Here is a 70,015-nt window from a genome sequence, read left to right as displayed (position 1 = left end):
ATCTTACATGAGATCGTCAGTGGTTTTCCGGAAATTCAAGCGGCCAGTGTAGACAGCTGGCAAGTTTTTCCGCAAAAGCAGATGATTTTGAGGAAAAACTTGCCAGTCTAGACACAGCCTACATGTATTACTCATAACTGTTGGCTGTAATCATGGAATCATAGAACACTAAGACTGGAAGGGAACTCGAGAGGTCATCGAGTCCAGTCATCTGCCTCCTGCCACGACCCAGTACCGTCTAGACCAGTGTTTCTCAATCTTTTTTTTTTTTTGTAAAGTATCCCTTTTAAAAAAATATACATATAAGCAGGGCTTGATAATCTATTGAATCCACTCGCCTGTGGCGAGTAGATTTCAGCCCGGTGCCACATTTACCGGCAGCGTGTGCATCGCAGTGCGGGGCCGGTGAATGGCTTTTGCCACAGTTTGTCAAGCCCAGGATATAATTACTCCCAGTATCTACAGTTTTCAGCCACACAACATTTTTTTCCACCATTGCAACATATTTGTTTAAACAATTTAATCATAGCCGGGCATGTGATGAAATTTTGGGGGTGTTAAAAGTACAAAAATAATAGAGCACTGTAAAACTTTTAAAAATATCAGTTTTCTCCAAATTTCAGTTGTGCTGACATATCCCCCAGGCTTCTCTTGAATACTCCTAAGCATACTCATGCCACTGGTTGAGATACGCTGGTCTAGACCATCTCTAATGCAAAGGAACTGACAAGCCAGTATTGTGGAAGAGGAACCTTAGCTTGCGTTAGTTTGTGGATGCAACTTTGCCGAAGTGTCTACAGATCACGCTGGTTGGGAACAGTTCCTTGCGCATTTGAACATATCCAGTTCCATTCTTTATTTTGCTCTCTTCTAACATCCTCTATGATATGCCCCGTTCTGCATCTCCTCTCTAAATCGAACAGTCCCAGACTGTTCAATAAAAGTTGAGGCTTTTATTGAACAACCAACAAAATCATCCAGATTGTATCTACACTGCCCTGTAGGTCGAAATATTCTGATATTATTTCAAAATAGCTTATTTCAAAATTTCCCAATGTCTACACAGCACGTATTTTGAAATAAAGTGCTATTCCCAAAAGTCCCTCACTACTCCAGGAATGAGGTTTATAGGAACATGGGAATAGTGAACCCATTCAATTTTGAAATAATGGGCTTGCTGTTAGATTCGGAACAGCAATTTAGAGATACTCCAGTATCCCAAAATAGCGCTGCAGTGTAGATGTAGCCCTACAGACCACTTAACAGGAAAGAAAAGCTGGAATGAGGCTTTTTTGGAACTACTAACAAAATCATCCAAAGCGCAGGCTTTGGTGGTGATGGGGGACTTCAACTATCCAGACATATATTGGGAAAATAACACAGCAGAGTACAAATTATCCAACAAGCTCTTGGAATACATTGGAGACATTTTTTTTAATTTATTTCAGAAGTTGGAGATAGCTACGGAGGAGAAAAGGCTGGTTGGGAATTTAAAAGTGGGAGTCAACTTTGGGGAAAGTGAGCAGGAAACGATCAAGTTCATGATGCTAAGGAATGGTAGGAGGGAGAAGAGAAAATAAAGACAATGGATTTCAAGAAAGCAGTCTGTGGCAAATTTAGGGATTTGGAAGGTTAGGTCTCATGGGAAAGAAGTCAAAGAAGAAAACGACTACAAGACAGTTACCAGTTCTTCAAAGAAGCATTATTAAGGGTGCAAGAGCAAACTATTCCGTTCTTCAGTAATGAGACAACCTTGGTATAACCAGGAGAATTTGTTTGAACTTAAAAAAATGTGGAAAATACATACAAGTTACAAAGTCGTGGTATGACTATACAGCACCGCATAGCTCAAAATAAGCTAAGCAATTCGAGCTACACAAATTGCGTAGCTTATTTCAAGATAGTCTATTTCAAAAGTTGGTTCTGTCTACACAGTGCCACATTTCAAAACTGAGCGCTATTCTGATGAATCTTTTAATCCTTATGGAATGAGGTTTACCGGGACATCGAAATAGCAGGCCCGTTATTTCAAACATATTTTGAAATAACAGGCTTGCTGCTAAGATATAGAAAACACTATTTCAGGATACCAGAAATACCCTGAAATAGTGCCGCTGTCTGGACATACCGTAGGAGTACAAACAAATAACATAGGTACACTGGAGCAAAATTAGAAAAGTGAAAGCACAAAAAGACATAGTCTAGCAGGGTATGTCTACACTACCCCACTAGTTCGAACTAGCGGGGTAATGTATGCATACCGAACGTGCAAATGAAGCCCGGGATTTGAATTTCCGGGGCTTTATTTGCATAAGCCGGCGGGCGCCATTTTTAAATGCCGGCTTAGGCTAGATAGTTCGAACTAGCTAGCCATTCCGAACTATCTGTACACCTCGTTCCACGATAACAGATAATGCCAAAGTTGCCATGGTGCTTAATGATTAACGACTTCGTTGTTTACGTTTTCGTCAGGAAGGTAGGTGGCAACTAGGACAAACCATAATGAATTCTGGGGAAAATGATGTAGGTTCAGAAGCAAAAATAGGAAAAAAATATGCTAAAGATTACTTAGCCAAGTTAGAACCCTTCAAATCACCAGAGCCTGATGGAATGCATCCTATATAATCAAGTAACAGATAGAGCAGGTATCCTGGCAGGAAACAGGAAGTTCTCTCAACATGCCATAGTTTGTAGTCCACAACTTGTAGTACCCGTGACATGCGATGCACCTCGGGCCCTCTGTGTCGTGGCTCATGTTAGCATTGTCTCTCCATCCAGGCATTTCAACAGTGGCCATCTCCTGAGAGCGCAGGCACACAAAGGAAGTCAGGGGAATACACGGTACATGAAGGAGACACCGTTTTGACTCCCATATTGCATGTCAGAGTCCAACACAACCGACTTCACCAGCCCCTCCACCTTTATCCTGCTGGGCATCCCTGGCCTGGAGGTGGTCCATGTCTGGATCTCCATCCCCTCCTGCATCATGTTTGCAATAGCTGTTTTGGGGAATATCACCATCCTGTTCATTGTGAAGAGGGAGCCGAGCCTCCATGGGCCCATGTACTATTTCCTCTGCATGCTGGCCGCCACCGACCTGGTCCTGTCCACTTCCATCCAGCCCAAAATGCTGAGCATCTTCTGGTTCAATTCCAGGGAGATCGATTTCAGTGCCTGCCTCACCCAGATGTTCTTCCTTCACAGCTTTTCAGTGATGGAGTCTGGGACCTTCGTGGCCATGGCATTGGATCGCTACGTGGCCATCTGCCATCCTCTGAGACATTCCACTATCCTGACCAAACCAGTGGTGGCAAAAATTGGCCTGGCCATACTGCTGCGTGGCTGCATCCTCATATTGCCCTTTCCCTTGCTGGCCAGGCAGTGGCCGTATTGCAGAACCAACATCCTGCCCCACTCGTACTGTGAGCACATCGCCGTGGTGAAGCTGGCCTGTGCTGACACCCGCCTCAGTAGTTACTACGGCCTCTTTGTGGCTCTCTATGTAATTGGGCTGGATGTGTTTTTCATCACTCTGTCCTATACCCAGATCCTCAGGGCCATCTTCAGCCTCCCCACACAGGACGCCCGGCTGAAGACCTTTGGGACCTGCGGATCCCACCTCTGTGCCATCTCAACCTTCTACATCCCATCTCTCTTCTCCTTCCTCACGCACCGCTTTGTCCACAATGTGCCTCTGCATTTCCACATTCTCATCGCCAACGTGTATCTCCTAGTACCCCCTGTGCTGAATCCCGTCATCTATGGTTTAAGGACCAAACAGACCCGGGACAGGCTATTCCAATTCTTTACTCATTAAGGCTGTGTCTACACAGCATCCTAATCTTGAAGTAAGATATGTAATTTGCGCCTCACATCTTGGCTACATCTACACTGGCATGATTTTCCGTAAATGCTTTTAACGGAAAAGTTTTCCGTCGAAAGCATTTTTGGAAAAGCGCATCTAGATTGGCACGGACGCATTTCTGCAAAAGCACTTTTTGCGGAAAAGCGTCCGTGGCCAATCTAGACGCGCTTTTCCGCAAAAAAGCCCCGATCGCCATTTTTGTGATGGGGCTTTTTTGCGGAAAACAAATCTCAGCTGTCTACACTGGCCCTTTTGCGCAAAAGTTTTGCACAAAAGGAACTTTTGCCCAAATGGGAGCAGCCTATTTCCGCAAGAACATTGACAATCTTACATGAGATCGTCAGAGCTTTTGCGGAAATTCAAGCAGCCAGTGTAGTCAGCTGGAAAGTTTTTCCGGAACAGCGGCTGTGTCAGGGGAATCTGTTTTGTCTCATTCCTGTATTTAAAACTCAGCACCAGGGAAATCCCCCGATAAGCTGGGAGGCAGGCCGGGAGTCCAGCCCTGGGGATCCAAGCGCCCTCCAGATGGGGCAGGGCTGGAAAGTCTGACTCAGCCTGGCACATCCGATTCCAGTTCCCCTGGGAGACACGGGGAGGGAACGAACAAACCCAACGTCAACACCAGTCCAGCCTCTGTCCTGCCCATCAGGCCCCCTTGTCCCAAAGCAGTGTTCAGGGGAGGGGGAGGCCTCTGTCCCCAGGACAGTTTCCCTCTGATCAACATTCTGTGGGGGTATGTCTACACTACAAAGTTAGTTCGAACTAACGGACTTTAGTTCGAACTAACTTTCATAGGCACTACACTAGCGCTCCGTTAGTTCGAATTTAATTCGAACTAACGGAACGCATAGTTCGAACTAGGTAATCCTCATTCCACGAGGATTAAGCCTAGTTCGAACTAGCTAGTTCGAATTAAGGGGTGTGTAGCCCCTTAATTCGAACTAGTGGGAGGCTAGCCCTCCCCAGCTTTCCCTGGTGGCCACTCTGGCCAACACCAGGGAAACTCTATTGCCCCCCTCCCGGCCCCGGACCCCTTAAAGGGGCACGGGCTGGCTACGGTGCCCGTGCCAGGTGCAAGCCTGCCAGCACCCAGCCAGCAGACCCTGCACCTGGCACGGATCGAGCCACCCATCCGATGCCCCCCAGGCCTCCCCCTCTTCCCGGGACCAGGCTGGCGGCTCCCGGGAGCTTGCCCGGGACCGCAAGAGGCGGGCACCCACCTGGGCTAGTGCAGACATCGTGGACCTCGTCCACGATATCCGCACTAGGCACAGGAAAGTGGCCGTCTAGGGTAGGAGAGCTGCCAGCCTGGCCATCCAGGAGCAGATGTGCAAGAGAATCAAGGGGGTCCACTCAGACCCCCCGACCCTGAGCCCTGAGCTTACAATGGCCGTCCTGGGTCAGACCAAAGGTCCATCTAGCCCAGTAGCCTGTCTGCCGACAGCGGCCAACCCTAGGGACCCTGGAGGGGATGGACTAAAGACAGTGACCAAGCCATTTGTCTCGTGCCATCCCTCTCCAGCCTTCCACAAACCTTGGGCAGGGACACCACTCCTACCCCCTGGCTAATAGCACTCCATGGACCCAACCTCCATGACTTGATCTCACTTCCCTTTAAACTCTGTTCCAGTTCTAGCCTTCACAGCCTCCTGCAGCAAGGAGTTCCACAGGTTGACTATTTGCTTCGTGAAGAACAACTTTCTGTTACTAGTTTGAAGCCTGCTACCCATTCCTTTCCTTTCGTGTCCTCTGGTCCTTCTTTATGGGAACTCATGAAGAACTTTTCTGTATGCACCCTCTCCACCCAACTCCTGCTTTTAGAGACCTCTATCCTGTCCCCCCTCCGTCTCCTCTTTTCTAAGCTGAAAAGTCCCAGTCTTTTTAGCCTCTCTTCATATGGGACCTGTTCCCAACCCCGGATCATTTTAGTTGCCCTCCCCTCTCCCGGCCTCTCTCTTCCCCTCTCCCACCTCCTTTTCCCAGTCTCCCACAGTTTTGTTCAATAAAGACAGATTCCATTATTGAAGACACATTATCCATTATTGAAGACACGTGTCCTTTATTTTGTACATCAAGAAGAGGGGCTAGGGGAAGGGGAAGTGGAAGGAGGTGAGGGAGGAATGGGGCATGAGTCCCCGATGGGGAGGACTGGGCTGGCTCTGGGGCTTCTGGGGGTGGAAGCTCTCCTGCAGCCCCCCAATTGCCCCTTCTCCCCAGATGGCAGCCTGCGGCAAGTGCAGCCGGTCTGATGGCCGAGTGGTGTGATGTGCCCAGTGTGGGCACTCAGGGCACTCCAAGCCAGGACTGCTTTGCAAGTGGGGCACCCCTGAGAACTGTCTGTCCGGGGTGGGGGTCGGGACCCTTTAAGCACAGCCCTCGGCTAGCCTGAGACAGCATCTCCACGCTCTAAGTCCTCCTCTGATGCCCTGCCGGCACTGCTTCCGGCCATCCTTAAGCCCGGTTCAGGGTCCACTTAATGTGGACGTACTAGTTCGAATTAGCAAAACGCTAATTCGAACTAGTTTTTAGTTCTAGACGCGTTAGTTCGAATTAGCTTAGTTCGAATTAACTAATTTGAACTAAGTTAGTTCGAATTAGCGTTGTAGTGTAGACGTACCCTGGGAGCTTCTTTTTTCTCTCTACTCAACGTTCTATGGGAGCTGCTTTTAGTGAGTCTCTTCCCCCAGAGCTGCCCCAGGGCCTGTGCTGGGTGGGTCAGTGTCTGAGCAGGAGGTGAAGTGGAGTCCCCACAAGTTCGCCCCTCCCAGGAGCGGGGAGCTCGCACACGCCAGCCAGCTTTGAAACCCTCAGACGCCCCGGCTCAGCCTCCCTCCCCCAGACTTTCCTCTGCCTCCCACCCAAGGAATAGGCCCTGCCCGAGCGGCAGTTCAGTTAGCTGTTGGGGTGGTGGAGAGACAGAGGTTACAGCAGGGAAGTCAGGGTTCTGCCTCTCGCCCTAGGCAAATATAACTTAGATAGGGCCACGATAAGGTGGGTGCATAATTGGCTGGATAACCGTTGTCAGAGAGTTGTTGTTAACGGTTCTAAATCCTGCTGGAAAGGGATAACAAGTGGAGTTCCTCAAGGGTCTGTTTTGGGACCCGTACTGTTCAATATCTTCATCAATGATGTAGATATTGGGATAGAAAGTACGCTTATTAAGTTTGCAGATGATACCAAACTGGGTGGGGTTGCGACTTCTTTGGAGGATAGGGACATAATTCAAAATGACCTTAGCAAGTTAGAGAAATGGTCAGAGGTAAACAGGATGAGGTTTAATAAAGAGAAATGCAAAGTGCTCCACTTAGGAAGGAACAATCAGTTCCATACATACAAGATGGGAAGCGACTGTCTAGGAAGGAGCATGGCGGAAAGGGATCTAGGGGTCATAGTGGACCACAAGTTGAATATGAGTCAACAGTGTGACGCTGTTGCAAAAAAAGCAAATATGATTCTAGGTTGTATCAACAGGTGTGTTGTAAGCAAAACTCGTGAAGTCATTCTGCCGCTCTACTCTGCACTAGTTAGGCCTCAGCTGGAATACTGTGTCCAGTTCTGGGCGCCACATTTCAAGAAAGATGTGGAGAAATTGGAAAGGGTACAGAGAAGAGCGACAAGAATGATTAAAGGTCTAGAGAACATGACCTATGAAGCCAGGCTTCATGAACTGGGCTTGTTTAGTTTGGAAAAAAGAAGATTAAGGGGGGACATGATAGCGGTTTTCAAATATCTAAAAGGGTGTCACAAGGAGGAAGGAGAAAATTTGTTCCTCTTGGTTACTGAGGACAGGACAAGGAGTAATGGGCTTAAAGTGCAGCAGGGGAGGTTTAGATTGGACATTAGGAAAAAATTCCTAACTGTCAGGGTGGTCAAATATTGGAATAAATTGCCCAGGGAGGTGGTGGAATCTCCCTCTCTGGAGATATTTAAGAACAGATTAGATAGACATCTGTCAGGGATGGTGTAGACGGAGCTTGGTCCTGCTTTGAGGGCGGGGGGCTGGACTCGATGACCTCTCGAGGTCCCTTCCAGTCCTATGATTCTATGATTCTACCACTCAACCTCTGTCTGACCTCGGCTGCAGCACATCGCTCCATGCCACAGTTTACCCATGTGTACCATGGGTATACATGCAGAGTGGCTTTCCTTTGCTAGGTGCATTTACGATGCCTCACTGGAAGGTGCTGCCCAGAGCGATGGTCGTTACTGAGGAGAATGACTGATCTGTGTTCCCTAAGCCACAGCCTGTGAGCCTGCAGAAGGAATTCCTGTCCCCCCATGGTCAGATCTCTTCAGATCTGTCTGTCACTGTCTGCCCATCCCCCCTGGGCAGTGACAGGCCGCAGACGCTAGAAAGACCTGGGCATTGTCCCTCATTTTCTTCCTAATCAACTATAATTTTTAAACACACAGAGCAGGCAATTTCTCTGACTCAGAGCCCAGGAGTTTTTTTCCTCAGGGAAGGGTCCTTAATTGCTGTTTACTACTTAAAACTAGATAAATAACCCAGCAGCCCAGTCTCCAGCTTCTCGAAATACAGACACTGCTTCTCCCCTAGAGGCGGAGTGAACCCCACCGGGACGGCCCAGCGCTGTTATAACCAGTGCCCAGCCCTGTGCCGGCTCTCGGCGCGGGACGCTGCTGCAGACGCTGGGCTGAGAGAGGAAGACACGTCCCTCTCAGCACTCACAGGTACCAGCTCTGGCTGAGGAGCTCCCCAGCCCGACAACCCCAGAGAAAGGTGGGTCCAGTGAGGTAGAAAATATGTCTGTGGCCTTTTCCCAGGGTCTGAGCTTCAGTATTACAGGCACCTTCCCCGCTTCTCAGTCCCTTCCCTGGCTAATTGCTTCCAACTCCAGCCTCGCTGTGTTTCCATGGCCCATGGCTTGCTCAGGCCCGAGTGAGGCAAAGCTTGGAGTGAGACCTGAGAGAAGCCCTCAGGGGCCAGCTGTGGGTTAATGCACGACGCGGTCACCCCCTCCTCCCGCGCCTCAGACGTTTGGCGGCTAATGGTGGGCAAGGGGGTTGTTCCCTGACTTTCATCTGCTGCAAAGCAGGGAAGGGGCAGGAGTCCGCTTTAGAGCCATGAGACGAGTTTTACGTCCTGCGCAAGACATCTAGCGCCAGTCGAGAAGTCCCCAGAACCGGTGTGTCTCAGACATTCCAAAAACCACCCTACCCGACCCAGGGTGGGAAATTTCCGTTCAAATGCGCAACGCTGAGCAAGCTGAGGAGCCTTTGAAAACAGGCCCAGCTAATTGGAGGTGTGAACTCACAATGGCTGACCCACGTGTGAATCCCATTCTGCTAAGTTCTTTGCTGCAGTAAGTCCTGTGGCAAGGAGTTCCCCAGCCCCATATGTATTATGTGTTTCCATAGATTGCACGTCCCCCAGTTCTTCCAGTGTAAGACACAGCCAGTGTACACGGCAGCGCTTCTTTGTTTACTGATAGATCTGTGGGTTTCAAGATCGGAGAGGACCATTAGATCATTGAGGCAGAGCTCTTGAAAAATACAGGCTGTTAAATTGCACCCATTTACCCCTGCCCTGGGCCAAATGAGGGTGTGTGTGTATGTGCATGACCTGTTCTTCCCTAGAACTTCACACTGTACATTCATAGGACCTAGGGTGAAAAGGGACGACCAGGGTTGGCTGTTCTAACCCCCTGCTGAGACGCAGGATTTGATGCTTCTGAACCATCACAGACCACTAACTATCCAGCCTCCTTTCCATCCTCTCCCCGATCAGCCGTGGCCTTTCTTCCAAGCGCCTTCTGCTTCTGCAGTTTAGAGAGCTTCCCTGCGGTTTCATTGAAATCTGCTCTGATGGACTTTGAACCCCTTGTCTTTGCCCTGCCCTCTTGGGCAAGATACAAGAAGTTTCCTCAACTAGCAGAACATGGCTGTCATATTCCCCTTCAATGTCTGCTTTTCCAAACTGAGCTACAGCTTTCAGAGTATAAGACAATAAGAACGGCCAGACTGGGTCAGACCAAAAGGTCCATTCAGCCCAGTGCCCTGTCTGACATTAGTGGCCAATGCTACAGGTAATCATTACATGATCCCCCTCCTGTCATCCGTTTCCAGACAAACAAAGTCTAGGGGCGCCATTCCTACCCATCCTGGCAAATAGCCAATGATAGACCTAACCTCCATGAATCTATTTAGCTCTTTTTTGAACCCTGTTAAAGTTCTAGCCTTCACCACATCCTCTGGCAAGGAGTTCCACAGGTTGACTGTGCGCTGTGTGAAGAAAAACTTCCTTTTGTTTGTTTTAAACCTGCTGCCTATTCATTTCATTTGGTGACCCCTAGTTCTTATATTGCGGGAACAAATAAACAACTTTTCCTTATTCACTTTTCCACACCCATCCTGACTGTATAGACCTCTATCATATCTCTCCTTAGTCTCCTTTTTTTCCAAACTGAAAAGTCCAAGTCTTTTTAATCTCTTCATGCGGGACCCATTCCAAACCCCTAATCATTTTTGTTACCTTTTCTGAACATTTTCCAATGCCAATAGATCTTTTCTGAGATAAGGCGACCACATCTGTACGCAGTATTCAAAATGTGGACGTAGCATGGTTTTATGTAGAGGCAATAAGATGTTCTCTGTCTTATTCTCTATCCCCTTTTTAATGATTCCTAAACTTCTATTTGCTTTTTGACTGCCACTGCACACTGAGTAGATGTTTTCAGAGAACTATCCACAAGGACTCCAAGATCTCTCTCTTAAGTACTAGTAGCTACATTACTCCCCATTATATTGTATCATTCTACTTTTGCTCCTGCAGCTTGACCCTCGTGGTCCCTGCCCTCTGGATCCTTTCCTGTGTCCCACCAGATTTTGCATGTGTTGGAAAGCAGGACTGGATCCGGTGCTCCACCCGAAGCCCAGCCTGCAGGGAGGATAGAACTAGTCTCAGCTTCTGTCTCCCCCACGCTCTGCCTCTGCTAATCCCTCCGGAAATTGCTTTTGCTTGTTTTGCAATAGCAAAAAACATCTGCCTCCCAAAGAGATGGAGTTTGGCCCACCTAGACAGGATGAGGTCAGTGGAAGAATTCTTCCTTCCACCTGGCTACCACTCCTGGGGCAGGTGGGGAACCTACCCTGAGCAGGGAGTGCTGGCCATCAGGGCTATAAAAGCTCTCTGAAGTACCATGGCAGCCCTGCTGTAGCTTTTGGATGTAGACAAGGTCTCAATCCGATTCCTACAGAGAAAGATCTAGTCTGGTTCTGCAGCCATGAGGAGTTGGAGAACCCACCACATCACTCCACAGTGAGTCCCACTGGTTAATCCGTCTCAGGGATAACCACTGGCCCTTACCTTGCTCAGGGAGGTTGTGGAATCTCCATCTCTGGAGATATTTAAGAGTAGGTTAGATAAATGTCTATCAGGGATGGTCTAGACAGTATTTGGTCCTGCCATGAGAGCAGGGGACTGGACTCGATGACTCTCGAGGTCCCTTCCAGTCCTAGTGTTCTATGATTCTATGATTCTGTCCAGCTGGAATCTAAGTATTTGTATATGTATCATAAGTATTTGCATTGTAAAATCTTTTGTTGACTGGCATTCATTATATTTCCTGACTTTCTTTAAACTGATCCCATATCAGTTTATCCAGAGTTTATGAACTCGGCCAAATTGAATGTGTCCATTTCTTTAACTACAATGTACAACACTGAACAGTCATAGAATCCTAGAATCCCAGGGCTGGAAGAGATCTCAGGAGTCATCAAGTCCAGGCCCCTGCTCATGGCAGGACCACCCTAAATAAATCAACCCAGCCAGAGCTTGTCAAGCCGAGACTTAAAAACTTCTAGGGATGGAGATTCCACCCCCTCCCTAGGGAACCCCTCCCAGTGCTTCCCCATCCTCCTAGTTTTTCCTAATATCCAACCTAGACCTCTCCCACTGTAACTTGAGACCATTGCTCCTTGTTCTGTCACCTGTCACCACTGAGAACAGCCTCTCTCCATCCTCTTTGGAACCTCCCTTCAGGGAGTTGAAGGCTGCTCTCAAATCCCCCCTCGCTCTTCTCTTCTGCAGACTCAACAAACCCAAATCCCTCACTCTCCTCATAGGCAGGGCTCACCGAGCCGCAGCGAGCCCCACTCGCCAGCTGCACTGTCCAATGTTCTGCGAATCCGCAGATCGCCCAAACCTGGCTCTTCCAGGATGTAATCTGCTCACCACGGGTGAGTAGATTACATAGATTGTCAAGCCCTGCTCATAGGTCATGCGCTCCAGCCCCCTAATCATTTTGGTTGCCCACTGCTGGCCCTCTCCAATGTGCCCACATCCTTTCTATAGTGGGGGGCCCAGGTCTAGATGCAATACTCCACGTGTAGCCTCACCAGAGCCGAATAAAGGGGCCCTGTGTGTCTCTCTTGCTTTCTCTCTCTCTCTCTCTCTCTCTCTCTCTCTTTTGGCTCTCTTGGGATATGTCTACACTACCCCGCTAGTTCGAACTAGGAGGGTAATGTAGGCATACCGCACTTGCTAATGAAGCCCGGGATTTGAATTTCCTGGGCTTCATTTGCATAAGCAGGGAGCTGCCATTTTTAAAACCCCGCTGGTTCGAACCCCGTGCAGCGCGGCTACACGGGGCACGAACTAGGTAGTTCGAACTAGGCTTTCTGCTCGTGAAATGAGGAGTAACGGTAGTTCGAACTAGGAAGCCTAGTTCGAACTACCTAGTTCATGCCCCGTGTAGCTGCGCTGCATGGGGTTCGAACCAGCGGGATTTTAAAAATGGCGGCTCCCCGCTTATGCAAATGAAGCCCGGGAAATTCAAATCCCGGGCTTCATTTGCAAGTGCGGTATGCCTACATTACCCTCCTAGTTCGAACTAGCGGGGTAGTGTAAACATACCCTTGCTGCCTTATTGGTTCTGATGAGGTGTGTGGTTTATCAGCCAATTCATAACGTGTCTATTTCTCACTCTATGGTTCTACTGTCGATACGGTGTAACATCCTTCTTCTACTAAAGGACAGGAGAAGGTTTCATTACCAGGGGTATGTCTAGATTACATGTTTCTGCCGACAGAGGCATGTAAAATAGGCTACCCGACATAGTCAATGAAGTAGGGATTTAAATATCTCCGGCTTCATTAAAATAAAAATGGCCGCCGCGCTGTGCCGGCTCAGCTGATCGTTGGCACAGCGCACGAGTCAAGATGCGGATCGGTCGACAGGGAACGCCTTTGTCAACTACTCCCATAAACCTCATTTCAGGAGGAACATGCCTGGGAGTCTGTCGTGCAGCGTCGTTGAAGGGGTGGAGGGGATGGAGTTGAGACGGGGGAGGAGCAACCATATTTGTCTAGTCCCTGAATTAAACATTCCCAGACATGTCAGTCCATCTGCACTTGGCGGCCTCCCACATTCTCACCACCTGCCTAAAAAACCCCCCTTGCTGTCTGCTCTGCCCTTTGTGGTAGAGCGCGAGCGACCCAACCTGAGCGCCCATCGGCTTCTCCATCCCATGTTTTCTTCTCGGCCCCCTGCCGTGGTGGTTCTGGGGAGCTGCCACCAATGGTCCTCGTCTCCTTTCCTGGGGGTGTGTCCTCATTGGGATTTCCAAATTCAGATTTTGAGTGAAGAGGGATCTCCCTACAGCAGGGCTACTCAGCATGTGGCCCTTGAAAGCTGAGTAATCCTGCTCTAAACATGGACTCTCTGGCCTGGCTTACCTTACATTCGGGAATCAAGAGGAATGACTAGTAAATGAACGGAGATGCCTCTCTCCTAGAATTGGAAGGGACCTTGAAAGGTCATCAAATCTAGTCCCCTGCCCTCATGGCAGGTCCAAGTACCATCCCAGGTAGATTTTGCCCCAGATCCCTAAATGGCATCCTCAAGGATTGAGCTCCAAAGCAAAGTTTTAGCAGGCCGATGCTCAAACCACTCAGCTATCCCTCCCCGTGGGTGTCCATGCATGGAGATATACCATCTCATAGAACTGAGAGGAACCCTGAGAGGTCATCAAGTCCAGTCCCCTGCCCTCATGGCAGGACCAAGCACTGTCTAGATCATTTGTGTTTCCTGCTGGTAACTCTTAGGGTTTCCTAGCCTATGACGTATGGGAATTACTGCTGCATAGAGCAACATCACACACGGGGTTGGCTTTATAAGGCTCAGTTCTTCATAATCTAATACTCTGAATAATGGAAATAGCAATTCCAAGTGGGGAGAGTGTCTCCCCTGCATAACTCTTGAGAAGAGCCTCCAGTAGCGCATGTCGTGTCTCATGTTAACATTTCCTCTCCATCCAGGCATTTGCACTGCAACCATCAGCCTAGACCTGTGGCACGTACAGGAAGTCAAGGAAACCTACAGCACATGCAGGAGACACCGTTCCACCTCAGAGAGGGACGGCGTATCCCTTACCATATGTCTGGTTCCAACACAACCAATTTCATCAACCCCTCCACCTTCATCCTGCTGGGCATTCCTGGCCTGGAGACGGAGCATGTCTGGATCTCCATCCCCTTCTGCATCATATACGCCATAGTTCTCCTGGGGAACATCATCATCCTATATGTCGTGAAGACAGAGCCAAGCCTCCATGAGCCCATGTACTATTTCCTCTGCATGCTGGCCTTCACCGACCTGGTTGTTTCCACATCCATTCTGCCCAAATCACTGAGCATCTTCTGGTTCAATTCCAGGGAGATCAAATTCAATGCCTGCCTCGCCCAGATGTACTTCATTCATGGCTTCTTCATGGTTGAGTCGGGGATCTTTGTGGCCATGGCATTTGATCGCTACGTGGCCATCTGCCATCCCCTGAGACATTCCACCATCCTGACAAACACCGTGGTGGCCAGGATTGGACTGGCCATGTTGCTACGTGGCTGCATAATTGTGCTGCCCTCTATCCTACTGGCCAGACAGTGGCCTTATTGCAAAACCAATATCATTGCCAACACGTACTGCGAGAATATGGCCGTGGTGAAGCTGGCCTGCGCCGACATCAGTGTTAATATTTACTATGGCCTGTTTGTGGTTTTCTTTGTGACTGGCCTGGATGTGTCTTTTATTACCGTGTCCTACATCCAGATCCTGAGGGCCATTCTCAACCTCCCCACAAAGAAGACCCGGCTCAAGACCTTTGGGACGTGCGGCTCCCACCTCTGCGCCATCTTAGCCTTTTACATCCCACGTCTCTTCTCCTTCCTCACGCACCAGTTCGGCCAGTATGTGCCCCTGTATTTCCAAGTTCTCACTTCCAACATGTACCTCGTGCTTCCCCCCATGCTGAACCCCATCATCTACAGGGTGAGTATCAGACAAATCAGGGGCAGGCTGCTCCGGCTTTTTACTCATAACAGGCCTTAAAATTCTCCAGGTGCTTTGGCTCTCTGTCTGAGCTCCATGGAGAGATGACAGTTGACATAGTGACGGGTCCTCTTCCCTATATTCCTGACTGGCCAAGGAGACTTTACATCCTTTCCTGGCCACAGTCAGCCTGACAAACTCATCAACTAACATTTCCTAGCAACATTTCCTGACCACACTACTTGGTGTCAGCCTGACAAACTCATGAACTGCTAAGTTGCCCAGGTTTCCTCGCAACTAAAACCCTCAGGCCTCTATATAAAACTGTGGTACACCCTCATCTTGAATACTGCATACAGATGTGATCACCGCATCTTGAATAAGGGTATATTGGCATTCGAAAAGATCCAGAAAAGAGCAATAAAAATGATGATGGGTTTAGAATGGGCCTTTAAATCAAATTCACAATGCCGTAACTAAATCAAATCAAGTGCGCTCTGACATTTTGTGTGATAGCAGTTCACATGAAGTATTCACTGCACTGAAAGGAACACAAATTGCATGGACAGAACCAAATATTGTCCAAAGTAGCCTTCCTGTGTGTACTGCTCGAGTAACCGTCGTTGTATACTGATTATCTAATTATCTTTTCATAATGAGACACCATTCACCCTATCAGCAGACGGAAATGTAGCCAATGGTGTTACTTCTTATGTATTTATTCTGTGAAAGTTTGATTAATGTATCTGCTGTTTTACATATATCCATTGTATGTTAATGAGTTAATTTCTAGGATAAGATTGATCAGCGTTTGGAGGACCCAAGTGCTAGACATGAGCAAGACAAGCTAGGATGTAAGAAACTGTGAGTTAAACTCTGCAAAACACCGGAGGTTGTTGTAGGCCTTGGACACATGACACGACGCCACACATGAAAGAAATGGTCCCCAGGCGCACGGTGCTGTCACTTGATGTCATAAAATGGCTTGAAATGAAATAAAAGGCCCCACATGGTTACATTGTCCTCAATCATTCACTCAGTCTCTTAGCATGTTGCCTCCCAGTGGAGTCATTTTGCCCTGTGGCAGCCCTTGTGTGTTTCCTGTGTTTCCTTTCCCTAGTGAGCGGGCGTTTTGGTGGACAGATTCCCAAACTCAGAGTTAGCACACGCAGAACGGAGCCACCCAGGGAATTCCCACGTCCACCGTCTGCTGCTAAACATCTGGCTCCCCGAATCCTCCAGCTAATTCTGCCCTGTCACGTCACAAACCTGGTGCTCGCCACACACGGTCATGACGTGTGCAATTTGTCACAATCAATTATTACAGTTGTGTGGAGAGGGCTAGCTCAGTGGTGTGCGCATTGGCCTGCTAAACCCAAAGTTGTGAGCTCAATGCTTGAGGGGGCCGTTTAGGGATCTGGGGTAAATCTGTCAGGGATGGTACTTGGTCCTGCTGTGAGGGCAGGAGTCTAGACTCAATGACCTCTCAAGGTCCCTTCCCGCTCTAGAAGGTAGGTATATCTCCATATGTTTGGCAACTTCCCAAAAGCTGGGAGGGGAGAAATTGTTCAGTCTCGTACCCGTATTTAAAACCTCAGGGGCTTGGCATGGAGAAATACCCTGATCAGGCAGAGAGGCCAGTGCTGGGAAATGGCTGGAAAGTCTGACTCAGCCTGGAGCATTTAATTCCAGTTCCCCCGAGAGAGAGGGAGAGAACAAACCCAATGCAGACACCAGTCCTGCCTATGAGGTCTCCCTCCACTTATTGCAGGGCAGCCTTCAGCGGCGGGCGAGGCCTCTGTCACCATCCACAGGAACAGTCGGTTGGTGCCTTTTTTACTACGTCTGGTCCCCTTAAGTGACCCCAGCGACTGAGATGCATTTGCAGGTCTCCGGAATAGCTTATTTCGCCATGGCGCATCTACACTTCAAACGCCCTTCGAAATAGCCCTGAGCGGTTTGGAAATAGAGCCTCCACACTATTGCAGCCTCAATCACACTTAAGGCTGCCTAGAAGCACGTCAAGCAGGGCATTAGGACAGCAGTCACTTCCTGGAGCTACTGCCTGAGGCTGATGCTTAAAGGGACCCCCCGGAAAGCTACGTCTCAGGCTCCTCTCCTTTGCCTACCTCCTCGAGGGACAGCAAAGCCTTCTCGCTGCCTGATCTGGTTGCCCTTGCAGGCCCCACAGCTCGTCCGCCAAGGAGCCGGATCGGTTGGAAAGCGCTTATGGCCCTACAGAATCTGGACCCGTGCTCCCCTCAGAGCACCTCCTCACATGTGTGCTCTCCGGTCCAGGTTGTTGGCCATCTGGCTGTGGACGTCGACATTCCTGGCCTGGTGTGGAGATCCGGGAGGTTCGCCTGCTCTTCCCATCCCTCAGTGAGACCCAGGATCTCTGCACCAGTCCAGGATGGGGCCTGCCTCTTCTACCCCTGGGTAGAGGGTTGAGAGCTGCCTGCTGCTGTGCTGGCAGCCGTGGGGGGCTCACATGATGTTCTAGGCTCTGCCATGGCAGCAGGGAAGTCTGAGCTGGGTGCTGTTGCATGGCATGGTGCGAGCAGGACTCATGGCGTACCACACACTGTTTCCCCTGTGGCTGCAGCTTTCAGGGCTGCCGGGGAAGGGGAACAGCAGAGTTCTGATGAGCGTGGCCAGAGTGGCCAGCTGGGCACCTGTGGGAACCCCCAGAGGCCCTTTATTTTATAATAACTCCAGCTACCCCATCAACACACGCCCTATTGCAAAACAGCTATTTCAGAAAAGGCATTGCTCCTCGTCACACAAGGGTTACAGAATTTGGAATCCTCTACCTCCTACCCAATAAGCAGCCCTGCTAGCGCGTGACTCCATTTCCCTCTCGGCGTGATGGAAGGACAGGAAGTCAGAGCTCTTGGACTTGCTTTGCCATCCTGACACTCCTTCTCTGTCTGACCTTGGCCGAATCACATCGCCCCGTGCCTCGGTTTACCCATGTGTTTGCAATGGGCAGGGCTCGACAAATAATGTAATCTATTCGCCCATAGTGAGTAGATTACAACCCAAAAGAGCCGACGCAGAATGATCTGTGCATGCGCATGAAAGCGTGTGGCTGGCGAGTGGGGCTCGCCACCGCTTGGCAAGCCCTGGCAATGGGGATACGTGCAGAGTGACTTTCCTTTGCTAGGCATTTTCAAGGTCCCTCAATGGAAGGTGCTGCCCAGAGTAATGGTCGTTCCTGAGGAGAATTACTGGTCTGTGTTCCCTTAGCAACAGCCTGTGCACCTGTCTCTTCATGGTCAGCTCTCTCCAGAGCTGTCTGTCACTGTCTGCCCATCCGCCCTGGGCAGTGACAGGGTCTCAGACTCCATGGAGACCTGGGCATTGTCCCTCTTTTTCTTCCTAATCAACTATAATTGTTAAACACACACAAACACCCAGAGCAGCCAATTCCTCTGACTCAGCCCAGAACCCAGGAGTTCTCCTCGCCCTTTGAGACTGGTCCGTAATGGCTGTTTACTCCTTACAGCTAACTAAATAGCCCAGAAGAACAGAGAGGCTGGTCTCCATCCTCTTTACGCTCAAATGCGGCTTCTTCTCCAGAGGCAGAGGGAACCCCACTGGGACGGCCCAGAGCTGTGTTATAACCAGTGCGCAGTCCTGTGCCGGCTCTCAGCGTGGGAGGCTGCATCAGACGCTGGGCTGAGAGAGGTGCGGGACGCGGCTGTCTGAGGGGATTCCCAGGGAAGACACGTCCCTCTCAGCACTCACAGGTACCAGCTCTGGGTGAGGAGCTCCCCAGCCCGACAACTGCAGAGAAAAGTGGGTACGATGAGGCAGAGAATATGTCTGTGGCCCTTTCCCCACGGCACAGCCTGGGTCCATCTTCTGAGGACGTGTGGGTTCCAGTATTACAGGCACCTTCCCCGCTTCTCAGTCCCTTCCTTGGCTAATTGCTTCCAACTCCAACCTCGCTGTGTTTCCGTGGCCCATGGCTTGCTCAGGCCCCAGTGAGGCAAAGCTTGGAGTGAACCTGAGAGAAGCCCTCAGGAGCCAGCTGTGGGTTAATGCTCCGACACGGTCACCCCCTTCTCCTGCACCTCAGACATTTGGCTGCCAGTGGTGAGGGGGGGGGGGGTTGTTACCTGCCTTCACTCTGCAGGGAGGGGCCATGGCTCCGCACTGTAGCAATGAGACGAATTGTTCATCCTGCGCAAGATGTCTTCCAGTGCCAGTCAACAAGTCCCCAGAACTGGTGTGTCTCAGGCCGTGTCCAGCCTCAGGGTTTTTTTCGGGAAAAGTAGCCTTTTCCCGAAAAAACTTCCCCTGCGTCCAGACTCAAGCCGCGTTCTTTCGAAATTATTTTGAAAGAACGCGGCTTTTCTTTCGATGGTGGTAAACCTCGTTTCACGAGGAAGAACGCCTTCCTTCGAATGTCCCTCTTTCGAAGGAAGGCGTTCTTCAATGTAAAGAGGCCGTCTTCGAAAGAGAGCATCCAGACTCGCTGGGTGCTCTCTTTCGAAAAAGCGGATTTCTCTTTTGAAAGATCCGCCTGCAGTCTAGACGCGATCTTTTGAAAGAGGCTCTTTCGAAAGATGCTTTCGAAAGAGCCTCTTTCGAAAGAAGTCTGCAGTCTAGACATAGCCTCAGACATTCAAAACCCATCCCACCTGACCAGACACCCAGCTTGGGAAATTCCAGTCCAAATGCATAATACTGGGCATGCTGCGGAGTCGCTGAAAATGGCCTCTGCTATTGGAGGGTGTCAGACTTGATGAAGTAAAAGTGGTGCAAAGAGCAATGGCCAATTCATGTGTGAAGTCCATGCAAGGAGTTCCCCAGACCACACATGTGTTACGTCAGCCATTTTCTTTTCTCCTTGTTATATGTTCAGAGTTTCTGTATATTACATGTCCCCTAGTTCTTCTGCTGTCAGACACGGCCAAACCCCTAATCATTTTTGTTGCCTTTTTCTGAATCTTTTCCCATGCCAAATATCTTTTTTGAGAGGAGGTGACCACCTCTGTATGGAGTATTCAAGATCTGGGTGCATCATGGTTTTATACAGAGGCAAGAAGATAGTCTCCGTCTTGTTCTCTGTCCCCTTTTTAATGACTCCTAACATTCTATTTGCTTTTTTGACTGCCGTTGCACATTGTGTTCAGAGAACTATCCACAATGACCCAAGATCTCTCTCTTGAGTAGTTGTAGACACATTAGCCCCCAACATAATGTATCATTCTGCTTTTGCTCCTGCAGCTTCCTTTTCCTTCCTTTGACTATCTTGGTCCCTGCCCTGTGGATCCTTTCCTGTTTCTCCCCAGATTTTGTATGTGTTGGAGAGCAGGCCTGGACCCAGCGCTCTGGCCGAAGTCCAGCCTGCAGTGAATAGAGCAGCTCTCAGCTTCTGTCACCCAGCTCTGCCTCTGCTAATCCATCTGGAAATTGCTTTTGCTTGTTTTCCAGAGATGGAGCTTGGCCCGCCTATCCCAGTGCAGACAGGATGAGGTCAGTGGAAGAATTCTTCCTTCGACCTGGCCAACACCCCTGGGGCAGCTAGGGACCTTACCGTGAGCAGGGAGTGCTGGCCATCAGGGCTGTAAAGTCTCTCTGAACTACTATGGCAGCCCTGCTATAACTTTTGGATATAGATGATCCCTCAGTTTGATCCTAGAAAAAGTGTCTAGTCTGGATCTGCAGCCATGAGGTGTTGGAGAACCTGCCACATCACTCCACAGTGAGTCCCACTGGTTAATCACCCTCAGAGATAACCACTGGCCCTTATGTCCAGCTGGAATCTGTCTGGTTTTAGCTTCCCATCACAGGGGCCTTTCTCCTCCAGATTGCAGAGCCTCTTATTATTATTTCTGGACTGGACTGGAGCTGGACTTGGTGACTATTGAGGTCTCCTCCAGCCCTACGATTTCAAATAAATCAAGTTCTTTCTGTCTCTTGCTGCTCAGCATTTTCTCCAGCCTCCAGACTTTTTGGTGGCTCTTTTCTGCACCCTCTCTAGTTTCTCAACATCCCTCTGGAAATGTGCCCCCTTCCTTCCCGCAGTACTGCACATGGTCAGTTTCACCAGTGCCATGGGCCGCGGTAAGATCCTTTCCCCTCCTGCAACTCACCAACCTCCTGTTTATTTACCTAAGTGTCCCATCAGCCCTTTGGGCCCCAGCATCGCACTGATATTGTAATGAGTTCCTTTTTTATTGCATCTGCATTGTTCCCTTGATCTTCCAAACCTGTATTCTCATTAAATGCTGTAATCGTATTTATTTGCTTTATATAATTTCTTTTGTTGACTGACATTCATTATATTTCCTCACATTTTTTTTTTATTTTAGAAGGTTGAGAACGCTACTAAGGGGGAAGCTGTTCTAGATTTGATTTTAAAATAGAGAGGAACTGGTTGAGAATTTGAAAGTGGAAGGCAGCTTGGGTGAGAGTGATCATGAAACCATAGAGTTCTTGATTCTAAGGAATAGTAGAAGGGAGAAGAGCAAAAGAGAGACAATGGATTTCAGGAAGGCAGATTTTGATAAGTTCAGAGAGCTGGTAGGTAAAGTCACATGGGAGACAAGACTAAGGGGAAAAACAAATGAAGAGACGTGGCAGTTTTTCAAGGGGACATTATTAAGGCCCCAAAAGCAAACTATTCCGCTGCGTAGGAAAGATAGACAGTATGGCAGGAGACCACCTTGGTTTAACCAGAAGATGTTGCATGATCTAACACCCAAAAAGGAGTCATATAAAAAGTGGAAACTAGGTGAAATTACAGAGGATGAATATAAGCAAACAATACAGGTGTGCAGGGGCAATATTAGAAAGGCAAAGGCACAAAATGAGCTCAAGCTAACTAGAGACGTAAAGGATAACAAAAAGACATTCTATAAACATATTAGAAGCAAGAAGAAGACCAAGGACAGCTCAGTGAGGAGAGAGAAACAAGAACAGGAAGCTTGGAAATGGCAGAGGTGCTTAATGACTTCTTTGTTTTTCTCTTCACCAAGAAGTCTGATGATCAAGCAATGCCTCACTTAATGAATCCTAGTGGGAATGAGGTAGGTTTAAAAGATCAAATAAAAAAAGAACAAATTAAAAATCACCTAGAAAAGTTAGATGCCTGCAAGTTACCAGGGCCTGATGAAATGCATCCTAGAATACTCAAGGAACTGGTAGAGGAGGGATCTGAGCCTTTAGCTATCATCTTTGGAAAATTATGGAAGATGAGAGAGATTCCAGAAGACTGGAAAAGGGCAAATCTAGTGCCAATCTATAAAAAGGGAAATAAGTACAACCCAGGAAGCTACAGACCAGTCATAAAGATGCAGCCTCAAAGATGATCTGAAGATGTGAGTCTGGCCCACAAATGCTTATCACCTAATAAACCATCTTGTTAGTCTTTAAAGTGCTGCATAGTCCTGTCTTTTGTTTCAGACAGACCGGTCAGTTTCACTTCTGTGCCAAAAAAGATAATGGAGCAAGTAATTAAGGAATTCATCTGCAAACACGTGGAAGATAATAAAGAACAAATCATGTCAAACCAATCTGATAGCTTTCTCTGATAGGATAACGAGTCTTGTGGATAAGGGGGAAGTGGTGGACGTGGTATACGTAGGTAAACTTTAGTAAGGTATTTGATACGCTCTTGCATCATCTTCCTATCAATAAACTAGGCAAATGCAACGTACATGGGGCTACTATAAGGTGGGTGAATAACTGGCTGGATAACTATTTTCAAAGAGTAGTTATTAATGGTTCACAATCATGCTGTAAGGGCATAACAAGACGAGTTCCGCAAGAGTGTGTTCTGGGACCGATTCTGTTCAATATCTTCATCAATGATTTAGATATTGGCATAGAGAGTACGATTATTAACTTTGCAGATGATACCAAGTTGGGAGGGGTTGAAAGTTCTTTGGAGGATAGGGTAAAGATTCAAAATGGTATGGACAAACTGGAAAAATGGTCTGAGGTAAATGGGATGACGTGTAATAAGGAGAGATTCAAAGTACTGCACTTAGAAAGGAACAATCCATTTCATACATAGAAAATGGGAAGTGACTGTCTAGGAAGGAGTATGGCAAAATGGGATCTAGGGGTCATTGTTGACCATGATCTAAATATGCATCAACAATGTGATGCTGTTGCAAAGAAAGCAAACATGATTCTGGGATGTATTAACAGGTGTGTTGTGAGCCAGACACGAGAAGTCATTCTTCCGCTCTACTCTGCGCTGGTTAGGCCTCAGTTGGAGTATTGTGTTCAGTTCTGGACACCGCATTTCAAGAAAGATGTGGAGAAATTGGAGAAGGTCCAGAGAAGAGCAACAAGAATGAGAAAAGGTCTAGAAAACATTAGCTATGATGGAGGACTGAAAGAACTGGGCTTGTTTAGTTTGGAAAGGAAAAGAGGGGACATGGTATAAGCATCTGAAACGGTGTCACAAGGAAGAGGGAGAAAATGGCCTTTGAGGACAGGACAAGAAGCAATGGCCTCAAAGTTGAGCAAGGGAGGCTTATGTTGGGATATTAGGAAAAAACTTCCTGCCTGTCAGGGTGGTTAAACATGGAATAAATTGCCTAGGGAGGTTGAGGAATCTCGATCACTGGAGATATTTAAGAGCAGGTTGGATAGACATCTATCAGGGATGATCTAAACAGTACTGGGTGCTGCCGTGAAGGCAGGGGAGTAGACTCGATGACCTTTCGAGGCCCCTTCCAGTTCGAGTGTTCTATTGTGGGAAGTATTGCTGCATGGAGCAACATCATACATGGGGCTGGCATAACAGGGCTCGGTTCTTCATAGTCAAATATTCTGAATAATAAAAATATAACTTCCCACTGTGTGAAGAGTGACCCCCCAGTGTAATTCATGGGAACAGCCTCCAGTAGTGCATGTTGTGTCTCATGGTAACATTGTCTCTCCATCCAGGCATCTGCACTGCGACCATCTCCGTAGAACCTGGGCACATATAGGGAGTCAGGGAAACTTACCGAACATGCAGGAGACTCCGTTCCACCTCAGAGAAGGACGGCGTATCCTTTACCATATGTCTGGTTCCAACACAACCAATTTTATCAACCCCTCCACATTCATCCTGCAAGGCATTCCTGGCCTGGAGACGGAACATGTCTGGATCTCCATCCCCTTCTGCATCATATACGTCATAGCTATCCTGGGGAACTTTATCATCCTATATGTCGTGAAGACAGAGTCGAGCCTCCATGAGCCCATGTACTATTTCCTCTGCATGCTGGCCATCACTGACCTGATCGTGTCCACGTCCATCCTGCCCAAAACACTGAGCATCTTCTGGTTCAACTCTAGAGAGATCGAATTCAATGCCTGCCTCACCCAGATGCATCTTATTCATGGCTTCTTCATGGTTGAGTCGGGGATCTTCGTGGCCATGGCATTTGATCGCTACGTAGCCATCTGCCATCCCCTGAGACATTCCACCATCCTGACAAAGACCGTGGTGGCCAAGATCGGTCTGGCCATGTTGCTGCGTGGCTGCATAATCGTGCTGCCCTCTATCCTACTGGCCAGGCAGTGGCCTTATTGCAGAACCAATGTTGTGGCCAACACGTACTGTGAGCACTTGGCCGTGGTGAAGCTGGCCTGCGCCGACATCAGCGTCAGTATTTCCTACGGCCTCTTTGTGGTTTTCTTTGTGACTGGCCTGGATGTGGCTTTTATCACCGTGTCCTACATCCAGATCCTGAGGGCCATTTCCAGCCTCCCCACAAAGAAGACACGGCTCAAGACCTTTGGGACGTGCGGCTCCCACCTCTGCGCCATCGTAGTCTTTTACATCCCACGTCTCTTCTCCTTCCTCAGACACCAGCTTGGAGAAAACATGCCCCTGTATTTCCAAGTTCTCATTTCCAATATGTATTTTGTGATGCCCCCCATGCTAAACCCCGTCATCTACGGGGTGAGTATCAAACAAATCAGGGGCAGGCTGCTTCGGCTTTTGACTCATAACGGGACTTAAATTTTCTCCAGATGCTTTGGCTCTCTGAGGGTATGTCTACACTACCCCGCTAGTTCGAACCAGCAGGGTAATGTAGGCATACCGCACTTGCAAATGAAGCCCGGGATTTGAATTTCCCGGGCTTCATTTGCATAAACTGGGCGCCGCCATTTTTAAATCCCTGCTCGTTCGAACCCCGTGCTGCGCGGCTACATGCGGCACGAACTAGGTAGTTCAGACTAGGAAGCCTAGTCCGAACTACCGTTACTCCTCATTCCACGAGGAGTAATGGTAGTTCGGACTAGGAAGTCTAGTTCGAACTACCTAGTTCGTGCCGCGTGTAGCCGCGCGGCACGGGGTTCGAACGAGCAGGGATTTAAAAATGGCGGCGCCCAGTTTATGCAAATGAAGCCCGGGAAATTCAAATCCACGGCTTCATTTGCAAGTGCGGTATGCCTACATTACCCCGCTGGTTCGAACTAGGAGGGTAGTGTAGACATACCCTGACAGAGCTCCGTGGAGAGTTGGCAGGTGACATGGTGATGGGTCCTCTTCCCTGTATCCCTAACTGACCAAGCAGACATTACATCCTTTCCTGACCACTGTCATCCTGACAACCTCATGAACTCCTAAGGTAGCCACATTTCCTAGCTACTAAATCCCTCAGGCCCAGCATTTTCACTTCCCTCCAGACTCTACTGCTTCCCCACCTATTTTTCCAGGCCACAATCCTGTCATTTTCTCCTCTCCTCCCCTACACCATCTTTAATGGACAGGAGGAGTGCTGACCAAAGCCCCCCCTGACTAACGGGTTAAACTCAGGTAGCTAGCAAGAGGTTTGCAAGGGGTCCAAGAGAACTAATTGAGGTAGAGGGTTGAAATTTGAATTGGATGGAGATTCCTTGCCTACTTTCTTTGTCTGGGAGAATTAAACCAGGAGTTAAGAGACACAGAGGGTATGTCTACACTACCTCGTTAGTTAGAGTTAGGTAGGGTAATGAGGGTAAGCGGAGTTGCAAATGAAGCCCGGGATTTAAATATCCTGGGCTTCATTTGCATGTTCCCGGGCGCTGCCATTTTTAAATCCTCCTTAGTCTGAACCCCGTGCCCGCGGCTACACATGGCACGGAGTAGGTAGTTCAAATTAAAGATCCTAATTTGAACTACCGTTACTCCTCGTGGAACTAACGAGCTAGTGTAGACGTACCCAGAATGATTTAAAATCAGGCAGGACTTCCATGCCTCCAAGGAATTTGGGGTGTGGAAGTGGACTGAACCAAGAAAAGATTGAGATTAAGTAGAGGGAAAAGTGAATCTAGTTGCGAACAGGGTATTTATCGTTATTTTGTGGTTTGGTTTGAACTGCTCTGTGTGTATCTCTGCCTCCCCTCCCCGTTTACCATCGAAACATTGTTCCAAGAGATTTTCTCTGTGTTTTAATTTGTTTTCCTTAGCTGCTCTGTGACATCTAGCAACCGGGTATGCTTTATCAATCTTATCTTCGTTTTGTAATAAAAATCACTTTTTGTAAGGTGATGATTTGATTCTTGTGTCCTGGAAAGTACAGGAGTCTGTCTGTGTGTCTGCCTGCCTCAGACTGAAGGGTCAGCTACCAGAGACGGCAGCTCCTTTTTCTCCTTCGTTTTTCAAGCTCTCCTGTGGGAGAGGAGCTTAGGGTCCCCCAGAGGAAGGAAGGCCAAGTGAAGTCTTGTTTCACTGGTGGTGGCAGCTTCTTTTGTTTATTTCTCAGACCCAGTTTGCCTTCAGCTTTCAGTTCCCTTCTGCTCTTCCCGGCTGGGGCTGGTAGGAGGCAGGATCCCTGCACAAGATGTGGGCCTGAAGCTCTTTTCTCTGAGCCAGGCCTTGGGGGCAGAGCACGGGATCCACTGTCCGGCTAGGTGTACAATGAGTGAGTGCACTGGAAGGAATGGCCCTTGTGTTAGGCGGGATGCTGAGCAGACACATGGGACAGCCTGCGTAAACCAGCGATTTACACGTGTAAACGGCACCTTCTCTGAAGCTGCAGGGCACCCACTGGCCAGGGGTTGAAGCTGAGAAGTGAAGCTCAGTCTAACGTACACCACATACGGCATTTTTAGTAACCATGTCTGGGATCTCTGTCACTAGGCCCCTAGGCAGAGTTACCCCCACATCATCGAATCATAGAATACTAGGACTGGAAGGGACCTCGAGAGGTCATTGAGTCCAGTCCCCTGCCCTCATGGCAGGACCAAATACTGTCTAGACCATCCCTGATAGACATTTATCTAACCTGCTCTTAAATATCTCCTGGGATGGGGATTCCACAACCTCCCTGGGCAATTTATTCCAGTGTTTGACCACCCTGACAGTTAGGAACTTTTTCCTAATGTCCAACCTAAGCCTCCCTTGCTGCAGTTTAAGCCCATTGCTTCTTGTTCTATCCTCAGAGGCCGAGATGAACAAGTTTTCTCCCTCCTCCTTATGACACCCTTTTAGATACCTGAAAATGGCTCTCATGTCCCCCCTCAATCTTCTCTTGTCTAAACTAAAAAAACCCAATTCCTTCAGCCTTCCTCCATAGGTCATGTTCTGTACCCAGAATAATGTTTGCTTTTTTTGCAACAGCATCACACTGCTGACTCATATTCAACTTGTGGTCCACTGTAACCCCTAGATCCCTTTCTTCCGTACTCCTTCCCAGACAGTCGCTTCCCATCTTGTATGTATGGAACTGATTGTTCCTTCCTAAGTGGAGCACTTTGCATTTGTCTTTATTAAACCTCATCCTGTTTACCTCAGACCATTTCTCCAATTTGTCCAGATCATTTTGAATTATGACCCTATAATGGCACCATGGACGAAATGAGCCAGGCAGAAGTAGAGTGATGTGCCCCAGGCCCTAAGTGAGAAGGTGGCAGAGTTGGGAATGGAAACAAGGGGTCCTGACCCCCCACACTGTTACTCTGGCCACTAACTGGAATTACTCCCTTGAGTTGTAAGCCTCTCCAACCATCCTGAGACAGAGAAATGGCCCAACCGCCACAGAGGTACTTTGCTAATCAAGCCTTTCCCACGGACACCTGACAGGACAAGGGGAGTGTGGTTCTGCACCCTGAGTTCTTGTGTAAAGGTGCCATGATGAACGCTGGCCAGCCCCCGGTGACAAAGGAGTTAGACTCAGCTTGCCAGCAAGGGGGTTGACAGGAAGCCAGGAGGATCCATAGGAATAAAGGCAGCGTTATGTGAGAATAAACACTCTGGAATAGCTTATTTTGCAATAGCACACCTACACTACAAACGCCCTTCGAAATAGCCCTGAGCAGTTTCGAAATAGAGCCGGCACACTGATTGGAGCCTCAGTTGCATCTAAAGCCCCCGGAAGCACATTGGGCAGGGCATTAGGACATCAGTCACTTCCTAGAGCTGCTGCCTGAGGCTAGCTGAGGCTCATGCTTAAAGCGCCCCCCTCCTCCGCCCTCGTACAGTGATCTCTCTCTCTGTCAGCCGATGGTCAGGGCAGTGTGTGTGTGTATGCGTTACACCGAAGTCTTCAACTGCTGGGATGCAAGGTCCCATCGCAGCGGACAGCCTAGGGAAGGCTGACAGGCACCCCGGAAAGTTTAAGGTCCGTGTCTTTGACCGCTAGGACCAGGTCCCTTCGCAGAGGGCAGCCAACAGCCTGACAGACGCCCCAGAGTTTACAGGGAGAGCTTATTACATCTCAGGTTTTGACTGCTAGGATACAGGATCCCTTCGCAGCAGGCAGCCTAGGGAAGGCTGAGAGATTCCCCACGGATCTGTCCTCTGGAAGAGACACGATCCAAACGCCCAGCTCTGCCTGTATTTGTCCCTTATAACCAGCTGGAGTTCTTTTAAATTGTGCTTGGTTCTGTTACAGCAACTGAAGGAGTCAGGTTAAAGCTTAAACAGTTACAGGTTTATTAAGGAAGCTTATAAATCCTATGGTTACAATGGCTATTGCTCTATTTTTTTAAATGCTAGCAAATATAGATCTTAAAAATGGTTACAAAGAAAATAAAGATAGAAAATAGAAATAATGGTACCAAGTGACAGCTTAATCTTTAAAGAGCTCTAAATCAAATGTGCACACTTAAGACAAAGGACACATCCAGGTACAATGTTTACCCCCTTCTGTGCCTCTCGACTCCAGTGGGTCAAGCCAGGATCGGTCCCTCAATTCCTAGGAAAGACGAATACGAGGTGGGCATCCCCATGGAACCTTGGGAGGTCAAACACCTAACCCGACCAGCAGATAGATGGTAGATTGACACTCAGAGTAAATGTGCTGCTGGACCCATCTTTATACCCATAGGGGCCCGTATACTCTATCTTGTCTAAGATGCCAAATTGTACTGGTCCATTTTTGTGGCGCCAGTTCTTACAAGCAAGTTTCAACTTAATTTACACTTGCAAGAGAGATAACTAAATTGTGAGTACTGGATATTCATTACTGGGCGGGAGAGTCCTCACCCACTGTGCACCCACCTCCCCCCCCAACCCTCTGTGTGTTACACAACCTCACTGCACTCCCCTGCTGCTTCGTCTCCGGCATCAGAAGACACCTGGGAGGCCTCTGGGGTCTGGGTGACTGGCTCCAGAGTGAGGGTCACCGTTTCCTCACTGTCTTCCTCAGGCACCATCTCCCCGTCTCCAGACTGCTCTGGGTCCTGCTCTGGCGCGTCCACCACAGGGTCCCCCAAGCCTGACTGGACGAGACACAGTGGTGTGCGTGCTTCACCACCACCCAGGATCTGGTCCAGCTCTGAATAATAGGGGCAGGAGTGGGGGGCTGCCGCAGAATGGGAGCTCTCCTCCCTGGCCTTCACATAACCTTGGCGCAGCTCATTAACTTTAGAGCGCACCTGGTCCTGGGTGCGGGGGTAGTGCCCTCTCTGGGCCAGGGCCTCTGCCATGCAGCCAAAAATATCTGCATTTCGCTGCCTGGTTTGTAGGGCTTGTAAGGCCTCCTCCTTTGACCAGAGCTCGAGAAGGGTCTTGAGCTCTGGCCCAGACCATGCCGGTGCCCGGCGTTTGGAGCCCCTGGTTGGGTCCCCAGAAGGCTTTCTAGAAGGGCCAGTAGGGTCTTGGGGCTGGGACATGCTGCACTTGAACAGCCGTGTGCTCTGGTTGCTTTGCTGCCACAAGTGGCTGTGAGGGTGACTGTCCGTTTAAAAAATGGCTGCAGACAGGAACCAGAGACATGCAAGGCATGCCCCAGATTGTCCACCAGGGCTTCTTTCTGGAGGCCATTATTTTCGAAAAAAGGACTCCCTGCGTCCACACTCACTTATTTTCGACGGATCTCCATCGAAAAAGGCGTTCTTCCTCGTGCAATGAGGAGTACCGCCGTCGAAAGAAAAGCCGCGTTCTTTCGATTTAATTTCAAAAGAATGCGGCTGTAGTCTAGACGCAGGTGAAGTTTTTTCGAAAAAAGGCTACTTTTTTTTGAAAAAACCCTGCAGTCTAGACACAGCCTAGGAGAGTGGGGAATCACTGGGATGGCTTTCCTAAGGAGGGAGTGGAATTTCCATCCCTAGAGGTGTTTAAGTCCCGGCTTGACCCAGCCCTGGCTGGGATGATTGTGTTAGGGTTGCTCCTGCTTTGGGCAGGGGGCTGGACTCATAAGGTCTCTTCCAGCCCTATCATTCTATGATTCTGTAATGGCAGTAGTGGGGCAGGGCAAGTCCTTTGTCCCCAGGATAGATCTGGGTGCCCTCTAACACAAGCAAATGCTGTAGGTGCTGCTTTTACTAAGTCTATTCCCCTAGGGCACATCTAGATTACAGGGCTCTGTTAACGGAGCCATGTAGATTAGAGTTGTAGGCAAAGGGAAATGAAGCAGTGATTTAAATAATCTCCACTTCATTTAAATTAAAATGGCTGCCGCGCTGTGCCGATCAGCTGTTTGGCGGCCAAGCGCAGTAGTCTGGATGCTCCGTGGTCGACATCAAAGGCATTTGTCGACTACCCCGTTATGCCTCGTGGGATGAGGTTTACCAGGGAGGTCGAAAAATGCCTTTGATGTCGACCACGGAGCATCCAGACTACAGAGCTGTGCTGCCAAACAGCTGATCGGCACAGCGCGGCAGCCATTTTAATTTAAATGAAGCAGCGATTATTTAAATTGCTGCTTCATTTCCCTTTGCTGAGTAAACAAATCGACATGGGTCCATCGATGGAGCCTTGTAGTCTAGACGTGCCCTTGGTGACCCCAGGGACTGTACTGCGTGGGCAGGTATCTGAGTTGGAGGGGATGTGAAGTCCTGGAGTTCATCCCTCCCATGAGCGGGGAGCTCCCACACTCTAGCTAATTGGCAAACCTCAGATTCACGTTGAGAGGACGGTGAAGGCTCAGGAACCCTCTTCCAGCCTTTCTCTTGCCAACCGCCCAACGAACAGCCCCTGCCAGAGCGGGAGTTCATTTCCCTCTCGGCGTGGTAACGAGACAGAGGTGACGGCTAGGAAGTCACATTTCCTGGGTCCTGTCTGCCCTCCTGCCACTCAATCTGTCTCCGCTTGGTCAGATCACATCTTCTAGTGCTTCCATTTCCCTCTGTGTGGCTTTCCTTGGCTAGGAGTTTTCAATGGAAGATGCTGCACAGAGCGATGGTAGTTCCTGATAAGAATTATTGACCTGTGTTCCCTTCGCAACAGCCCTGTGCACCTGCAGAAAGAGTTCCTTCCCCCCCCCTTAGGCATCTGTCTCCATGTCTGTCTGTTTACCCTCCACCCATCCACCCTGGACGGTCACAGACTCCATGGGGACCTGGCCATCATCCCTCATTTTTCTTCCAATCAACTATGAGTTTTAAATACACACAAACACACGGAACAGCCAATTCCTCCCTGACTCAGCCCGGATCCCCGGAGTTCTCCTCTTCTGTTGGGAAAGGCCCTTAATTGCTGTTTTCTCCTGAAGCTGGATAAAAGCCCTGGAGCACAGACAGTCTGTGTATAAGCAGGTGCTCACTTATCCCCAGCGGCCGAGCCAACCCCACTGGGAGTGCACAGGGCTGTATTTTAAACAGTTCACAACCCCATGTCGGTTCTCTGCGTGGGATGCTGCTGCCGGTGCTGGGCTGGGAAAGGTGCGGGACGCAGCAACTTGAGGGGGTTTTCCGAGGAAGACACGTCCCTCTCAGAACTCATAGGTACCATCTCCTACCGCAGAGCTCACCTGCCCCACAGCCGCAGAGTTTTGAGGCCATGCGGTGGTAGTGAATATGTCTGTGACCCTTTGCACTCAGAACAGCCAGGTCCTTTCTGCTGATGGTGAGTGAACGCCGGTGCTATGCGCCTGCATTTCAGTGGCCTCTGTTTGCTCAGGGCCCTCTGAGGGAAACCTGCCCTGGGAGTGAGGACCGAGGAAAGCCCTCAGCAGCTAGCTGTGTATGAAGGGCCAGTCAACTCCTCTCCTGGCACCTCAGGGCGCTGGCTGGTAGTGGTGGGGAGGGGTTATCACCTGACTTTAATCTGGTAGAAAACATGGAGGTGCCAGGTCTCCACACTGAAACAATTGACCAATTATTGATCCTAGACAAGACATCCTCCCTCGCTTCAGTCGAGAAGTCCCCTGAACGGTGACATCTCAGACTTTCACACCCAATCCCACCGGACTCAAATACCCAGCATGGGAAGTTTCAGTTCAAATGCGTAAACTGGGAAGCCTCTGAAAATGGGCCCTGCTAATTGGAGGTGTCAGACTCGCTGAACTTGCAGTGCTGTTAAGAGCAATGGCCAATCCATGTGTGAATCCCATTCTGCTAAACCCTTTGCTGCAGTTATGTCGGTGGCAAGGCGTTCTCTAGGCCACACACGTGTTATGTGAGCCATTTTCTTTCATCAGGGTCATGTGGAGAGTTTCCTTATATTGCATGTGCCCTAGTTCTTCCGGGGTAAGACACAGCCAGTGTGCATGGCAGCTCTTTTCTTTACCGATTGATTCAAGGTTTCAAAGTCAGAAGGGACCATTAGATCACCCAGTCAGAGCTCTTGTCAAATAAAGTCTGTTAAATTTCACCCAATTACCCCTGCACTGGGCCAAATGAGAGGAGTGTGTCCATGGCGTGTTCTTCCCTAGAATTTCACACTGTACATCCATACGACCTAGGGTGAAAAGGAACAGCCAGGGTCGGCTGTTCTAACCTCCTGCCAAGATGCAGGATTGGATGCTTCTGAACCATCACACACCGCTGGCTATCCAGCCTTCTTTCCATCCTCTTCCTGATCTGCCGCAGCCTTTCTTCCACGCGCTTTTTGCTCCTACAGCTGGGAGAGTTTCCCTGCAGTTTCGTTGAAATCTGCTCTGATGGACTTTGAACCCCTTGACTTTTGCCCAAGAGACAAGACGTTTCCTCAACTAGCTGAACTGGCTGTCAAACTTCCCTTCGATGTCTGTTTTTCCAATCTGAGCATCAGCTTTTACTCCTAGAATCATAGAATGCCAGGGCTGTAAGAGGCCTCAGGAGTCATCGAATCCAGCCCCCTTCCCAACGCAGGACCAACCCAACTCAATCAGCCCATCCAGGGCTTTGTCAAGCTGGCACTTCAAAACCTCTAGGATGGAGATTCTACCCCCTCCCTAGGGAACCCATCCCAGCGCTTCCCCACCCGCCTAGGGAAATAGTTTTTCCTAATATCTATCCTGGATCTCCCCCACTGCAACATATTGTCATTTCTTCTTATTTTCTCTTATCTCCCACCACTGAGAACAGCCTCCCTCCAGCCTCTTTGGAACCCCCCTTCAGGGAGTGGAAGGCTGCTCTCAAATCCCCCCTCACTCTTCTCTTCTGCAGACTAAACAAGCCCAAATCCCTCATCCTCTCCTCATAGGTCACATGCTCCGGCCTCCTAATCATTTTGTTTGCCCTCTGCTGGACCCTCTCCAGTGCGTCCCCATCCTTTCTATAGTGGGGCCCCCAGAACTGGACACAACACTCCAGATGTGGCCTCATCAGTGCCAAATAAAGGGGAATAATCACTTCTCTAGATCTGCTGGCAATGCTCCTCCTAATGCAACCTAATATGCCATTAGCCTTCTTGGCTACAAGGGTGCCCTGTTGACTCATCTCCAGCTTCTCATCCAGTGTAATCCCCAGGTCCTTTTCTGCAGAACTGCTACTTAGCCAGTCGGTCCCCAGCCTGTACCAATGCTTGGGATTCTTCCATCCAAAGGGCAGGACTCCGCACTTGTCCTTGTTGAACCTCATCAGATTTCTTTTGGCCTAATCCTCCAGTTTGAGCGGCTTCCACTTCATTCCGTTGACCATCTTGGTCCCTGCCCTGTGGATCCTTTCCTGTTTCTCACCAGACTTTGTATGTGTTGGAGAGCAGGCCTGGACCCAGCACTCTGGCTGAAGCCCAGCCCACAGGGAGCAGAGCAGCGGTCTCAGTTTCTGTGCCACCCATGCTCTGCCTCTGTTAATCTCACCAGAAATTGCTTTTGCTTGTTTTGCAGTAGCAAAAACATCCACAGCCCCGGGAGATGGAGCTTGGTCCCCCAGCCCCAGTGCAGACAGGATGAGGTCAGTGGAAGAATTCTTCTTTTGACCTGGCCACCACCCCTGGGGCAGGTGGAGAACCTACCTCGCACAGGGAGTGCCAGCCGTCGGGGCTGTTGAGTCTCACTGAAGTACGACACCAGCCCTGCTGTAGGTTTTGGTTGTAGACAAGCCCACAATCCGATTGTACAGAAAGAAAATCTCACCTGGATCTGCAGCCATGAGGCGATGGAGAACCCATCGCCTCCCTTCGCAGGGAGTCCCACCAGCTCATCCCCTTCAGTGCTCACTCAGTGGCCCGAATTTCCAGCTTGAGTTTGACTGCCTTCCGCTTCCAGCCACTGGGCCTTGCTCTGCCTAGACAGCAGAGGCGGTTCTTACCATTTCGGGTAAATCAAGGTCTTTAAGCCTCTCGCTGGCCAGCATTTTCTCCTGCCACCAAACTTTTTAGTGGTTCTTTTCTGTACCATCCCCACGTGAAGAACATGAGACCATTAGGACACGAGCAATTGATTATTGGCCATTGACAACAGCTTTTCGACAGCTGGTTGTGAACCAGTTTTTAGTGCATTTTAAGCATGGTATTGTAGAGGGCTTCTTTTTATTGCCTTTGCATTATTCCCTTCATCACCCATGAAAGGCACTCTCATTAAAGATTGAAAGTGTGCTTATTTCTTTTATATAATCCCTGTTGTTGACTGCAAATCATTACATTCTTAGATTGTTCCTATTCTGAAACCTTTTTTTAAACTTCCCCATTATCTTTAAACTTCCATATGTAACTCGGGAACCTCCAGCAATACAATTAGCCCAGCAATAATCTGGATCCAACTCCAGAACAACAATTACAAATTACAAATAATATACATCTTAGGGTGTGTCTAGACTACAGGGTTTTGTCGACAAAAGTGGACTTTTGTCGACAAAACTATACCTGCGTCCACACTGCCTTTGAGTTATGTCGACATCACGTCGACAAAACTCAGCAGTTTTGTCGACGTATGTAAACCTCATTCTATGAAGAATAACGCCTTTTGTCGACAGAGTTCTGTCGATAGAAGGCATTATTGCATCTACACTGTCCTTTGCGTCCACACTGTTATGTCGACAAAGCGGCTTGCTTTGTCAACAGAACTGGATGTAGTCTAGACGCTCTTTGTTGACAGAAGCTTTGTCGACAGTATTTGTCGACAAAACTTCTGTCGACAAAACCCTGTAATCTAGACACACCCTTATTGATTACATTGGAATGCACGATCTTTACTGAACAACTTAAAGAAACAGGGTTTCACAGATTAACAGGGAATAACATTAACAAAGAACACCAAAATAATAGGAACTTATCTATCTGCATTTGCACTGCCACCATCTATCCCACCCCAGAGTGTATCCTGCTCTGGACTCAGAGTTCCAGACATTTGCTTGTGTGGGTGCACTTGAAAGTCTACAGCTGGAGTGGAGGTTCTCTGTAGGGTGTGTGTGTGTGTGTGAGAGAGAGAGAGAGAGAGAGTCCAAGCTGTGCAGCCAGCTGCAAACTCCCTCTGCTACTGGAGCAGGCTCCACCAAATGCCAGCAGCTCTGGTTCCCTGGGCTAGACACTCTGCCTCTCTTTGGACCCAAAGCCAGTCTATATCTTTGAGGTCTGTCCCAGGCAGCACTTTCCCAAAGAGCCCATTTACTTAAAGCCTCCTCCCGTGTGCTGGTCGTTGTGTGTCCTTCTCAGCCACAGGCACAGCCAGAGTCTCTCCCCTCAAGGGCAATCAGCTGTCCCAGAAGCAGCTTGCTAGATCCAAGCCCTGCAGGTTCTCAGTCCTAGGCTCTAGCTGCAACACAACAGCACCTGGACTGGATAAAGTTCCTCTAAAGCAGCCTGGCTCCTTTTGTTCCAAAATATGCAGAGCCCCTAGACTGCTGTGACCTTCTCTCCACATGGAGAGTCTCAGACAAAAACCTTACTTCCTGGTTTCCTCAAGGGCTCATGGGAATTGTAGTCTCTGGGGCTAGATTGCAGCACACAGGATCCTCCCAGAAACAGAGGCACCCTTTAGTAAGGGGACTACACAGCTACGTCTAGACTGGCATGATTTTCAGGAAATGCTTTTCATGGAAAAGTTTTCCATGAAAAGCATTTTTGGAAAAGAGCGTTTAGATTGGCATGGATGCTTTTCCGCAAAAGCACTTTTTGCGGAAAAGCATCCGTGCCAGTCTAGATGCGCTTTTGTGCAAAAAAGCTCCGATCACCATTTTCGCCATCGGGGCTTTTTTGCACAAAACAAATCTGAGCTGTCTACACTGGCCCTTTTGCACAAAAGCTTTGCACAAAAAGGACTTTTGCCCGAACGGGAGCAGCATAGGATTTCCGCAAGAAGCACTGATTTCAGACAGTAGATCGTCAGTGCGTTTGTGGAAAATCAAGTGGCCAGTGTAGACAGCTGGCAAGTTTTTCCGGAAAAGCGGCTGATTTTCCAGAAAAACTGGCCAGTCTAGACACAGCCCACATGCATAACATTGAACTGCCCTGTATTTGTTTCTCTCTTTTTTTGCAGGTGGATGGAGGGTGAGTCGCTCTTGCTACCTGACTGCATACACTGCTTCTGATGAGGTGTGTGGTTAATCAGCTAATTCATAACTTGTCTGCTTGTAACTCTACGGTTCTACTCTCGATACGGTTTAACATCCTCCTTCTGCTAAAGGCCAGGAGAAGGTTTCATCACCTGGGGTACGTCTAAACTACATGCCTCTGTCGGCAGAGGCATGTAGATTTGTTTGTTCAGCAAAGGCAAATGAAGCCATGATTTAAATGATCGCGGCTTCATTTACGTTTACGTGGCTGCCGCGCTGAGCCGACAAACAGCTGATCAGCTGTTTGTCGGCTTGTGGGCTAGTCTGGATGTTCCCCCTGTCGACATCAAAGCCCTTTGTCGGCAGCCCCGGTAAACCTCATTCCATGAGGAAAAACGGGGCTGCCGACAAAGGGCTTAGATGTCGACAGGGGGAACATCCAGACTAGCGCACAAGCCGACAAACAGCTGATCAGCTGTTTGTCGGCTCAGTGCGGCAGCCATGTAAATGTAAATGAAGCCGTGATCATTTAAATCGCGGCTTCATTTGCCTTTGCCTATCTGTCTAATCTACATGCCTCTGCCGACAGAGGCATGTAGTCTAGACACAGCCCTGGTGTTCTATGAATGCCTCAACCTGCATCTTTCCCACTGCAAAAATTAATGTTCTGTGACAAAAACAAGATCCCTTTCTCCCTCTAGTCATTGGCCTGTATGTTTCTGGGGATTTCTTTTCTTCTTAAAATACATAATAACTCCCATTTCTGATTCTTAGCCCTGCCAAGCACAGTGTGTTCCCTCCTGTCTTTACCATTGCCCATTGACTTCCGGTTTGCAGGGCTGGCAATGTGTGTTCCGACACCCCCAGTGGATACAAAACTTCCCCTTCCCCCACTCACTGCTGCCTGCCCTCTGTCACTGAGGGGTTTTCTCCAAACTTCTTCACTTGCGTTGCCTCTGGGACTGTCGGTTTATTAACAACCTCATGAACTATTCTCACAGAATCTCACAGTTTGGTTCCCACTTTTCTGGTTACATTTCTCCTCCTGATCATTTTTCCTGGTAATATGCTGGATTTTTGGTGGTACTGGCCCTTTTGAAGCACAACGTATCTATAGATATTACCGGAAGGGAGTGGATCTCTGTCTCAACGTGTAAGGGTAATCAATGACATATTTTTAGTTTTCCCTAATGTATGACCGGCCCCCATCAGCAGGCTGCTTGGAGGGGGCAAAGAGTCATGTGACCCCAGAGGGCCGTTGGGGATCAGGACCCCTGCACTCACTGGCAGCGATGGAGGGAGGTGGAGTAATGCGCCCGGTAGCTAGGGAAGCGGAGTGTGGATCCCCTTTCACAGCCCCCACCATGGCTGGGAAGTGCAGGGGGGGCACCCCCAGATGCTGGCCCCACATCCCTGGGAGTCTGATGAGTAGCATCGCCAGAGGGGCAGAGGAGAAGGAGGTGAGACCGGGGCGGAGCAAGTGCGGGGAAGATGCAGGGAAAGGGCAGGGCAGAGGCTGGGAGAGGCGGAGCCTAGGGTAGAGTGGGGGTTTTCCCGGCCCTCCACCATGCTGGCGGTGGCATGAAGGAGTCATGTGGGGGGGGGGGTCAAGTGGACGGTGCCCCCGTGGGTCCTTCCTCACCAGTTGCCCCAGAAACCTTGTTTTTCTGCACATGGGGCCTCCCACAGTCTCACCACCTGCCTCAGAAACCCCCTTGCTGTCTCCTCTAGTGTGTGGGCGACCACACCTGAGCGTATGCCCCGTAAGTGGGCTTCTCCAGCCCATGTGTATCTTCTTCTCTACCCACTGCAGCACATGGCCTGGTGTTTCTGTGGAGCTGCCACCAATGAACCTCTTGTCCTTTTCCTCAGGTGTGTCCTAGTTGGGATTTTCCCTCCTGGCACATGTCATGGCAAAGGTTTGGATTTTTTCCAGGCTCGGATTTTGAGCAAACGGTGAATGAAGGACTCCCAACAGTATGGACTCTGCATCCTGGCTTTCCTTGCATTCAGGAACAAAGAGAGATAATCAGTATCCACACTTGTGTTTCCTGCTGGTGACTCTTAGGGTTTCCCACCCCATGACTTGTGGAAATTACTCTTGCATGGAGCAACATCTCACATGGGGCAGGCGTAACAACGGTCAACTCTTAATAATCTAATACTCTGAATAATGGAAATATAATTCCCCTCTATGTGGAGAGTGACCCCTCTGCGTAATTCATGGGAACAGCCACCAGTAGCGCATGTCGTGTCTCATGTTAACATTGTCTCTCCATTCAGGCATCTGCACTGCGACCATCAGCCAAGAACCAGGGCACATACTGGAAGTCAGCAAAACTTATGACACATGCAGGAGACACTGTTCCACTTCAGAGAGGGACGGCGTATCCCTTACCCGATGTCTGATTCCAACACAACCAATTTCATCAACCCCTCCACCTTCATCCTGCTGGGCATTCCTGGCCTGGAGACGGAGCACGTCTGGATCTCCATCCCCTTCTGCATCACATACACCATAGTTCTCCTGGGGAACATCATCATCCTATATGTCGTGAAGACAGAGCCGAGCCTCCATGAGCCCATGTACTATTTCCTCTGCATGCTGGCCATCACCGACCTGGTCCTCTCCACGTCCATCCTGCCCAAATCACTGAGCATCTTCTGGTTCAATTCCAGGGAGATCAAATTCAATGCCTGCCTCACCCAGATGTACTTTATTCATGGCTTCTTCATGGTTGAGTCTGGGATCTTCGTGGCCATGGCATTTGATCGCTATGTGGCCATCTGCCATCCCCTGAGACATTCCACCATCCTGACAAACACTGTGGTGGCCAAGATCTGCCTGGCCATGTTGCTGTGTGGCTGTATAATCGTGCTGCCCTCTATCCTACTGGCCAGGCAGTGGCCTTATTGCAGAAGCAATATCGTCCCCAACACGTACTGCGAGCACTTGGCCGTGGTGAAGCTGGCCTGCACCGACATCAGCATCAGTATTTCCTACGGCCTCTTTGTGGTTTTCTTTGTGACTGGCCTGGATGTGGCTTTTATCACCGTGTCCTACATCCAGATCCTGAGGGCCATTCTCAACCTCCCCACAAAGAAAATCCGGCTCAAGACCTTTGGGACGTGCGGCTCCCACCTCTGCGCCATCTTAGCCTTTTACATCCCACGTCTCTTCTCCTTCCTCACGCACCAGTTCGGCCAGTATGTGCCCCTGTATTTCCAAGTTCTCACTTCCAACATGTACCTCGTGCTCCCCCCCATGCTGAACCCCATCATCTACGGGGTGAGTATCAGACAAATCAGGGGCAGGCTGCTCTGGCTTTTTACTCATAACGGGCCTTAAAATTCTCCAGGTGCTTTGGCTCTCTGTCCGAGCTCCATGGAGAGTTGACAGGTGACATGGTGATGGGTCCTCTTCCCTGTATCCCTAACTGACCAAGCAGACATTACATCCTTTCCTGACCACTGTCAGCCTGACAACCTCATGAACTCCTAAGGTGCCCACATCTCCTAGCAGCTGAAGCCCTTAGGCCCAACATTTTCTCTTCCCTCCAGGTTCCACCATTTCTCCACCTATTTTTCCAAGCCACAGTCCTCCCCTGCACCAGTATCCTCCCCTGCACCATCACTCTGAAGATCATCTCAACCTCACATCTTTCCCAGAATTGGGCTTCCTCTGGTCCAGGGTTGGGACAAAAGCAACTGTAGCCTAATGAGAAGCCTGCTGTGAGGGAAGGGGGGTTAGGTCTGGGATTAGCAGGGAGTGGGGAGTGGAGAGCAAAGCCCAGAAGCTGTAGAAATGTATCTGGGGGTTGGGAGCAGTGTTGTGTGGCCGTCGAACATGGTTGTGCATCAGACGCCTTGTGGGCCCAGATTCTGAGCTGCACATTCACGAGGGAAGAGACTGTTGTTTGCCTTCAGCTCTCAGTTCCTTTCTGCTCTTCCTGGCTGGGGCTGGTAGGAGGCAAGATCCCCATACAAGGTGTGGGCCTGGAGCCCTTTTCTCTGAGCCAGGCCTTGGGGGCAGGGTGCGGGATCCGCTGTCTGGCTCGGTGCACGAGTGAGTGCGCTGGAAGGAATGGCTCTTGTGTTAGGCGGGATCCTGGGCAGACAAATGGGACTGCTTGTGTTAACCGGCGATTTACATGTGTAAACGGCACCTTCTCTGGAGCTCCAGGGCACTCACTGCCCAGGGGTTGAAGCTCAGAAGTGAAGCTGAGTATAAAATGTGCCGCATACTGCACTTTTAGTCACCACGTCTGGGATCTCTGTCGCTAGAACCCTGGGCAGTTACCACACGTCATGGACAGAGTGAGCCAGGCAGAGGTAGAGTGATGTACCCCAGGCCCCAAGTGAGATGGTGGCAGAGCTGGGAATGGAAATGAGGGGTCCTGACCCCCCCACACCGTGGCTCTGACCACTAACTGGAATTGCTCCCCTGAGACGTGAACATCTCCAGAATCCTGAGACAGAGAAATTGCCCAACTGCCACAGAGGTACTTTGCTAATCAAGCCTTTCCCACGGACACCTGACAGTTCATGGGGAGTGTGGCTCTGCAAGCTCTCTATGGAAAGACATTTACGAATGTGACCTAACTCAAATGTGCTTTATGCAAAACGCCTCTTGTCACATATCGTTAGAAAAGTGACACTCTGCTGAATGTGCATATTCCATTTGTGCGCATGTATCATCCCTCTATCGGAAGTTAGAACTATGAAGTATAAATGCCTTTGCTAATCTAGACGTGCTCTGTGAGGGCCATTCATTGTACTCAGGAACTTAATAGCATGGTACTCAAGTCAAAGATCTGTGAATAGTCCAGTTTTATGTTGTACATCTGGACAATGATTGGTCCTGCCAAGACATGTGGCCCAGTTACCTGGTGCCCGGATCCATTCTGGATGCTGTTCTTTTCCACTGAGTGAGTAAAGCTGAACACAAGGGATTCCGCCTGTGGCAAAAGTGGTATAAAGATGTGAAACCAAACAATAGGGCAGCTGCCAGGCATACAAATAATTCTGGGTACTGCCCAAGATGCCTGTGGGAAACAGCTGTATCTGAACAAGGGGAAAGATCAGTCCCATATCTATCTATCTATCTATCTATCTATCTATCTATCTATCTATCTATCTATCTATCTATCTATCTATCTATCTATCTATCTATCTATCTATCTATCTATCTATCTATCTATCTATCTATCCCCACACACCCCAATATCTGAATAAGGGGAAGAACCAGTCCCATGTTGGGAGTCTTCCTGCTATTTGGTGGGGGCAAAAAGACATTCAGAAATTTCAGGTCAGGGTTTGGTTGTGCCACACAATGGGATGTACCCGGAATCTCACTGTTTTCCACAACACGGAAAGGGAGGGGCTAACGGGAGGACCACATATGCTCCGCAGGTCGGGCACTGCAGAGTGACCAAAGAGGGGTGGCCACACTGAGGTGAGAGTCAAGAGCTGGAGCTGGTGCCTTTCATTTTACCTCCAGTTGGGCCCCACAGTGTAGCCCCAGCCCCCACCAGAGGAGCTGTCGACCATGGCTGGGCAGCGGATCCCTGGCTCTCCATGGGATGAGCTGGCAGCCGGGGCCAGACCCCTTTCCTCAAACCCGCTTGTTGTGACTCCTCTACCCTCTGCCATGAGCCCTCTACCCCTTGCCCTTATTCCTGCCCCTCCTCTCCCTTCCCTGACCCCCCTATCCACTCGCCTGCCCTGAGACCCCAACCCACCCTAGCTTCATCAACCACATCCCCTGCCCTGACCCCCCCACACATCTCCCAGCCCGCTGCATGGCTACCCCCTTTCCTGAGCTCCCCACCCACCAAATCCCCTGCTGGAACTCATTCAACTCCACCCGCTGCCCTGAGCCCCCCTCCACCTCCCAGCCTACAGCCCCCCACCATGTGCCCAGATTCATGTGCTCCTACCCTCTTCCCTGAGGACCCCCGACCCTACCCTGACTCCTGCACCCCCCATTCCCTGCCCTTAACCCCAACTCCATTTGTACAAGGACTCCTCCTAAACCGTGAGAGCCAGGACCACCAGATACAGGATGCAGCTGCCTCTTCTCCCATCTGTAAGCCAGGTCAGGGTTCGGCTGTGCCAGGAGATTAGGATGTGCCTGGAATGGGATTGTTTCCCAGACCACGAGAGGAAGGGACAGTCGTGCCTTGCAGGGACCACAAGGCGACAGTGCGTGTGGGGGACAGTGATGCGGAACAGTGACCACAGGGGCGCGGCCACACAGGCAAGAAAAAGGCCAAATGTGGCCAGGTCTCCCCGTCACCACCGGACAGGGCCAGTGATGCAAACCACCCCTCCCCCCGGAGGAACTAGTACTCAGCACAGCCCTCTCCCTAGACCAGCCACCGGTCAAGGCCGGGCATAAAGGCCATGCCCCTCTCCAGGGAGGAGCCAGTGGCCGCCCCATCCCCTCAGGAGAAGCCACCATCCGGGCAGTGTGCCCCTTGGTGCCCCAGGGAGTGTCCATCACTGGTGCAGCGTGGCCTTGTCACCACAGGGGGCCTCACATGCTCTCCCAGACCCCTCAGTTCTCTGCCCTGAGTCCCCGGGCCAAAGCCCTCCTCCCCCTGCCCTGAAACCTGCTCGCCTTTCAAAAATACACTTCCTTTTACACACCCTAACCCGATCCCCTGTCTTCAAACTCGCTTGGGGCACTTTTATTTTATGCCTCAGTTTACCCATGTGTGCAATGGTGATATGTGCAGAGTGGTTTTCCTGTGCTAAGTGCTTGCAAAGTCCCTCAATGGAAGGTGCTGCCCAGAGCGATGGTCGTTCCTGAGGGGAATTACTGATCTGGGCTCCCTTAGCCACAGCCTGCGCGCCTGCAGAAGGAATTCCTGTCCCCCACGGTCAGCTCTCTCCAGATCTGTCTGTCAGTGTCTGCCCATCCCCCTGGGCAGTGACAGGTCTCAGACGCTGTGGAGACCTGGGCATTGTCCCTCGTTTTCTTCCTAATCTACTGTAGTTTTTAAATACAAACACATGTCCAAAGCAGCCAATTCCTCCCTGACTCAGCCCAGAGCCCAGGAGTTCTCCTCTTCCCTTGGGAAGGGCCTTAATTGCTGTTTACTCCTAAATCTGGATAAAATCACCAGAGCACAGACAGGCTGGTCTCTGGCCTGTATACGTGCAGATGCTGCTTCTCCACTAGGGGCTGAGCCAACCCCACTGGGACAGCCCAGAGCTGTGTTATAACCAGTGCACAGCCCTGTGCTGGCTCTCGGCGCGGGACGCTGCTGCAGACGCTGGGCTGAGAGAGGTGCGGGACGCAGCTGCCTGAGGGGGGTTCCCAGGGAAGCCACGTCGCTCTCAGCACTCACAGGTACCAGCTCTGGCTGAGAACTGACCTGCCCGACAAACGCAGAAAATCGTGGCCGTGCTGAGGTAGAGAATACGTTTATGACTCGTTCCCCTCTGAGCAGCCCGGGTCCTTTCCACTGATGGTGTGTGTGTGCCAGTGCTATGCGCCTGCATTTCAGTGGCCGCTCTTTGCTCAACCCTTTGTCTCTTGTCGCCGCAACTCACCATTGCCCTGGCTTTTCACCTAAAGGTCCCATCAGCCCTTTGGCCCCCACTAGGGTAACTTAGCATGTGATTGTATTAAACAGTTGGCTTGCCTGGCTTAGCTCACCAAATGCTGCCAATCAGTTTGTGGGCCTGCCCTGGCCTCCTCATTGTCACCCTCCGCAAATTTTATCTGCACCAATTTTCCATTTGCGTCCAGATCATGGATCAGGCCTAGATCTGATCACTGCAGAGCCAACCTGCGGGGGAGGGATAGCTCAGTGGTTTGAGCATTGGCTTGCTAAACCCAGAGCTGAGAATTCAATCGTTGTGAAGGCCGTTTACGGAGAAGGGGCAAAAGTTTGTCAGGGATGGTACTTAGTCCTGCTGTGAAGGCAGGGGACTGGACTCAATGACCTTTCAAAGTCCCTTCCAGTTCTAGAAGATGGCAATCTCCATTAACTTCATTTAAACTGGAAACAGCTCCATTCCCTGATGAGGGCCCACTGACAATGGCTTTCTGACAGCTGACAATCAGCCACTTTTCAGTCCATATAAAGTGTGTGGTTGTAGAGTAAATTTCGCTGAATGCTTTCTCCTACAGAATGAAATGCCTCCGATAAAATGAAACCTATTTGATCTGCATTGTTTCCTTGAGCCACCAAACCAGATTGGCATTAATAATATTCCTAGACATTTTTTCCCCCAATCTCATACCAACTTTTCCATTGTTTCCTAACCGTGTCACACCTTTCTTAAAAAAAAAATCTCTCTCTCTCTCTCGCTCTCTCTCTCTGTATATATATATATTTAAAAAACCATAAACACCCTATTTTTGACTCATTTGTAGATCTGGATCTTAATGAGATAAGGGGTTAAGGGTCAATTGGTATCTTTGATGTTTGTAACTCTACACAACATTAAGAAAATACCTTAATCCATCTAGTAATTGGCCTTAAACTTTCCCAGGATTTCTTTTGTCCTTATAATGCCCATTTAAAGAAAATCTTATTCTTATCCTTACCCCTGTCAAGCATGGAGGTTTCCCTAATGTCTTTACCATTCCCTATCAATTTTCAGAACTTCCCATCGGTTAGGCTCTGTTCCCTCCCGCCCCACCCAGGTTGATACATATATTCCCATTTCCCCATGAATTGCTGCTTTCCCTTTGCAAATGGATGGGTTTTGACCCAAGTTTGTTCCCCTTCGTTGACTAGGGAATCTTTTTTAATCATCTCATAAACTAATTCTGATGGAACTTCCACGTTTTTTTCCCATTTTTCTTCCTACATTTTTCCTCCACGTCCTTTTTGTTCCTGATTGTTTGTTTCAGCTTTGGGGAACCAGCCCTTTGGAAGCACTTCCGATAGATACGATAAGTGAGGAGGGATTCTCTATCTGCCCATTCCAATGTGATCGGTTCCATTTTTTATTTTCCCGGGGGTATGAGTCATCCCTTTATGTATTCGCAAAACTAAACGGTCCCCAACATTTCTGATGGTCAGCATATGGGGGCCTCCCACAGCCTCACCACCAGTCTTGGAAACCCCCTTGCTCTCTGCTCTGCCCTTTATAGTAACACTTGTGCAGCCAATACACATGCCCAGAGCACGTTGCTCTACATCCCATTTCTTGGGCATCCAAACCCTTTCTTTTCCCGAGCACTGCTGAGAATGATCAGGTGTTCTGTGGAGCGGCCACCAACGTCCCCCTTGGCTTTGCCCGGATCAGAGGGGTGTTCTCACTGGCATTTTCCTTCCTGGAACATACCTTTACAGAGGCTAAGATTGTTTTTTCCACTCTCAGATTTAGCTCAACGGGTTGAATGGGAGAGTCCCTATATCTCATATTGTATTTTGGTGTATGACAAGCGATCAGCCCACTTAACGGATGAGAACAGCCTCTAGTAGCAGGTGTAAAATCTCATATTACCGCTGTCTCTCCTCCCAGGCATTGGTACTGCGACCATCATCCTAGAACTCAGGCACAAGTTGCTGTACACGCAGGAGACACCATATTGCTGCCAGTTTCTCCTCTCCTCCATGTCATATTCCAATGCAACTGACTTCACCAACCCCTCCACCTTCATCTTGCTGGGTATCCCTGGCCTGGAGGCAGCCTATGTCTGGATCTCCATCCCCTTCTGCATCATGTACATCATAGCCCTCATGGGGAATGTCACCATCCTGTTCATTGTGAAGACGGAACCGAGCCTCCATGAGCCCATGTACTATTTCCTCTCCATGCTGGCCGTCACCGACCTAGTCCTGGTGACGTCCATCCTGCCCAAAATGCTGAGCATCTTCTGGTTCAATTCCAGGGAGATCGATTTCAGCGCCTGCCTCACCCAGATGTATGTGGTTCATGGCTTCTTTATGGTTGAGTCTGGGATATTCATGGCCATGGCATTGGATCGCTACGTGGCCATCTGCCATCCCCTGAGACATTCCACCATCCTGACAAACCACGTGGTGGCTAAGCTCGGTCTGGCCATGCTGCTGCGTGGCAGCATAATCGCCCTGCCTTATATCCTGCTGGCCAGGCAGTGGCCTTATTGCAGAACCAACATCATTCCCCACACACACTGCAAGCATTTCTCTGTGGTGAGCTTGGCCTGCGCCGACATCCGCGCCAGTAGCTACTACGGCCTCTTTGTGCTATTCTTTGCGACCGGTCTGGACGTGGTTTTTATTGTTCTGTCCTATACCCAGATCCTCCGGGCCATCTTCAAACTCCCCAGCAAGGACGCCCGGCTCAAAACTTTTGGGACCTGCGGCACCCACCTATGTGCTATGTTGGCCATTTACATCCCACGTCTCTTCTCCTCACTTGCGTCCCGCTTTGGAGAGAACATGCCCCTGTATTTTCATATTCTCAGCGCCGACATGTATCTCCTGCTGCCCCCCACGCTGAACCCCATCATCTACGGGGTGAAGACCAAGCAGATATGGGACAGGCTGCTTCGGCTCTTCAGCCTTTGTAGGGGAAAGTTTTCTCCTGGTGCTGTGGCTCTCAGGCAGAGCTGAGGGCTGACAAGGTGCCGGGCCTGCTTCCCTGAGACACAGACTGGCCAAGGAGACATCAAATCCATTCCTGGACACACTGTTCAGTGGCAGCAAGAGAAACTCATTAACTCCTAAAAAAGAAAAGAGGGATTGGTATTGTTATTTTCGTCCCAATAGGAGGTTGGGTGTACTAGAAAATATTCAAATGTAAGCAGTCTGTTAAGAAGGCTCCCAGAGACGAGACTGAGAAATTAGCATTTATAAAAGATCTTACCCCTTTTGAGCAAATCTTGCAAAAATTCGGACACAGCCCTTGGTCTGATCAAGTTTTAGCTGATGTCCATACAATTTCCGATCTAGAAGACAAATTGGCTAACTACTTCTGGATATGTAAAACCCTCAACTCTAATGAAAAAGGAAGCAGCCGCAGTCTGGCTTCTATGGAAAGCCTGTAATGAGGTATTCCTTCAATTGGCTGAATGTAAAAATAAAAATGAGAACCTGCACCAAGATTTACAAGCCTCTGCTGCAGAAGCAGAGGAATGGAAATGTATGACCATCAGTGCCCAAACCCAATTAGATGCACTTAAGGATGGGTACAGAGAGTTAAAGCAACACTCTCAAATCTTAGAGGAGCATGCAAAAGAGAAGGAGAAAACTGAAAAAGAAAATCAGGTATTACAGGGAATGGTCAAAAAGTTAATTTTAGAACAGGGAAAAGCCCCTGCTGACCATAACCACTGTAAATCGCTCATTAAACAACTGGAACAAAAATTGGGCTTTGCAAATAGACAAATTGCAGCAGTAACCTCAGGAGAAGGGACATTTGAGACCCCAGAAAGGGCAGATTTTTGGGACCCCTCTGGAGATTGGGAAGGGGATATTCGGGTAGATACCTCCCCCCAGAGCCAAAACGCCATTGCAACAGTCACAAAGAGAACAGTCACCTCCACGAGAGAGGATGGTGGGAGTGAAACAGTAACAACAGTGCCTGTCTCTGCCTCGGATCTCCAGGCCATGGCAAAGTGGCTGGGGATTTTAAAATGGGAAACTTTTTCTAAATGGAGTGTACAGGCCCTTTTACTAGGAGAAAGGGAGGATTTAAACTCACACGAACTACACCGCCTAATGAGTATTTGTGCAGCCCCAGATATGCGGGGACGTATAGACAGGTTTAGGATTGAGGAGGATTACCAGCTAATGGATGTGCTGACAAAATTGGCAGAACTGATGGGCAGGCATAATTTCCTGGCCCAAGTCGTTGCAATCTCACAGGAAACTGATGAGCACCCTGAAATATTTTTAACCCGATGGGGTCTCATGCAGATGATGGCTGGTTTAGTTACCCGTGATAGTGCCATCAAACTGGACCTGGTGCCATTCAGTGTAGACTCCTTAAGAGAATGGGCTGCCTCCTTACAACCATTTTATGCAATGAGACTGGGAGTGTGGCAACCCGGCCAGCCTGCCACATTATGAGAACTGAGTCCGGCAGATAGTTACATATCTGTGCCTGTCATAAAAAAGAAAGAGTGGCATATGTTGCAGCCTTAGAGCCATTAGTTACTTAGTCTAATGAAAGTGGCAATAAAGGCATCACTGAGGCACGGGGAGCACACACTCGAGGTAGGTCTCGGGGTAGAGGATATTGTGGAGGAAGACAGAGGGATAATTTGTACCCGGACCCCCAGAACTTTAAAACAGACACCCCAGCTCTGGGCAAGGAAGAGTTAACTGAAAGAGACGCTCACTGCCTGGCCTGGAAGGTGTTAATGCAGCACGGGGCAGATAGAGGAAGGCGGAATGGGGCACCCACACGGGACTTATTGGCAGAAGCTTTTAAGCTTCAGATGTTTTCTAAGGAGGGGAGATAGGGGAGAGTAGGGAGAGTAGCGAGCGTACTAACGCTGACCGCTCCCCCCCTTCCTCCTGCAGTCACGGACCCGCTCCCGTTCCCAGGAGATACAGTATAGGGATACCCTCTGGATATTGAACCTCCTCCATCTGTAGGAGCACCACACTGGGGCTGTGTCTACACTGGCATGAATTTCCGGAACTGCTTAAAACGAAATACTATTCCGTTTTCAGTTTTTCCGGAAAAAGTGCGTCTACATTGGCAGGCTGCTTTTCCGGAAAAGCCCTTTTTCCGGAAAAGCGTCTGTGGCCAATGTAGATGCGCTTTTCCAGAAAAGAGCCCCGATCGCCATTTTCGTGATCGGGGCTTTTTTCCGGAAAAGACTACTGGGCTGTCTACACTGGCCCTTTTCCGGAACAGTGTTCCGGAATACGGACTTATGCCCAAGCGGGAGCAGAATAGTTTTTCCGGAATAGCGGCTGATTTTCCAGAATAAGTGGCCCAGTGTAGACACAGCCCGGAGGTTCATCAGTAAAATCGCGTGGGACCCCGAAGGTCGACCAGGTATTTATATCCAGCAGGGCACATGTGCTCCTACGTTGGCTTTAATTGACACTGGAGCTGCAGTTTCACTGATTAGAGCTCAGCCGCCTGCCGGCACTAAAATCAAACAAGTCAAGCTGCAGTCCTTCCAAGGGAAGCCCAGCATTGGATGGGAGTGGGCAGGAGTGCCTTTCTCCGTGCAAGGGTTTAGAACCCACGGAGATCTGAACCAGACTCCAGACATGGCAGATGAAATGATTCTGGGCACAGACTGGTTGTTTAAAAATTGCAGAATGATTGACTTACCATGGGACACTTTATGGAAACTGGACATCCCCCCCCCCCCAGTCAGTTTCAGCAGCGGCTGACTTGGGGACGCCTGGGGCAGAGCAGCTGGGGTGCTGCCGGGTTGGTCCAGTAGCACCCAGAGCGGTGCTAAGGTACCAACTGGCAGCGCCCCAGCTGCTGTACCACAGGCGTCTGGAGCAAAGCCGGGGAGCACGGGGGCAGCGGGACAGCCCAGACGCGCCGCGGCTGTCCTGCTGCCCGTGTGCTCCACGGCTTTGCTCCCCAGCTCCCTGGTCTGTTGGAGACCAACAGACCAGGAAGACGGGGAGCAAAGCGGAGCAAAGCCGCGGAGCATGCGGGCAGCGGACAGCCCAGACGCGCCGCGGCTGTCCCGCTGCCAGCATCCTCAGAGGCTTTGCTCCCCATCTCCAGCAGACCAGGGAGATGGGCAGCAAACCCCATTAGTAAATGCAGATCTGACGTAGGTCGGATCCGCGTAACTCGGGGACTGCCTGTATGCAGCTTCCTCTTCTCCCATCGGTAAGCCAGGTCAGGGTTCGGCTGTGCCAGGAGATTAGGATGTGCCTGGAATGCGATTGTTTCCCAGACCACGAGAGGAAGGGGCAGTCGTGCCCTGCAGGGACCACAAGGCGACAGTGCGTGTGGGGGACAGTGATGCGGAACAGTGACCACAGTGGAGCGGCCACACCGGCAAGAAAAAGGCCAACTGTGGCCAGGTCTCCCCGTCACCACCGGACAGGACTAGTGATGCAAACCACCCCTCCCCCCGGAGGAACTAGTACTCAGCACAGCCCTCTCCCTAGACCAGCCACCGGTCAAGGCCGGGCATAAAGGCCATGCCCCTCTCCAGGGAGGAGCCAGTGGCCGGCAAATGAAAGCAAAGCCCTGCCGCCCCCTCCCCTCAGAAGCCACCATCCAAGCAATGTGGCCCTTGGTGCCCCAGGGAGTGTCCATCACTGGTGCAGCGTGGCCTTGTCACCACAGGGGGCCTCACATGGTCTCCCAGACCCCCCCAGTTCTCTGCCCTGAGCCCCCTGGCCAAAGCCCTCCTCCCCCTGCCCTGAAACCTGCTCGCCTTTCAAAAATACACTTCCTTTTACACACCCTAACCCGATCCCCTGTCTTCAAACTCGCTTGGGGCACTTTTATTTTATGCCTCAGTTTACCCATGTGTGCAATGGTGATATGTGCAGAGTGGCTTTCCTTTGCTAAGTGCTTGCAAAGTCCCTCACTAGAAGGTGCTGCCCAGAGCGATGGTCATTCCCGAGGAGAATTACTGATCTGGGCTCCCTTAGCCACAGCCTGCGCGCCTGCAGAAGGAATTCCTGTCCCCCCACGGTCAGCTCTCTCCAGATCTGTCTGTCACTGTTTGCCCATCCCCCCCTGGGCAGTGACAGGTCTCAGACGCTGTGGAGACCTGGGCATTGTCCCTCGTTTTCTTCCTAATCTACTGTAGTTTTTAAATACAAACACATGTCCAAAGCAGCCAATTCCTCCCTGACTCAGCCCGGAGCCCAGGAGTTCTCCTCGCCCTTTGGGAAAGGCCCTTAATTGCTGTTTACTCCTAAATCTGGATAAAATCACCAGAGCACAGACAAGCTGGTCTCTGGCCTGTTTACGTGCAGATGCTGCTTCTCCACTAGGGGCTGAGCCAACCCCACTGGGACAGCCCAGAGCTGGGTTATAACCATGCCTAGCCCTGTGCTGGCTCTCGGCGCAGGACGCTGCTGCAGACGCTGGGCTGAGAGAGGTGCGGGACGCGGCTGCCTGAGGAGGTTCCAGGGAAGACACGTCCCTCTCAGCACTCACAGGTACCAGCTCTGGCTGAGAACTGACCTGCCCGACAAACGCAGAAAACCGTGGCCGTGCTGAGGTAGAGAATACGTTTGTGACTCGTTCCCCTCTGAGCAGCCCGGGTCCTTTCCACTGATGGTGTGTGTGCCGGTTTTATGCGCCTGCATTTCAGTGGCCGCTGTTTGATCAGGCCCCTCTGAGGGAAACCTGCCCTGGGAGTGAGAAGTGAAGAAAGCCCTAAGCAGCCGGCTGTGTGTGATGGCCCAGACACTGTCACCTCCCCCTCACAGGGCTCTGGTGTTAATGGCAGGGAGGGGGTTTGACCTGGGTCTTATCTGCAGGAAAACCTGGAAGTGCCAGAGCTCCACTCTGAAACAATTGTACAATTCTCTAGGACCTGGTAGTAGGCAAGACATCGTCTCCCCTGGCGTCAGTCAAGAAGTTCCCTGAACCATGACGTCTCAGACTTTCAAACCCAATCCCACCCGACGCACACACCCAGGGGGGAAATTTCAGTTCAAATGCATAAAGCTGGGTAAATTGGGAAGTGTCTGAAAATGGGTCCTGCTAATTGGAGGTGTCAGATTTGCTGAACTAGCAGTGCTGTTGAGTGCAATGGCCAATTCATGTGTGGTTCCCATTCAGCAATGCTCTTTGCTGCAGTAATGTTGGTGGCAAGGAGTTCCACCGGCAGAATATGTGTCATGTTAGCCGTGTTCAGAGTTTCCATACAATTCAATGTGCCCTTGTCCCTGTGCCGTACGACGCAGCCAGTGTCATGGCAGCTCTTCTCTGTTTATGGATAGATTTGTAGGTTTCACGATCAGACGGGACCATTAGATCCTCCCGTTACCCCTGCCCTGGGTCAAATGACAGGGATGTGCCTATGACCTGCCTTCCCTAGAATTTCACATCTTAGAACCCTAGAACCTCAGCATGAAAAGGGACAGGTAGGGTCAGTTACTCGAACCCCCAACGAGATGCAGGATGGTTTGTGTCCAAGCCATGGAAGATGGATGGCTCGTCAGCCTCTTTTCATACTTTCCATTAAGGGTTTGCACGAACACCCAGGCCCTTGCTTCCATGCACCTTCTGTTCTTACAACTGGGAACGTTTCCCTGCGGTTCATCGGAATCTGCTCTGATGGACTTGGAACCCCTTGTCTCTTGTCACCGCAACTCACCATTGCCCTGGTTATTCACCTAAAGGTCCCATCAGCCCTTTGGTCCCTACTAGGGTAACTTAGCATGTGATTGTATTAAACAGTTGGCTTGCCTGGCCCAGCTCACCAAATGCTGCCAATCAGTTTGTGGGCCTGCCCTGGCCTCCTCATTGTCACCCTCCGCAAATTTTATCTGCACCAATTTTCCATTTGTGTCCAGATCATGGATCAGGCCTAGATCTGATCACTGCAGAGCCAACCTGCGGGGGAGGGATAGCTCAGTGGTTAGAGCATTGGCTTGCTAAACCCAGAGCTGTGAGTTCAATTGTTGTGAAGGCCATTTAGGGAAAAGGGGCAAAAGTTTGTCAGGGATGGTACTTAGTCATGCTGTGAGGGCAGTGGACGGGACTCAATGACCTTTCAAAATCCCTTCCAGTTTTAGAAGATAGGCAATTTCCATTAACTTAATGTAAACTGGAAACAGCTCCATTCCCTGATGAGGGCCCACTGACAATGGCTTTCTGACAGCTGACAAGCAGACAGTTTTCAGTCCATTTAAAGTGTGTGGTTGTAGAGTAAATTTCGCTGAATGCTTTCTCCTACAGAATGAAATGCCTCCGATAAAATGAAGTCTATTTGATCTGCATTCTTTCCTTGAGCCACCAAACCAGATTGGCATTAATAATATTCCTAGACATTTTTTCCCCCAAACTCATACCAACTTTTCCATTGTTTCCTAACCTTGTCACACCTTTCTTAAAAAAAAATCTCTCTCTCTCTCTCTCTCTCTCTCTCTCTATATATATATTAAAAAAACCATAAACACCTTACTTTTGACTCATTTGTAGATCTGGATCTTAATGAGATAAGGGGTTAAGGATCAATTGGTATCTTTGATGTTTGTAATTCTACACAACATTAAGAAAATACCTTAATCCATCTAGTAATTGGCCTTAAACTTTCCCAGGATTTCTTTTGTCCTTATAATGCCCATTTAAAGAAAATCTTATTCTTATCCTTACCCCTGTCAAGCATGGAGGTTTCCCTAATGTCTTTACCATTCCCTATCAATTTTCAGAACTTCCCATCGGTTAGGCTCTATTCCCTCCCACCCTACCCAGGTTGATACATATATTCCCATTTCCCCATGAATTGCTGCTTTCCCTTTGCAAATGGATGGGTTTTGACCCAAGTTTGTTCCCCTTCGTTGACTAGGGAATCTTTTTTAATCATCTCATAAACTAATTCTGACAGAACGTCCACGGTTTTTTTCCCATATTTCTTCCTACATTTTTCCTCCACGTTCTTTTTGTTCCTGATCGTTAGTTTCAGCTTTGGGGAACCAGCCCTTTGGAAGCACTTCCGATAGATACGATAAGTGAGGAGGGGTTCTCTATCGGCCCATTCCAATGTGATTGGTTCCATTTTTTATTTTCCCGGGGGTATGATTCAGCCCTTTATATAGTCCCCAAACTAAACGGTCCCCAACATTTCTGATGATCAGCATATGGGGGCCTCCCACATCCTCACCACCAGTCTTGGAAACCCCCTTGCTCTCTACTCTGCCCTTTATAGTAACACTTGTGCAGCCAATACACATGCCCAGAGCATGTTGCTTTACATCCCATTTCTTGGGCATCCAAACCCTTTCTTTTCCCGCCCACTGCTGAGAATGATCAGGTGTTCTGTGGAGCGGCCACCAACGTCCCCCTTGGCTTTGCCTGGGGGAAAAGAGGTGTTCTCACTGGCATTTTCCTCCCTGGAACATGCCTTTTCAAAGGCTAAGATTGTTTTTTCCACTCTCAGATTTAGATCAGCTGGTTGAATGGGAGAGTCCCTATATCTCATATTGTATTTTGGTGTGTGACAAACAATCAGCCCACCTAACGGACAAGAACAGCCTCTAGTAGCAGCTATAAAATCTCATATTACTGCTGTCTCTCCTCCCAGGCATTGGTACTACGACCGTCACACTAGAACTCAGGCACAAGTTGCTGCCAGCTTCTCCTGTACTCCATGTCAGATTACAATGCAACCGACTTCACCAACCCCTCCACCTTCATCCTGCTGGGCATCCCTGGCCTGGAGGCAGCCTACGTCTGGATCTCCATCCCCTTCTTCATCATGTACATCATAGCCCTCATGGGGAATGTCACCATCCTGTTCATTGTGAAGACGGAACCGAGCCTCCATGAGCCCATGTACTATTTCCTCTGCATGCTGGCCGTCATCGACCTGGTCCTGGTGACATCCATCCTGCCCAAATTGCTGAGCATCTTCTGGTTCAATTCCAGGGAGATCGATTTCAGCGCCTGCCTCACCCAGCTATATGTGATTCATAGTTTCTTCATGGTTGAGTCTGGGATCTTCGTGGCCATGGCGTTGGATCGCTATGTGGCCATCTGCCATCCCCTGAGACATTCCACCATCCTCACGAACCCCGTGGTGGCTAAGCTCGGTCTGGCCATGCTGCTGCGTGGCGGCATAATCGTCCTGCCCTATCTCCTGCTGGCCAGGCAGTGGCCTTATTGCAGAACCAACATCATTCCCCACACACACTGCAAGCATATCGCTGTGGTGAGCTTGGCCTGCGCCGACACCCGCGCCAGTAGCTACTACGGCCTCTTTGTGCTATTCTTTGCGACCGGTCTGGACGTGGTTTTTATTGCTCTGTCCTACACCCAGATCCTCCGGGCCATCTTCAAACTCCCCAGCAAGGACGCCCGGCTCAAAACTTTTGGGACCTGTGGCACCCACCTATGTGCTATGTTGGCCTTTTACATCCCACGTCTGTTCTCCTCACTTGCGTCCCGCTTTGGAGAGAACATGCCCCTGTATTTTCATATTCTGAGTGCCGACATGTACCTCCTGCTGCCCCCCACGCTGAACCCCATCATCTACGGGGTGAAGACCAAGCAGATCTGGGACAGGCTGCTCCGGCTCTTCAGTCTTTGTAGGGGAAATTTTTCTCCTGGTGCTGTGGCTCTCAGGCAGAGCTGAGGGCTGACAGGGTGCCGGGCCTGCTTCCCTGAGTCTCAGATTGGCCAAGGAGACATCAAATCCATTCCTGGACACACTGTTCGGTGGAAGCAAGAGAAACTCATCAACTCCTATGGCTTCCGCACTCCCTGTTGCTGGTAACCAAAGCCCTTAGGGCCAGTTTCTTCTCTTCAACCAAAGCTCCACCATGTCTTCCCTCCATGCACCACTCAGCAGGCCTGTCCCGTCACTGTCTCCTTTCCTGCCTACACCGTCACTGTCCTGATCATCTCTACCATTCATTTTGCTACCGTTTGGCAACAGACATGATAAGGGGGCTGGAGCACATGACCTATGAGGAGAGACTGAGGGTTTTGGGCTTGTTCAGTCTGCAGAAGAGAAGAGGGAGGGGGGATTTGAGAGCAGCTTTCAACTCCCTGAAGGGGGGTTCCAAGGAGGATGGAGAGAGGCTGTTCTCAGTGGTGGCAGGTGGCAGAACAAGGAGCAATGGGCTCAAGTTGCAGTGGGGGAGGTCTAAGTTGGAGATTAGGAAAAACTGTTTCCCTAGGAGGGTGGGGAAGCAGGAGAGTGGCCAACTGGGGCCAAGGTCTCCCTGTCACCTCCAGATAGGGCCAGTGATGCAAACCACCCCTTCTCCCGGAGGAACTGCTAGCCAGAACAGCCCTCCGCCTGGAGCAGCCACCAGTCAAGGCCAGGCATCAAAGCCATGTCCCCTGCAGGCCGGTACAGGGAAGCTCAGCCCTGCCTGCTCCCTTCCTTCGGGAGAAGCCACCGTCCAAGCAGTGTGGCCCTTGGCGCCCCAGGGAGTTTCCATCACTGGTGTAGCGTGGCCCTGGTCACCACAGGTAGCCCTCACAATCCCTCCCAGACCTCCCAGTTCTCTGCCTTGTGTCCCCTGGCCAAAGCCTCCCTCCCTCTGCCCTGAAACCTGCTCCCCTCTGCCCTGAGTCCCTCACCTACAGCCCCCTACCATAGGTTTCCCACACTCCACCCTGTGCTGAGTCTCCGTCACTCAACCCCTGACTTGAGTCTCCAACTGACAAAGCCCATCACTGCATCGTACAACCGGCCTGTCTCATGCAGGGGGTGGCAGGCAGCTGAGAGGATCGATTGGGCCCCTCTGACCTGAACGTGCTGCAGCCTGGGCAGAACCAAGTAGGGCACCAGGGCCTGAAGCAGCATCTCAGCGAACTGGTCGGAGGAGGGTGGGAGGTGGTGACCTCACACGGAGTCCATGGCAACGGGCCAATAAGAGGGGTTGCCCCTGTGGCTTTGCCACACGGAGTCTCCTCCTTGAGGTCTCTCCTTGGGGACTGAGAGAGAATTCAGGGCCACTTCCGTGAGCATGAGGAGGGGCCTCGATGGAGCTTTCTTCTGTCCCCCAACGGGTTTTGCTGCAGACAGATGTTCCGCTAGCGGAGGTGAGAGCCCCAGAGTGGGGACCCAGTCAGCTGAGGGGCTGCAAAAGGCCCTTGTGGCACGGCGGGTATGAGAAATATTCCATCAGGAAATGTCTGCTGAGATCCCCTTTCAAACACACGCTTCCTTTACACACCCTAACCCGATCCCCTTTCCTCAGACTCACTTGGGGCGCTTTTACTTTAAAAGAACCCCCTAGACCATTTCCCACCTGCTCAGAGCGATAGTGCATGTCACACCCCTGGGAGCCCTCGGGGAGTTCTGTGATCCCTTCTGTGGTAGCCATCCCTGGAGGCCTGAGTCACATGGACACACTGAGAGGACCTATGGGTGGCTGAAGATCTCCACAGCTCATGATCTTTACGTAATGAGAGACCATTCACCCTATCGAGAGGTGGAAATGTAGCCAATGATTTTAATTATTATTTATTGATTGTGTGAAGGTTTCATTAACATATCTGCTGTTTGACAAATTTCCATTCTACGTTAAGGAGATTTAATTTCAAGGATAAGATAGCACAGCATTTGGAGGAGCCAAGTGCTAGACATGAGAAAGAGCAGCTGGAATTAAGAAACTGTATGGCTACGTCTACACTGCAGGCTTCTTGTGCACGAACTGTGTTGCAGAAGAGTTCTTGTGCAAAAGGTCTTCCACAAGAGCGTGTCCACACTACCATGCGCTTTTGCGCAAGAGATGTGCTTTTGCGCAAGAGCATCCATGGTAGTGTGGACGCTCTCTTGGGCAAGAAAGCTCTGATGGCCATTTTAACCATAGGGATTTCTTGTGCAAGAAATTCATGTGGCCTGTCTACACTACCTTCTCGTGGAAGAGCTCTTGCACAAGAGGGCTTATTCCTCGTGGGAAGAGGAATAACTCTTCCGGAAGAAGCCCAGTTTTCCAACGCTGTACTGTAAATTTACTTGTGCAAGAATGCATCTGCAGTGTAAACACTCTGCAAGTTTTTGTGCAAGAACAGGTGTTCTTGTGCAAAAAGCCTGCAATATAGACATAGCCTAAGTTAACCTCTGCAAAAGTCCCTAGGCGGTTACAGGCCACAGAGACATGACATGACACCACACATGACAGAAATGGTCCCCATGCTCGCAGTGCTGTAACACAATGTCATAAAATGACTTCAAATGAAATAAAAGGCCTCAGATGTTCATTCTCTCAATCTCCTAGCATGTCGCCTTCGAAAGGGGTCATATTGCCCTGCGGCAGCCCTCGTGTGTCTCCCGTGTTTTCTTTTGTTAAAAAGGAGCCATATAAAAAGTGGAAACTAGGTCAAAAGACAGAGGATGGATGCAATCAAACAACATACGCATGCAGGGTCTGAAAGGGCATAACAAGTGGGGTTTTCCAAAGGGATCTGTTTTGGAACCGGTTCTGTTTGAACGATTTAGATATCGGCATAGAGAGTACTCTGGGGCAGGGGCAGGCCAGAGAGCACCTGCAGAGTGGGAGAAAGTAGCCCAAACAAGGGGAAGGTCCTGCCACATAGGAGCAGAGGAGAGCAGGGCAATTAGAGGCCGCTGTGAGAGAGCTGGCTCAGGCAGATTGGGGCCAGCTGACTCCACTCCTGGCAGGGTGAAGGCCTTTAAAAGCCTCCCCAGTTGGAAGATGGGGGAGAGTGAGAGGATGGGAGGAGAGGTATAGGAGAAGTGGGGAGGAGAAGTTTGAGGGCTTCAGGGGGTGGCCGAGTTAGTCTGTTTCAGAAAAAACAACAAATGGTCTGGTAGCACTTTATAGACTAGCAAAACAAGTAGATAATATCATGAGCTTTCGTGGGTACTGCCCACTTCTTCAGATGACTGGAGTTATGAGTTGGGGATATGAAAACTCAAAATAAATCGGAGAGGGGAAGGGGAAGAGGGAGAAAAAGAAAAAGGACGGGGGGTGTGAGACAGAGCATCAATAAGTATCTGGAGAATGGGTACTTAAACCTAAGCAGATAAAAATCAAAGTCAATAGACAGATGCTAAGGCAGGAAGGATATCACTCCGAGAGCTGTTAGCACCTTCAGCGGTTATGAAGTAGGTCATGTCCTAGCCAGCCCATATCACGATTGAGTCCATTAGCATGTGAATTGAATTTGTGGATGAACAGGGATTCCAATCCTTCCCTGTGTATTTGGCTTGTGGAGCCGGCCTGTGACAAGACAGCCACCTGCAGGTCTGGATAGACATCTATCAGGGACGGTGCTTGGTCCTGCCATGAGGACTTGGTGAATTCTCCCTGGGAGGTCCCTTCCAGTTCTAGGATTCTGTGATGTACCTTGTGAGTGGCACATTCACTGGCATATTCCCAAACTCAATGTTAGCAGATCCCCACAGAACGGAGCCAGCCAGGGAATTCCCACACCCACCATCTGCTGCTGAACACCCTGCTCCCCGAATCCTCCAGCTAATTCACTCCTGTCAAGTCACACAAAACTGATGCTCACCGCACACATTCATGACAAGGTGACACTATCATCTGGCAACTTCCCAAAAGCTAGGAGAGGAGAATTCAGTCTCATTCCTCTGTCTAAATCTCCAGCTGCTCCGCAGAGATGAAATACCCCCAAAGAGCCAGAGGGGAGGCCGAGAATCCAATGCTGGGGATCCAAGCGCCCTCCAGCTGAGGCAGACCTGGGAAGTCTGACTCATCCCGGCACATCCCATTCCACTCAGCCTGGCACATCCCATTCTAGTTCCCCTGGGAGACACTGGGAGGGAATGAACCGAGAGGGAGAGAACAAACCCAACGCCAACTCCCATCCGGCCTCTGCCCACGGGTCTCCCACTTATTCCAGCGCAGCTTTCAGGGCACAGCGAGATCTCTGTCTCCATCCACAGGAGCAGTTGGGGGAGGGATATTTTATTGTTAAGTCTCTTCCCTCAAGACCGTGCCGGGTGGGCAGGTCCCTGGGTTGCAGGGGAAGTGGAGTCTCCGAGTTCACTCCCCACAGAAGCTACTCCTGAGACCTTCCGATACACCTGGAGAAGAGTGAGAAGGCTCAGCCTCCCTCTCCTGGTTTTTTCCCTGCCTCCCGCCCAACGAGCAGCCCTGCCCTCTTGGTGTGACAGAGCGACAGAGATTTCTGCAGAGAAGTCCGTGCTCCTTGGGTCACTCTGCAATTCTGACACTCCTTTTCTGTCTGACTTTGTCTGAATCACCTCTCGCCGTGCCTCAGTTTACCCATGTGTACCATGGGGATACATGCAGAGTGACTGTCCTGTGCTAGGTGCGTTTACGATCCCTCAATGGAAGGTGCTGCCCAGAGCGATGGTCGTTGCTGAGGAGAATGACTGATCTGTGTTCCCTTAGCCACAGCCTGCGCGCCTGCAGAAGGAATTCCTGTCCCCCCATGGTCAGCTCTCCCCAGATCTGTCTGTCACTGTCTGCCCATCCCCCCGGGCAGTGACAGGCCACAGACGCTGTGGAGACCTGGGCATTGTCCCTCGTTTTCTTCCTAATCAACTGCACTTTTTAGATGCACAGAAACACCCAGAGCAGCCAATTGCTCCCTGACTCAGCCCAGAGCCCAGGAGTTCTCGCCCTTTGGGAAGGGCCTTAATTGCTGTTTACTACTCACTGCTAAAGAGCCCCAGAGCACAGACAGGCTGGCCTCTGGCCTGTTTACGTGCAGATGCCGCTTCTCTGCTGGGGCCTGAGGGAACCCACTGGGACTGCCCAGAGCTGGGTTATAACCATGCCCAGCCCTGTGCTGGCTCTTGGTGAGGGACCCTGCTGCGGACGCTGTGCTGAGAGAGGTGCGGGACGCGGCTGCCTGAGGGGAGTTCCCAGGGAAGACACGTCCCTCTCAGCACCCACAGGTACCAGCTCTGGCTGAGAACTGACCTGCCCGACAACCGCAGAGCTTTGTGGCCGTGCTAAGGTTGTGAACAAGTCTATGACCCTTTGCACTCTGTGCAGCTTCTCTATTGATGCTGCGTGTGCACCGTGCTATGCGCCTGCATTTCAGTGGCCGTTGTTTGCTCAGGCTCCTCTGAGGGAAACCTGTCCCGGGAGTGCTCATAAAATCATAGAGCACTAGAACTGGAAGGGACCTTCGAGAAGTCCTCAATTCAGCCCCCTACCCTCACGGCAGGACCAAGCAGGGTCTAGACAGGTGTGTGTGCAACCTGATCTTACATATCTCCAGTGATGGAGATTCCACAACCTCCCTAGACAACTTATTCCAGTGTTTAACCACCCTGACAGGTGGGAAGTTTTTCCCAATGTCCAACCTAAACCTCCCCTGCTGCCATTTAAGCCCATTGCTTCTTGTCCTGTCAGAGGCCAAGGAGAACAATTTTTCTCCGTCCTCCTTGTAACCTTGCAACCCCCTTTTGAAAATCGCTGTCTCTAATGTTGTACTTTAAAGAACTGCGCAGGATTTTCTTCAGGGGGGCAAGACAAGATGCCATGTGTATTGGTGTCATGATCATAAGGTTTAGCTAGCAGGCTGGGGACTAAGGGGTTAACCGTACCTAGTCAGGTAGATTCAGCCAATAGGGATGTAGGCAGGACTTTCAAACAGGGACAAAAGAATTTTGTTTTTTCCCTCCTTTGTTCTGGGAGTTGCTCTCCAGCTATGAAGGGAGACAGACATGTCTCTCTCTCTCCAAGAACCAATCCTTCACTTTCTATAAGTAGGGTAAAGTTTAGATAAATCCATTCGGTGTTATTGTTTTATAGTTTGGGATCTGCTGTCTGTGCATTTTAAACAATGTTTTGGCTTTCCTTTGTAACTAAGTTCTAAGCCCATGGAGTTTCTCCATGGCTGCGTCTAGATTGGCATGATTTTCCGGAAATGCTTTTAACGGAAAAGTTTTCCATTAAAAGCATTTGCAGAACAGAGCGTCTAGATTGGCACTTTTTGCGGAAAAGCGTCCGTGCCATTCTAGATGTGCTTTTCCGCAAAAAAACCCTGATCGCCATTTTCGCGATCGGGGCTTTTTTGTGGAAAACAAATCTGAGCTGTCTGCACTGGCCCTTTTGCGTAAAAGGGACTTTTGCCCGAACAGGAGCAACATAGTATTTCCGCAGGAATCACTGATTTCTTACAGTAGGAAGTCAGTGCTTTTGCGGAAATTCAAGCGGCCAGTGTAGACAGCTGGCAAGTTTTTCCGGAAAAGTGGCTGATTTTCCAGAAAAACTGGCCAGTCTAGACACCATGGGCTGTGTCCAGACTCAGGGGTTTTTTCGGGAAAAGTAGCCTTTTCCCGAAAAAACTTCCCCTGCGTCCAGACTCAAGCCGCGTTCTTTCGAAATAATTTCGAAAGAACGTGGCTTTTCTTTCGATGGCAGTAAACCTCGTTTCACGAGGAAGAACGCCTTCTTTCAAAAGTTCCTCTTTCGAAAGAAGGCGTTCTTCAATGTAAATAGGGCTTCCTCGAAAGAGAGCATCCAGACTCGCTGGGTGCTCTCTTTCAAAAAAGCGGATTGCTCTTTCGAAAGATCCGCCTGCAGTCTAGACGCGATCTTTCGAAAGAGGCTCTTTCGAAAGATGCTTTCGAAAGAGCCTCTTTCGAAAGAAGCCTGCGGTCTAGACATAGCACATGAGTATATTATTTTGTGACTTTTCCATCTAATCATTATACTTGCAACAGGAATAATGTGGTGATAATAAAAGTTTCTCTTTTCTTTTATTAACATGGTCCTGGTTACTGGCTGTGTCCTGGTTTGTATTTTAAGGGTGAGATTTCCCAACTAGACTTCCCCCTGATTTTCTTTATTAATATTTGTGTGGTGGCAATGGCGATTTTATTCCCAAAATCTAGGTTGTTAACATTTTGAGGAAAGTTTTATACCAAAGCCTGGTAAATAAGGTTTTGGGGTACTTATGCTGGCTGTATTTTGCATGCCAGAGTGGGGAAGGAGCTATGGCAATTGGCAATACCTCATGATTGTACTAGACGCGTATACGATACCAGACCCTGTATGCGCACACACACACACACACACACACAAACACACACACACACACACACATGCTGTTGAGTCAGGGCTTAGTTACAACTGTGTTGCTCCCCGTCACACCCTGGCCAGGTGAGGGAGATGCAGGGGCTGAGTGAGGAATGTCCGGATCGATGCCCATTTCGACAAGACCAGACCCAAAGCGGTAGTTTTCTTCCCATGCTCTTTGTATGTGTCAGTTCATAGATCTTGTGCTGTCCCACCGCCCCTGGACACTGTAGGGCCATGAGTCCTCCGGTACCAGCTGATGGGACTTGGATCTTCTTCTCTTGATGGAGCTGGGATCTTCTCTTTCTTGGGCGGGTTCTGCCGCAGGCCTCACTAGCATTGTTCTCTCGCCATCAAGGTGATGCTGGCAGCTGGTCTCGAGCCAGGCTGGCTCCAGCGGCTGATCCCTTGACCCCCCTCTACACACACATTCACACATTTGCACAGACACACACCTAGCTTTATACAGACTTAAGGCCGCGCAATTGGGGAAAATGGGGTTTCCATTGCAATAGATTAAAAACATTTAAAAAAAACAGATTCTCCAAAGGGAATTCTTAAAAGGTTATGAATGAATTAATTCAAATCCCATTCATAAAAAGGGGCCACAATTCCTGAGGTTACAAACATACTGTCACATTAGTCGATATCGTTATTCAAAAGGGCGATTTTATACGCAGCCCTACAGGGAGATCTGAGGAAACCCCGCAGCATCCAGCAGTGTGAGAAAGCACAGACACAGTCACCTCCCCTCTGGCATCTCAGGGTGCTGGCCGGTAATGGTGGGGAGGGGTCTGACCTGACTTTAAGCTCCTGGAAAACACAGAGGTGCTAAGGCTCCACACTGGAACAAACGCACCGTTGTTTTTTATCCTAGACAGGACATCTGTCCTCGCGTCAGTCGGGAAGTCTCCTGAATGGTGATATCTGAGATTTTCAAAAACCAGTCCCACCAGATGCAGACACCCAAGTTTGTAAATTTCAGTCCAAATGCGTAAAGCCGGGCAAACTGAGATGCCTCTGAAAATGGGCCCGGCTAATTGAAGGTGTCAGATTTGCTTAACGAGCAGTGCTATTAAGAGTAATGGCCAATCCATGTGTGAATCCCATTGAGCTAAGCTCTTGGCTGCAGTAATTCATGTGGCAAGGAGTTCCACAGGCCAAATATGTATTATGTGGACCATTTTCTTTTATTAGTGTTCCATGTTCATGGTTTCCATATAATTTACTGTCTCCTTGTTCCTGTGTTGTAAGACACAGCAAGTATAAATGGCAGCTTTTCTTTCTTTCTTGATAGTCGTAGATTTGAAGGGTCAGATGAAACCATTAGATCATCCAGTCTAAGCTCTTGTAAAATGGCAGCCTTTTGATTTCACCCAGTTACCCCTGCACTGGGCCAAGTGACAGGTGTGTGCCCATCACCTGCCATGAAATTTACATCAGTTGTTCTAGCCCTCAGGCAAGATGCAGGATTGCTTGTTTCTGAACCACCGAAGACAGCTGGCTGGCCAGCCTCTTATTTTTGGACTTTCCATTAAGAGCTTTTACTATCTCCTGAGGCATTTCTTCCATGCTGCTTCTGATCTTACAGGTGAGAAAGTTTCCCTGCAATTTCATCAAAATCTGCTCTGATGGAGTTAGACCCCTTGTCCCTTGTCCTGTCCTCTGGGACAAGGAAAAACGACTTTTCCCAGCTATGCGAAGATGGTTGTTATAGTCCCCTCTGTTTCCTCTTATCCAAACTTCTGCTTCCAGTCACTGGGCCTTGCGTTGCCTTTCTCTTCAAGATTGCAGAGCCTGTACTTACCATTTCAGCTAAATCAAATTCTTTCTGTCTCTCACTGTCCTGCATGTTCTCCAGCTTCCAAACATTTTGGTGGATCTTTTCTGCACCCTCTCCGAGTTCTCAACAGCCTTCTGGAAACGTGGCCCTCCAATATTGCACATTGTCAGTTTCACCGGTGCCAGGGACAGGTAAAATCCTCCCCCTGCTGCAACTCACCACCCCCCTGTTTGTTCACCGAAGGATCCCATCAGCCCTTAGGGCCCTGGGATCACACTGGGAGCCCGAGATGAACTGGGTGTCCACGTTGAATCTAATTCCCTTTCAAGGCCCCTGTGATCCCGTGTCTGTGGGCCGGGCTTGGAGGCCCTGTTCCACTAGGATAACTTTGCATGTGATTGTATTGGACAGTTTGTTTGCCTGGGACCAGCTCACCAAGGGTATGTTGACCCGTCTGCTGGCAGAGGAATGCAAATTAGGCTGGTCGAAATTACTAATGAAGCGTGGGTTTAAATATCCCACGCTTCATTAGCATAAAAATGGCTGCTCTTTTTTTCAGCACAAGCCTTTGTCAGAGAAAAGCAACATTCTAGAGGGTGATCTATTGCTAAAGAAAGCCTTTTCCGATAGATCCTGTGCACCTTGTTTCACGAGGCATAAGGGGCGCAGTCTAGACATACCCCAAATGCTACCAGTCAGTCTGTGTGCCTGCCCTGACCTCCTCACTGTCACCCTTCCACAAATCTTTGGGCTGTCTGCAAATTTCATCCACAACCATTTCCTATTTGCTTCCAGTTCATTCATAAAAATAATGAAGGGTGTCAGGCCTAGAACTGATCCCGGCTGAACCAAACTGTGGGGACCCCCCCTCGTGCTTTTTGAAATGGGCTTATGGACCCAAAGATGCCTCACTCAAAGATGCTTGGAGCAAATTGCCTCATGTAACCCATCAGTCCTCATGTCCGAATCCGCTGGGTCTGCTCATATGATTTTGGAGAGTGTTCCATCCTTGTGTGGAAAGTTAGCTTTATGTCTCATGGATAGAATGATTTGTGGTTTTAAATGTCCAAGGCAAGCCACCAAGGGGGTTTCCCTCAAGGTCAGGTCATCTTTTGTCCTTTAAGTCTTAGCAGTCCTGGGAAGTCACGTGACCTCCTTAACTAATAGGGGCTGGCCAGGTAACTTGCCACCGAAGGGGGAGATGTAGAAACAGAACTCCTGCCCAAAGTGGGATCTATAAAACAATGGGAAACGAGCCGTCTCTTTGTCTTTGGCTGGCGTGGCACGCCCAAGAAGATAACTGACGACCCCAGGTGTCATGAACAGGAGGAGGCTGACCAGCACCCGGTGACTAAGGGGTTAACTCAAGTACCTAGCAAAGGTGTGGGCCAGGGGACCGGGAGAGCCAATCAAGATAGAGGGTTGACATTTGAATTGGATCTAGGTTCCCTGCCTGCTTTCTTTGTGTGGGAGAGAGAAACCAGGAGTTGAGACACACAGAGGGTATGCCTACACAGCAAAGTTATTTTTTTTAAAATAACTTTCCTAGCATCCACACAAGTTAATTGCTATTTCGAAATTAATTTGAAAAAGCGGAGGGCTTATTTTGAAATTGGTAAACCTCATTCCATGAGGAATAGCACCAATTCAAGTCTGCTGCATCAAGTTTATCTTATGTTTTGTAATAAACGTCTTTTCAGGTGATGATGTGATTCTTGTGTCCTGGAAGGTCTGTGGCTGTGTGTGTGGCTGTGTGTGTGTGTGTGTGTGTGTGTGTGTGTGTGTGTGTGTGTGTGTATCTGCAAGCCTTTGACAGTGTGTCTAGAATGCAGGGTTTTTTCGAAAAAAGTAGCCTTTTTTCGAAAAACTTCACCTGCGTCTGGACTACAGCCATGTTCTTTTGAAATTAAATCAAAAGAACGTGGCTTTTCTTTCGACGGCGGTACTCCTCATTTCATGAGGAATAACGCCTTTTTTCGAAAGCGCTCTTTTGAAAAATGGTGCTATGTAATGCAAACTGTGCTTTTTCGAAAGAGAGCATCCAGACTGCCTGAGTGCTCTCTTTTGAAAAAGCAGCTTGCTTTTTCGAAAGTACTGGTTGTAGGCTAGAGGCTCTTTTTCAAAAGAAGCTTTTTCAGAAGTATCTTTCGAAAGAGGCTTGCAGTCTAGACGAAGCCTGAGGTTATATCTAGACTGCATCCTTCTGTTGGCAGAGGGATGCAGATTTAGGTAGGTCGACATTGCAAATGAAGCAGGGATTTAAATATCCCATGCTTCATTTGCATAAAAATGGCGGCCGCTTTTTGCCGACGTGACACTTTTTTTAGCAAAAAGCGGCAGTCTGGAGGGGGATCTGTTGAGAAAGAAAGGCTTTTTCGACAGATCCTGGAAACCTCCTTGCAGGAGGCATAAAGAATCTGTCGAAAAAGGCTTTCTTTCTCAACAGATCCCCCTCCAGGCTGCCACTTTTTGGCAACACAGTGCCGAGTTGGCAAAACGTGGTGGCCATTTTTATGCAAATGAAGCGTGGGATATTTAAATCCCCGCTTTCTTAGCCATGTCAACCTGCCTAATCTGCATCCCTCTGCCGATAGAGGGATGCAGTCTAGACATACCCTGAACCTATAGCTACACTGCTGTCTTTTTCTGGAAGAAGATATTCAAATCATGCTCTCATTTGCATATCATCTTCCGATTCTTTTTGCGGAAGAGGTTTTTCCGGTATTTGGCCCCATATAGATGGGTGAAATGTGAAAAAAAACCTTCTTTTGCAAGACCCCTTATTCGTTATACATCAAGGTTTACAGAGTCTTATGAAAGATGGGGGTTGTCTGACATTAGGCCCCGTCTATACAGGGCCAAATACTGGAAAAATCTGTTCTGCAAAAAGAATCAGAAGAAGATATAAAAAATGAGAGTGGTATTTGAACATGTTCTTCCAGAAAAAAACAGCAGTGCAGCCATAGCCTGACGGAGGGGTCAGCTACCGGAGACTGCTGCTTGTTTTTCTCTTGTCTTTTTCCAAGCTTAAATGACAACCCCTAGTTTTAGGCATAAAAAGCACTTGGAGAAGGCAGCAATTCCCCAAAATCTGTGTATTAGGATTCGTAGGGGAAGTTTTTGTAACCAGAGCCCGTAGAGGCAAAGGTTTGAGCTCTTTGCGGGACCCCAGCTTCTGCACTCGGAGGGCAAGTCAACATCGCCCGTGGTTTTCAAAGGAAGATATGCAAATTTAGTGAGAATTTGCATATGTTCTTCTGATCCCTTTCTTGGAAGATTTTTTTCCAGAAAAAAATCAGTCTAGATGGGGGTTTTCAAAAGAACCCTTCTTGAAAAATGTGGTTTTCAGGGTTCTTTTGAACACCCCCGTCTCGACTGCTTTTTTCTTTTTAAAGAACTCTTCCGAAAAAGGGATTGGAAGAAGCTATGCAAATTCGCGCCGTGGGAAAAGGAGACTTCCCTAGTTTTGGAGTCTTAGCTGGAACAAGAACCATTTTTGTGGGGCTTTGTAACCAGCTAAAGTGTATGTTAGAATTATCTACGTGGTTTTTGTTATTTATAATTTGTAATCTACTTTACTCTGCCCATTCTCACTTACAATCACTTCAATCCTGCTCCCTGTACTTAGTAATGATTGTTAGCGGGAGCAACCAGTCTGCACATTCCCCTTTCATTGCTTAAAGGACCTGGCCTAAATCTAAAACGATTTCCTTAGGAGGGTGGGGAAGCACTGGGATAGGTTCCCTAGGAAGGTGCCATCCCTAGAGGTGTTTAAGTCTCGGTTTGACAAAGCCCTGGCTGGGATGATTGAGTTGGGATTGGTCCTGCCTTGGGCAGGGGGCTGGACTTGATGACTCCTGAGGTCTCTTCCAGCCCGAGGATTCTAAATCATTCCTTAGGGATTCTGATCCCAGTTGGGGAAAGGTGTCTTTGGAAGCTGGGCTCAACACGATACTTTCCTTGGACCTGAAAAGTTTCAGTGTCTGGACTGCTCCTCGGGAGGAGCGTGGGGGTGGCCGTGAGTTCTGCTCAGGGCCGTCCCACAATATTTTGGCACCTGAGGCAGAGAGCTCAAATGATGCCCCATTACCGCCTGGATTGGGCCCAAACTTTGAAAGGTCTCTTGTGCTCTCCTTCCTCCAGCACTCCCCCATCTCTGTGCATCTAGAGTGGAGAGAATGCCTCTGCACCAGCAACAGACACAATTTTCTACACTCTGGGTCCTAGTGGCTTCCTCCCACAGTCTGGCAATTGAGGTGGCCGCCTCAGTTCGCCTCATGGTAAGGCCGGCCCTGGCTCTGGTCTGTGCATTGGCTGGAGGAGACCAGGGAGCTGTACCAGCAGGATTGGACAGTGAGAAGCCCGAGAGAGCAAGAAAGTGAGTGTTAGTGGCGTTGTCAGCACTCCAGGAAGCACCTCAAAGGGTCTTCTGTGACCACCCCCGCATCACAACCCCCATTCACTGACAAAGGCCTATT

The 70,015-nt window shown here is 49.6% G+C and overlaps 6 protein-coding genes across 6 annotated transcripts; all 6 read left to right on the top strand.

Annotated features, from left to right (window-relative positions):
• The first annotated feature begins 2,827 nt into the window (after window positions 1-2,827).
• On the top strand, window positions 2,828-3,817 carry LOC102447353 (olfactory receptor 52N2-like). The gene has a single exon (XM_006127827.2). The coding sequence runs from the start codon at window positions 2,879-2,881 to the stop codon at window positions 3,815-3,817; it is 939 nt and encodes a 312-aa protein (XP_006127889.1). The 5' UTR covers window positions 2,828-2,878.
• A 9,850-nt stretch (window positions 3,818-13,667) lies between these two features.
• Window positions 13,668-24,092, top strand: LOC112546553 (olfactory receptor 52E2-like). The gene is made up of 4 exons (XM_075939938.1): window positions 13,668-13,692; window positions 14,383-15,149; window positions 22,142-22,192; window positions 24,066-24,092. Exons 1-4 carry the CDS (start codon window positions 13,668-13,670, stop codon window positions 24,090-24,092), a joined length of 870 nt encoding a protein of 289 aa, XP_075796053.1.
• Window positions 24,093-24,384: 292 nt separating this feature from the next.
• Window positions 24,385-39,522, top strand: LOC142831028 (olfactory receptor 52R1-like). The gene is made up of 3 exons (XM_075939823.1): window positions 24,385-25,071; window positions 37,160-37,170; window positions 39,459-39,522. Exons 1-3 carry the CDS (start codon window positions 24,385-24,387, stop codon window positions 39,520-39,522), a joined length of 762 nt encoding a protein of 253 aa, XP_075795938.1.
• A 54-nt stretch (window positions 39,523-39,576) lies between these two features.
• Window positions 39,577-46,691, top strand: LOC142831000 (olfactory receptor 52E2-like). Its single transcript, XM_075939748.1, has 2 exons — window positions 39,577-40,464; window positions 46,665-46,691. The coding sequence occupies exons 1-2, from the start codon at window positions 39,577-39,579 to the stop codon at window positions 46,689-46,691; spliced, it is 915 nt and encodes a 304-aa protein (XP_075795863.1).
• Window positions 46,692-46,864: 173 nt separating this feature from the next.
• LOC102448348 (olfactory receptor 52N4-like) lies at window positions 46,865-47,740 on the top strand. Its single transcript, XM_006127830.2, has one exon. It carries the CDS (start codon window positions 46,865-46,867, stop codon window positions 47,738-47,740), a length of 876 nt encoding a protein of 291 aa, XP_006127892.2.
• A 7,766-nt stretch (window positions 47,741-55,506) lies between these two features.
• Window positions 55,507-56,382, top strand: LOC102448578 (olfactory receptor 52M1-like). The gene has a single exon (XM_006127831.4). The coding sequence runs from the start codon at window positions 55,507-55,509 to the stop codon at window positions 56,380-56,382; it is 876 nt and encodes a 291-aa protein (XP_006127893.4).
• Window positions 56,383-70,015: the final 13,633 nt, after the last annotated feature.

The sequence above is a fragment of the Pelodiscus sinensis genome, chromosome 1, assembly GCF_049634645.1.
Source record: "Pelodiscus sinensis isolate JC-2024 chromosome 1, ASM4963464v1, whole genome shotgun sequence".
Lineage (NCBI taxonomy): Eukaryota > Metazoa > Chordata > Testudines > Trionychidae > Pelodiscus > Pelodiscus sinensis.
The sequence above is the reverse complement of the archived record's forward strand: the minus strand, read 5'-3'. Positions and strand labels throughout refer to the sequence as shown.

Coding starts and splice junctions, on each gene's coding strand:
- LOC142831000 (XM_075939748.1), top strand. CDS start 39,577: ATGTCTGATTCCAACACAACCAATTTCATCAACCCCTCCACCTTCATC. Junction 40,465..46,664: donor TGAACCCCATCATCTACGGG/GTGAGTATCAGA, acceptor CTCTCCTCCCAG/GCATTGGTACTGCGACCATC.
- LOC102448578 (XM_006127831.4), top strand. CDS start 55,507: ATGTACATCATAGCCCTCATGGGGAATGTCACCATCCTGTTCATTGTG.
- LOC142831028 (XM_075939823.1), top strand. CDS start 24,385: ATGCTGGCCATCACTGACCTGATCGTGTCCACGTCCATCCTGCCCAAA.
- LOC102448348 (XM_006127830.2), top strand. CDS start 46,865: ATGTACATCATAGCCCTCATGGGGAATGTCACCATCCTGTTCATTGTG.
- LOC102447353 (XM_006127827.2), top strand. CDS start 2,879: ATGTCAGAGTCCAACACAACCGACTTCACCAGCCCCTCCACCTTTATC.
- LOC112546553 (XM_075939938.1), top strand. CDS start 13,668: ATGGCAGGTCCAAGTACCATCCCAG. Junction 13,693..14,382: donor AGGTCCAAGTACCATCCCAG/GTAGATTTTGCC, acceptor TATACGCCATAG/TTCTCCTGGGGAACATCATC. Junction 15,150..22,141: donor TGAACCCCATCATCTACAGG/GTGAGTATCAGA, acceptor CTCTTCACCAAG/AAGTCTGATGATCAAGCAAT.